General features: G+C 38.6%; 1 protein-coding gene across 1 annotated transcript; it reads right to left on the reverse strand.

The window, feature by feature from the left end:
* Positions 1-32,757: 32,757 nt before the first annotated feature.
* nkpd1 (NTPase, KAP family P-loop domain containing 1) lies at positions 32,758-43,025 on the reverse strand. The gene is made up of 6 exons (XM_082156060.1): positions 42,837-43,025; positions 41,294-41,472; positions 40,855-40,929; positions 40,118-40,252; positions 38,185-40,010; positions 32,758-37,641 (listed from the first exon to the last, which is right to left on the reverse strand). Exons 3-6 carry the CDS (start codon positions 40,868-40,870, stop codon positions 37,393-37,395), a joined length of 2,226 nt encoding a protein of 741 aa, XP_082012186.1. The 5' UTR covers positions 40,871-40,929; positions 41,294-41,472; positions 42,837-43,025; the 3' UTR covers positions 32,758-37,392.
* Positions 43,026-54,542: the final 11,517 nt, after the last annotated feature.

The raw sequence follows: 54,542 nt of genomic DNA on the forward strand, positions 1-54,542 counted from the left end.
CTAGCAACCTTTGTGTTACCAGTTGGACTCGCTAACCATTAGGCCACGACTGCCCCGATAAAGATATCTGTATGACTTTCTTTCTTCTGCTGAACACAAAATAAGTTATTTTGAAGAATGCTGGTAATCAAACAGTTGACGGTAGCCATTGACATCCATAGTTGGAAAACAAACACTATGGAAGTCAATGACTACCGGTGTCAACTGGTTACTAACATTCTTTAAAAATTCTCCTTTTGTGTTCAACAGAAGAAAGAAACTCATACAGGTTTGGAACAACATGAGGGTGAGTAAATGATGACAAAAATTGGGTGAACTATCCACTTAAGTGATATGTGGTTGCACAGTCACTCACGTGCACAAGATTACATATATCTGCAATTTTAAATTTGCTCTAAACATATTCACATTTATAACATTTAACTTGTTTGTTTGTTTTATTGAGTATTGTGTCTTAACATGTTACATAATGTGAAGCTGCTGGTTTTGCATGGATGCCAAAATGTATATACACCCTTACTGCCATTTCAAAATTTGGAGTGTTTTTTGACAGAAGTCACTATGCTCATATTAAAGCTGCATTTATTTGATCAAAAATAAAGTAAAAACATAACATTGTAAAATATCATTCTGACATTTTAAAATAATTGTTTTCTAGTTTAAAATGTAATTTATTCCATATATATGATATATAATATTTAGACTATTTAAGGGTTGATTTACGGAAATAATAACTGTTTCATGATTTATACAGTTGAAATTCATTATAAAGTTACAGTACATGTGTGGGTCCTTTGTGACTCTTATTTAGAAGAGAAAGCATTCCTCGTGTGGGATATTTCTGTCTCGGGTCACTAGGTGACTTTTTTTTCTTCTTTTTTTTAGTACATCAGGCTGTGGCTTAATGTCCTGGGACATCGAGTAACCGCAGGCTAATGAGAGGGCCGAACCCCAGACGCTTGACACTGAATTCAATTAGGCTGTGCTCTCCCTACCTGTTACAGAGTTAGGAACTGCCGTGAGAAAAGTCCTGTGGGAAAAGCATGTTTGTCCGAGTAAAAAAGAGACAAGAACACATTCACTGTGTTGGAAATATTTTGTGCAATAATTCATAGCTAAAGTCTGGTCTATTTCACTGTGCTGTAAACTGACACAAAGATAGATGAATACTGCAGTCAATTCATCCTTAAATTTCTTACCTGACAAATGCATCCACTGCGATGTTGTCCTGTCTATGCTGGAGTTCATGTTAATGGCAGTGACATAACCTTATATGCTATCTACAGGCCTCTCTTTGTCAGCATGTCACTCATGACAAAGCACTGGACTTCTGGGTAAAGTGGGTTTGTGTAGCATCAGCAGTCTCAGAGATATGGTTGGCATTTGGTACAGTTTGCATCAGCGTCTTACCGCAACACGGGGAAACACAATGAAAATGGAGACAGATGAATACAGATGGCCGCATCTCAGAGGCTCCCGTAAAACGACTCTGTGGTGAAGGTGCTGCAGCAAACAGCTCAACCTTAGCTTTTCCTCAGCGTCAGCAGGGTTGGGCTAGAGGAGAGATGGCTCATGTGGTTGTTGATGATTTATCTTGTCAAGAATCTCCGGTTCTTTCTCTCTCGCTCGCTTTTACACAGGCACGCATACACAATGTGCTCTTGTCTATTCTGTGTCAATCATGCACACTGGGCTTAGAATAGATCATTAATAAGTAAGACGTTTTTGATTGTGCTGTAAAAACACTGGATAATGTAATTTTCTTTTAATTTGAATTGCACAAGTAGGCCATGTTCTTTGATTTAGATGCTTTGTTGTTTTTGAAGTAGTCTCATGGAGCCACATTTTCGGATGAATATCAGGTTATTCTGGCCAAGAACTGCCCACTTAGATTGGAAGAAACTGGCATACAGTAAGGCGACCAACCACAGCTTGTTCTTTTTTACATCCTGCTTAAGGGTGGATTTATCCAAAATAGGTTAGATTTTATCACAATTATAGACCACTAATTGTATAAATCCACTAATCAGACTATTGGCTATAATTTCATTATAGTATACATTTTTAAATGTATAAATCATACATTGTTACATTATTCATATATAGTTTTTTTTTTCACAAAGACAGCTTGTCATTCTTGCGATTTTGTGAAGTTATGTTAGCCACTAATTTATTTATTTTTGTATATATATATATATATTTTTTTTTTTATTGCGTAATTTGTGAATTGTGTTTACTATTATACATTTTTCACATAATTTATTATAAATATTAATGTTTTCTTTTCTTTATTTTTTTTTTACTTTAATGTGCAAATACATTACCAAACATACAGTATAAACGCATCTTTATTCACCTATGTTTCTGTGAGCAAATAATAACTAGGCTAATTAAGTGCATACATGCCATTAAAACTTTTTTAGTTGTATTGTTATTGTTAGTTTTTCAAGAGTAGCCTACTGTCTTTTTCTCCGTACGATGGTGTGCTTGATTAATTAATTACACAAAAATGTTCTCTCACAAAGATAAACACACAGGCTGCAAATACATTACAACCAGTGGTGTAGTGGTAAAAAAAGAGGTGGGTAAACTATAAATTCTGGTGGACCACAACTTGATCACCCGGTAAGGTGGGCCACTGCCTACTGGTGTATGTGTATCCTGATGACATCGCTATAGGCTATAATTTGATGGTACTACCAAGGGTATCACTGGTTGTTCCCTCATCATAGGTCACACAATCACTATTCAATTCATACATTAATCTAAGTTCTTGTTAAAGAGACTCAAAAAGGAATAATATGGTTGAAATCTATAAAGTTTACTAAATGACAAAACAGAGAGAACCAAAATATTTAAGAGAGATCGAGAGGGAGGCTTATATCCAGGGCTTCCAATGCAATGCACTTGTGCATAATGATTAGGGATTTGGGATTATTTTCATAGTTGATTAATCTGTTGAATATTTCCTCGATTAATTGATTAGTTGTTTGGTCTATCAGAAAAATGTGGATCAGTGTTTCCCTGTAGAGGGAAAAGTCTTTAACCTGGTGCAGGCTTGATTCCCTCTGAATATCTTGTACAGTTGGGTTTTGACATGCTCCCTACATTAAACCAGCTGCCTGTAATGAATAAAAAAAAAAAGCACTTTTTTTGCATCGTTTTAATGATTTCATGTTGCGGCTGCGATCAAGTTTCATTCTCGCGCAGCTTGTTTAGTAACTTCACGAGCGTGTGTTTTCTGCTACGTGTGTGCGCCGTTCTCTTTGTTCTGTGTGTGTGTGTGTGTGTGTGTGTGTGTGTGTGTGTGTGTCGGCGCGCTGCGCTCTCTGCTCCATGTTTGCGCGCTGCGCGTTCTGCTCTGTAGTTAACGGCCCAAATGCTCGAATCATGTGCCGATCGGCGATCACGCACTGGAAAAGCAAAGTCCGCTCAAATAACGTGAAATTTAGAGGTGGATAAACGCAATGTAGAGGTGGATAAACGCACTTTGGAGGTGGGCAAACGCTATTTCCAAATTTTGGGAGGTGCGTAAACGGCATTTACGTGCGTTTAGCCTCCACTACATCCCTGATTACAACACCCCCCCGCATATTCTTTCCATGAGTGTTGTCGTGAGTCGTTCTCTTCCTGATGATTCCTGATAATAATAATAACAATAATGCCTTTTATTTATGGGCGCCTTTCAGGGCACTCAAGGACACCGTACAATATAAAACAAGGCAATAGATACAAAACATACAAAGCACAAAGTACACATCAAACAGTCATGTCATTAAAAGCTATTCTAAACAGATACGTTTTTATCTGAACTTTAAAGGAACACCCCGACTTTTTGGGACTTTAGCTTATTCACCGTATCCCCCAGAGTTAGATAAGTCCATACATACCCTTTTCATCTCCGTGCGTGCCGTAACTCTGTGTGACGCACCCACCGCTAGCCTAGCTTAGCACAAAGACTGGAGGTAAACGGCTCCAGCAAGCATACTGCTCCCAATAAGTGACAAAATAACGCCAACATTTTCCTATTTACATGTTGTGATTTGTATAGTCACAGCGTGTACAAATAACAAGGTCACATGAGACACAGCCATCTTCTAACTGTATACATACTGGGAACTATATTCTCAGAAGGCGAAGCCCTGCTACTTCTGCGGAGTGATTTACTCCAACTCTGAGTGAACTCTCTGCTCCTCATCGCGGGGCTTCTCATGTGCTGCGAGCAGATCACTCCGCCCAAGTAGCAGTGCTTTTCAGCGTTAATTTTCACTGTGTGTCTTTAGTAAATCCTGACAGTAGTTTTTTTAACGCCAAAAGAGGGTTTGCGCTGGCCCAAGCTGTTAGTAAATCTGGAACTAAAACTGTCCCTGATGTACCAGATATTAAATTTGCCTAAGCAACTATTGTTGATTGGGATTGATTGGTACGGAGCCCCTAAAGGGACATGGCGATGGAAAAAATATGAGATGGGTGGAAAAATGAATTTCAATGCTTTTGTGTTCTCTCGCAAATTTTTTTGCATTCACCCGAGAAACGCTGTGTTTCTCCCTCCGAGAAGTTTTGCGTTCCCCTGAGAAACTTTTTATTTGCTCACAAAACCTTTGCGTTCCCTCACAAAACTTTATCGTTCCACTGAGAAATGGTGGGCCCTCAAAGTACTCCATCGTTTTCAGAGCGAATGCAAAGTTTCTCGGGGGAACGCAAAATATATGAGAACGCAAAAGCATTGGCATATCGTTTTTCCTCCCATCTCATACTTTTTTCCCATCACCATGTCCCTTTAGGGGCTCCGTATTGGTAGCCACATAAATTACATTTGACAAATTTCTTGTCAGTCATGGAACTGTTAATAATGTGATTGTTAATCGAGAACAACACTTTGATCTACCAAAGGTTGTTGATACAGTAACAATCTACTTGTATAAATCACCTTGTGCGTTCTATGAATGAGAAAGACATAAGTGACTGAAGTAAATGGCTTTTATTCAGATGCTTTCAGCATGTAAAGTTCATGTCAGATCTAGTCCGTCAGGATTTCAAATATACAAAACAAACTGGCACAGCCTCTCTAGATGCCTGACAGAATTCTGAAGTACAACAGAAGTAGAGAGCAGGAAAAAAGGAACATGACAACTTTCTGCTCTCAGAAATTAGTTCCACGTGAGTGACGAAAAAGCTTCTGCTCGAGTTTGAGAACAACACGGGCCTGTGAGGATGATGGAAGTTAGCACGTCACCGAGAATGCATTAAGACCATGCTTCCAATCTAGCTATAATACACCTTAAATGCTGCATTCCTGGAAAACTCCAACATCATGAACAAAACAACATCTTAGATAAGAGAATGAGTAGAAAAGTGGGCCATTTCTTTCAAAAATAGCTGCGGAGAGAAGAGAGATTCTGCATTGACTACAGAACACGCTAACTGATTATCTAACCCAGCACTGTTTTCTCTGCTCCCATTGACCCAACAGATGGGACGTCTTCAAGACACACAAAAACCTTCACCATCAAGCTCCATTAAGGGATTTAGAAAGGTACTTGACAGTTTTTTTTTTTCTGTCAGGCTGTCCCATGACAATCCGATGCCACCCTTGACATATGATGTAGTGAGCTAGTATTTTGAAGCCCCAGGGCACACGCATGGTGTGTGTTACTGTTTTTACACAACCAGCCACACGGCTTTTCTCTTGAGAGAAGTTGCTGGTGGGACCATTCGTCTTTCTGGCCACGCTTTCAATTACAGAGCGGTGGCCTCCAAAACAATCCTTCAGCAGCAAGCATGACAGACAGAGCGGGGAGTTTTGTGAGACTTCGGATAAAACCACAAAGGGTAATCGATAAGTCATCAGGGACAGGGGGAGGAAGAGAAAGTGAAGAGGAGTGGGAGAGAAGTAGAGAGAAAGGCAAGGAGAGGAGACATTTGAGAAAAAACCCTAATGCCAATATATATATATGTTTTTATCTTTTTGCCGTGGTATTGTTTGAAGTGGCATGTAAATACCATGGTATATGTACATGGTTGCTGTGATAATTTTAGTGTTGTTTTTGTGACATTATTACCTTAATTACCTAAAGTCAAAGCATCTGATAGTAGTATAGTTCCATGATATATCAGTACCGATAATCATGGTTATTGGCCAGTATTGTGTCAGTCAAAATTAGGTATTTAATTTTGCATGTTCATTTCCCCTATCTTTGGGGTGTCATCTAATGCTCAAATTTTCACTTTTCAAATGTGATATTTATCATATCTCAAAATGAATATCCATTTTTCATAATGTACATTATACATGCACTACTTTTTATTCATCAAGAAAGTCTGAAAAATAATAGTGTCACAGTTTCTGAACTGCTTTGATTTATTGAGCATCAAATCAGTATATTAGAATGATTTCTGAAGGATCATGTGACACTGAAGACTGGAGTAATGATGTTGAAAAGTCAGCTTTGCCATCACATAAATAAATGGCATTTGCAATTATATTAAAACAGTTATTGTACATTGTAATAATATTTAATATTTTACAGTTTTTACTGTATCTGAAATCAAGTAAATGTAGTCAGTGAGCATAAGAGTCTTCTTTCAAATACATTAAAACATCTTACTAAATTTTCCAAACTTATAGATAGTATATGTTGCGATTCTTAAATTCATTCATATAATTAAAAACAATTGATCTTACCTTTTTTTTGTTGTGGTTTTAATTTTATTTAGACAAAATAGTATGTCATTTAATACATTTTTTTGGCCGTAGCATGACAAGGTTACACTTTATTCCGATAGTCCACTTTAGTGATCTTGCACATTCTACTTAGCCTACTTTAAGTAACTTTGCAGCTACATGTCAATTAACGATTATTACAGTAGATGGTTAAGGTTAGTAGAATAAGTACGTGCAAAGTTACTCATAGTCTATAGAATATCTGTTGGGGGAGCAGAAAAATAAAGTGTATCCTTATAGCAATCATTAAGTAAAGTGGTCTAAATATATATTCATATAAATATATATCTTCTGTGTAAGGCGTAGGACAATAACATTTTCGTCCAATCATTGCATTCGGTCTGATTGCAATGATACGATACCCTACCTGCTTGTCAACATATGTATTTGCAAACCTCGCGCATCTGCTCGCGCAGACATCACACGTCATCAGTTTCATGCTATGCAGAGTTGTAGACTGAGACAGCCACCGAGTACCACAAACTGCAGCTGCCTTTAACAGTTCCTCCTGACCCAAAACAACAAGTTTATGTTGCCTTCACGCCATAACTACTGTAAATTAAGAGATGGCATCCAGCGACCTTCTATTCGGAGCGGTTTGTCAATGGCAGTATCAACGCCGAAACAGTGAACTGTAAAAAAATATAGGATCAATCATGTCATGACAACATCATGATCAATCAATCAAGTCATGACAACACGTTTTTACATTCCTTTAACTCATCAAAATAAGTTAAGCAAGTCAAGCAAGTCAGTTTCATGAAATTTAAGTTGAAATTACTTAAACATCCAAGTTGATTGTACTTAAAAATTTAAGGCAACACATTTTTTTTTACAGTGTGTTCATTCCTCCTTATGACTCTATGCTGTCCTGTTTTGCATTGATGCTGCCAAAAACTGTATATTGGGAAGTGTGGAGAGAATGACTGAACCAAAACCCCCTCAGAGCAGGTATCAGCTGTCTGCACACACTCCCTGAGCTCTCCAAGTTGAGAGGAGAAATTGTACGATAACAAAGCCTGCGCATGTTAATGGAGCCTGTTTAAGTGCCCCGCAGCACCGACAGAGCTGTCAGTCATTGCCCTCACGTGTACCACTTATCTGACCCCGCAGCAATGCACGAAGGGATATGACGGGCGGCCCGTCAGCCATGGGCATTACAAGATTAGCAGAAATGCGTCAGACAAATTTATCATCTTCTCCTGCCACCCTCATCCTGTTTTTTTCCTTTGCTTTCAGCCGTTTCTCAACTTTTTTTTTTTTTTTCTCTCGCTCTCATCAACACATTCTTTATGAGGTGTGAACTTTTGACTCCTGAACTATAAAACTTCAGATTATTTTCCTTACGTTCAAATTTGCACACTGTTTACTACTTAAATTCAAATTCAATTCGACCTGGAATTTAAAATGCACTGTCTATTCAGTTCTGACTGCACAACCCTGGTCCAAACTGAGTGCTAGTGTACGGTATGTTCAATTATAAAACACCACTCAATATTCCTTGGACCTGCTGCATGAAAACAGAGCTTTCATCAGCAAGTGTAATTCATATTTAATGAATGCTTTCTTGTCATTATCAGTTCTAGTGCTGATTAAAAGTCTAAACCTTCCAGTTCAATGTCATTTCTTGTCCTTCCTGATCTAGAGTGTTGCAGGTATGACATCACTTTGTAGGCCAAAACGCAGAAACGAGTTAGCATTTTAGCAATTCCGGTTCCATTTTCCCAAAATCAAATTTTTTTTTTTTAAATCGGATTTTGGTTAAATGGCTGAAATAAGCTCTGTTGTGAATATAAGACATAAAATACATCAGTATTATCCCACCTGGGATTTTTCTCCATGTATAATCAGTATTACCCAACCTTGTTGCTAACAAGTCGCTAAATGGGACCACAGAGGTGGGACATTAATTTACAGCTTCGTTATGCATAAAATTGTACTCATAAACTATTCTAACTCAAACTTTTTTGTAAAATATTTTTAGATAAAATCTGAGTTGTCTGAAGCTTAGTGGTGGTGATGTTAAAGTCGTGCGACCGTGGTGTAGTTCGTTTATAGCTTACCTTTAGCTTTTTGCTTCTGAATTTAGGCTTAAAACTTCATGAAAGTTGTGTTCTTCTGTGGAGATTATCTTGATGATCAAAACATGTAAGTATCATGAACTTTTGTTGATCACAGTGGGGGTTTTTTTTTTTTTTTTTTTTTTTTTTGCAATAATCCAAAAGCCTATAGAAAAATCCTATTGGGTTTTTGTCGAGGGAACCAGTGTGATGCTAATTGCCGATTGGCCTACAAAGTGACGTCATACCTGCACAACTATTATTGCAGTACCTTTATCTCTCTCTTCACACACTCACTTTTGTGTCCTCTACCTCCCTCTCTTTCCTACTATTTCAATCTATCAGCAAGCATTGGTGTGAGGTGTGAACTTTTGACTTTCGATCATACTTCACTAGAAATTCATCTTGAAGAGTTGCTTAAAATCTAGGCTGAGTTGTCACCACTGAAGTCTTGGCTGACGCTTACTATTTCTGTCACAATTGTGAGCAAAACCAGGCTTTCGATGCATTTATTTGTCTGACTCCGGCCTCTCCTTTTCATTACATTTTTAACGTGAGGCTGTCTTGAGTTCTTTGCAGGTCCTGTCTGCCTTGGGTGTAGCCTTAAGTCAAAGAGCTAAGGATAACGACAACTCCTCTCCTATAAGCAATGTGTATTTCTGGAATCTTCATTTCACAGTGATCGGTGGATGGCAGCATCCACAGGCCAGAACAACCTTCACAAAAACACAAAAGCTACTCTAGGCTCACTTTATTGACTATACCTTTTTTAAAAATAGTTTTAAAATGCTGTCCGCCTTCCTGAATTCACCTGAAGCATTTTTCTTTAATGGAGCCTCACTTAAAAGCTGTTGTTGTCAGGGCTACATATATTACCTCAGTAATAACTAAAGGCAGACATGGCCCATTTCCTGCTTTTCATCATCCTACAGGCGCGTTTAACCTTGACGCACAATCTTTAGTCTGGCCCTCTGAAGCGAGTCCAACTTCAAAAGAGGGTGAGATTAAGCGAGCGTTAACTGTGATTCAGACCCGAGTGTCCATTTGGTTCTGACCAAAATGCAACTGATGAAATGAAAATCCTTGAATGTAAATATGAAACAACTAAATAAATACATTTATAGGAATTGAACATGAATCATTTCAGAATATCTTTAGAAATTAAAAATGTCAAGGCTTATGCTTAAGTGCTTGAAATTATCAAGTATAATGGATGGGTTGGAACTAGATAATAAACGAAACACACATCCTATATGGTGAACTTCAATCTGGATGCACGTCATGAAGCTGGATGAAAGAATGTAAACATCCATCCATTCATCTGTCCATCTGTCCATCCAGGGTTTTTCCTGGGTCAAAAAAATGGTATTCATTGGTGGCGGACGAACACGGTCATCCACACTCAGTACAATCAAAGTACTCTGCCCATGTGAACTGAAAACCCAGTACTGACAATAAATCCAAACTAAATGCAAAGAAACTGTTTGTAATGTTAACTTATACTATTTTTTCATGAAAGAAAATAAGAATCACTATCAGGACAGATCATAAAACAAAGTGCTTCGAACTATTTTATACTTAAAAATCTCTACATTTATAGATATTACATTAAAAAAAGTAGCAGGTCTATTTTTTTGCATTTACTCTCCAAGGCTAAATGCACAGATCATTTGACATGCAGTATCAGATTTTGTTCCATCCACTGCTATGATGATCACTGTCAATCGGATTAAATCGCATATTTATATAGTTGTCCATTTAGAAACTTTGCAATGTGTAGTTAGCAGCATGACAGATATATATTAATATATACAGAATACGAGCAACGATCATTGCCATTATAATCACTGAAGCTGTCAATTATAACGTGAGGTACACAAAGCTGTACTCTTGCGAAAACTCCCGTTATAATCAATGAATCTATCTACTTTGTGCAATGAATCTCTTTTTGACATTGTTTATACTTTGTTGGTTATAATGAAAAACCCTACATCTATCAAACTGTCTATCTACCTAACTATTTAACTTTCTGCCTGTCTAACTGTCTGTAAATCCATCTATCTGTATGCCCATCCATCCCAGTTTATTTTCCTTACGTTCAAATTTGCACTGTTTACTTCTTAAATTCAAATTCAGTTCAAACTGGAATTTAAAATGCACTGTCTTTTCAGTTCAGACTGGTGCACAACCCTGGTCCAAACTGAGTGCTAGTGTACGGTACGTTCAATTATAAAACACCACTCAATATTCCTTGGACCTGCTGCATGAAAACAGAGCTTTCATCAGCAAGTGTATAATTCAGTAATATTTAATGAATGCTTCCTTGTCATTATCAGTTCTAGTGCTGATTAAAAGTCAAAACCTTCCAGTTCAATGTCATTTTTCTCCTTCTTGATTACCTCTCCCTTATTCTCTACTCTCTTGCAGTACCTTTATCGCTCTCCCTCACTTCACACACTCACTTTTGTGCCCTCTACCTCCCTCTCTTTCCTACTCTTTCAATCTATCAGCATGTGTTCCCAGCACTTCCTGGCACCTCGGCTCTGCAGTAATATAACTGTAGCTAAACAATAGCTTACAGTAAAACCTTGGAATGAGATCAATGATTTGTTTTATTATGGGAGGAAACAGACATGCCTGGATCCATGTATTTCCTTATAATGATAACAGTAACTTGATTGTACATGGTCTGATCCAATTAATTTATGTTTAAATCCTTGTAACAGCATTTTCAAATGTCTGCAAGTAAATATTATCTTCAGTACAGAAAGGTCAGCAGTTATATCTCTGGCTGCATAGACAGCTGCCTTCTAAAGGGGTGTTTGCATTGACAGTGATTAAATTGCTGGAGATGGCCGTGCTGTTGGTTTATTGTAAGTGTTTGTATCCAACTGTATCAGGCAGCAGATTACTTTCTGCACACTTATTGGTAATTGCCGCATCATGTCGTAGCTCATTTGCATTGTTTAGCTCTGCTCACCTTAGATGCATCACCAGAAATAAAAAATTATTACTTGAAATGAACACATTTAGGCTGATCTGCCACTACAGATAATAGTCGTAGTATGTAAATGTGAACACTTGGCAATAACTATATGTTTCACTGGCTTTTTAGTGTCTCGTGCCATGAGCACTGTGCTTTTAAAGGGTAACTCTCGCCAAAATGCAACCTAGGGTATTTTTGTTAATGTACCTGAGGCAAACTTTCGTTTAAAAGCATAATTAGAATGGAAACACCACTTTTAAGTTTGACCGTATTTTCGTTTTCGGTCAAATTGCCTTTTGAATGGGAGTGAATGGGGCACTTCTATGATAGCATCAAAAATCGCTATTTGTAAAACACTAAGAAGTTTTGACAACATGAAACTTCGCTCGAAGTATCACCAGAGGCTCTACACATGAACTTGAGCATTGAGAACACTGTCTGTGTACACAGAGTTTACTAAAAAGAAAGATTTTGAATGACTCATTGTCGCTGTGTCCGCCGGCATTTTGACAGTCAAAAATAGTCGATCTCCGAATGTGAATGAACTGACTCTGAATTTTAGTATTGCTTCTTATATGAGCATCCTTTTTCAAATACAAGGTCAATATTGATTTTCACTAATGACAAAACAACAAATTAACCATGAATTTATAAGGAACTAAGCTTTAGGAGCTTTCCATCTTTACTCTCCTCCCTGTAACGGAGATCGACAATTTTTGACTGTCAAAATGCCGGCGGACACAGCTACAGTGAGTTGTTCAGTGTCTTTTTAGTAAACTCTGTGTACACAAACAATGTTCTCAATGTTCGAGTTCATGTGTAGAGCCTCTGGTGATACTTCGAGTAGGGCTGTGACGGTATGGGATTTTTTCTTACCGCGGTGAAGAAGCAACAAATCTCGCGGTTTGGCGGTTAACCGACCCCCCCCAAAAAAAAATCACCCGCGGCCGCGTCACACACTGCAGACGCGATCAAGAACGCATGTAGCTTGTAAATGACAATGGAAATGAATAATCATAAAGCAGTATTCTTTATTAACAAATAAACAAATTAACATTTATATTAAATTGTAGATATTAATAATTAACTATTAATTAGGTAGGCTTAAGGCCGGCGACACACTGGCTGCGTGGTGTGAGTGTGGCGTTTCTGTTGCGTGTCAGCTGCGTGGCTTTTTCTCTGTCTTTGCACATCAGAAACAGCGCTGCTGCTGCTAGGTGACATATAAGCCTCATTGGTGATATATTCGACATTATGGGGAGAGAGTTGTGGAAGGCCTATACTTAATGTTAAACAAATATATAGCAGCAAAGACAGCGTCGGCAGTATTGACGGCAAAATAGGCTAGAGAATATTTCGTTCTGTATTGACAGGTGCAATATTTGAAAATCGATAATATATATTTTTTTTAATTACATTTATATCTGCATTTATGTTAAAACCTAAACTTTCAAACATCAAAATGTAATTTATTAATATGTATTCATGTCAAAATGACATACAAACATCTTTTCCTATTCTATTTTGCCAGGAAACGCTTCCAACAGGCTTGCGTGTCGCGTGAAAAATAGGCGTCGGTTCTATTACTAGCATGCACGCGTTTTCCGCGCGGCTCGTGCCGCAACTGAGACGCGCTTCTCACGCAGGCAGTGTGCAAGCTCCAACCTGTTAACATGGGAGCCGAAATAAAAACGGACACACCACGCAGCCAGTGTGTCGCCGACCTAACCCCTCATTTACACTGAACACGTCTGCAGCGCATTACGGCTGCGACAAGGTTTTATTCCGTCCTCCACGCGGTGCCAACTCACACCAGGAGCATTTCAGAAGCGGAGCGACTGGATGCGCGAGACCACGTGATTTACCTGTCCGACGTGTTTTTTCTTGATTTTTGAGTTTCTACCACACAGTCTATGGTTTCTACCAAGGATATTGGTGTGTAATACGTTTGGGAGTTTGCACAGGGTGAAACCCTGTCATTGTCATATTTTGAATTTGACAATGAAAAAAAATGTTTTGGCGCGGAGAGCTGCTTCTGGGAAGCTTCTGAAACGCGCCGCGTCGCGGCCGGTGTAAACACAAGCATTGACTAGAATGGGCGCGATCAGCTCCGGTAGCCGTGTCGCAGCCGTAATGCGCTGCAGACGTGTGCGGTGTAAATGAGGGGTAAGGTAGGTGTGCTGCACTTAAGTCCAGCAAACGCCACAGGATGGTTAATTTTTCTAAGATGTGGTCTTAAGTTAGTGGTATTTCCTCGTGAGACGGATACTTTTGTGCGACAAATACGGCATATTGCCTTGTCCAAATTCACCGTCTTCCCCTTAATTGTCACCTGCCTCAAAGGCGACACAGTATTTGGCTTAGACCAGGGTTCACCAATCTCGGTCCTGGAGGTCCGCTGTCCTGCAGAGTTTAGCTCCAACCAGCTCCAACACACCTGTTTGAAAGTTTCTAGTATGCCTAATGAGACCTTGATTAGCTGGTTCAGGTGTGTTTAATTGGGGTTGGAGCTAAACTCTGCAGGACAGCAGACCTCCAGGACCGAGATTGGTGAACCCTGGCTTAGACACTAGATTCGTGGCTATTTTTTGAATAATGTCATTCGGCTAGCGCCGTCAACTGTTATTGCCTATACCACATAAGAGAGATCGCTACTTGCAATTAAAATCTAACTCCAACTGTTTACGTTATGCTTGTCTTTTATGCCTGTGTTTGTTTGTATTTAATTGAACATTATCTGTAAACATCACAAGTACTGAAACCTAGCAGTTAATTAATAATAATCATACACACACAAAAAAATAAATCCCCCATATGTTTAACGGACTGACCCTCCCTTGCGCAGGAAGCGTTTTTTTTTTTCTCCAGAAGCCCTTGAACATGGGACTCGCAGAATACAGTCAATTATAAGCAAATATTAATGTGTTTATAGTTCATATCACACACCATATGCACTCCTGTAACTTTAAGCAAAAAAAAAAAAAAAAAGTGCGGTGATGACCTCACACCACGGTAGGCATCTCATTAACGCGATATTGCGGTGATGCGGTTATCGTCACACCCCTAACTTCGAGCAAAGTTTCATGTTCTGTCGAGCCTTCTTAGTGTTTTAAAAATAGCGATTTTTGATGCTATCATAGAAGTGCCCCAAGCACTCCCATTCAAAAGGCAATTTGACCGAAAACGAAAATACGGTCAAACTTAAAAGTGGCGTTTCCATTCTAATTATGCTTTTAAACAAAAGTTTGCCTCGGGTAGATTAACAAAAAGACCCTAGGTTGCATTTTGGCGACAGTTATCCTTTAAGATGACATGTCAAATGAAAATAATTGTGACATGCAGCTCAGCAGATGAATCGAGTGGGGATAAACACATTTACATATAGACAAGCGGACTATTTATGTTAGCAATGAGGTATGGGAGTTGCTGCACCAATAAACACGCCTTTTGTTGATTCAAGTAAAGTCAGTTTTATATTTGTATTATTATTTTATTTTGTTACAATGCATATTGTTTCAAAGCGATTTGACATAAATGCTGCCTTTATTACTCAGTGAGCAAGCCAAAGATGACAGATGCCAGAGTTTATTGAGTTTATAGATTCCAACAGAGTTTGGAATGAACATGTTGCTGAGCTAAAGATGCATTATAATTCTCTCAAATATTGTCAGTTTTTAATTAGACTATGTTTATTTTAATTTGTATAATTTGATTGAAATATTTTTACATTTAAAAAATATTTACATTTGTTTTAAATATATTTTTAAAGTCCATTTCGCTTGATTTGTCTGATCTTAAATTAAAAAAAAACATCGCAGTACATTAAGTATACACACTTAAGCCCTATTCGCACGGGATTAGTATTACCCCTGGACCTCTGTAATTAAGAAATTCTGAGCCCGATCTCATGAAAGTGCGTATCTATAGCACGAATGATAATATCTCGTATCATTTATACGCCAAAACGAGTTTTAGCGTAAATATGGTACACAGTTTTCGCGTGTATATGATACGCACTTTATGGCGTGTAATATGCACGCCCTCCTCACCCCTAATCCTACCCAAGGGGTTTGCAGTGCGTATCATTTGAACGCTAAAACTCGTTTTGGCGTATAAATTATACGAGAATTATCATTCGTGCTATAGATACGCACTTTCATGAGATTGTGTTGGAAATTACCCCCTGACGTCTGTGTTTTTGGTGGCTCATTCACACGGGCAAATAAATGTTCGTAATTCCCTCGAGTTTACGGACTTTACAGCGTGCGCCCACCCATTTTCTATTCATTTTATTTGGTTTATTTCATTTTATATCATTTTTACTCTTACACACTTTGATTTCTTGAGATACTTACAGGATGGACGTCTTTAGAGGCCGTGTGAGACAAAGAAATGCTCCACGATACAGACTACTAAATTACACTACCACAAAAAGCGTCCAAACTTTCCAAAAGAGCTTCCATGTTGCGCCAAAATACTTAATTTGACGTTTCCATGACAACGGTCCGAGTTGAGCTTCCGGATCACGTCTTTACTGTAGTTTGTTTTCTCTTTTGCAGCACTTCATAGTTTTTATTGGAGAAAAACTATAATCGGATTGGAGTAGAGCATATCGAGAGATTTTATTGTTAATATAGTTTTAATACAGACGTAAAATGGACTGTTAAACGGCCCATAATGGTTATTACGTTCTTTAGGAAACGAAAACAGCCCAAATCACAGACATGGGGATTCGCACGGGACTGGTATTATCAGAGGACCCCTGTGTTGGCCGAAATACGGTAGGTAATTTTCGGGGGAATTTTTACAGACATTTTTACAGACATGGCAGATTCGCACGGGATAAAAATCACAGACGACCTCTGCGATTATTACAAATTACCGGAGGTCCCTAGGTAATACTAATCCCGTGCGAATAGGGCTTTAGAAAAAAAGTTTTGGGTTCCATATAGAACTCTTTAAAGATTCTTTAAAGAACCATTTGGTTCTATATTAAGGAGAAATGTCTTTAATGATTGCATAATACTTTTTAATGTTTAACAGATTATATATTTATTCATAACATTTTATCAAAGTAAAAAATGAATTAAAACCCAAATGAATGAATTAAAACTAAATCCATAAAATATTCTCATGATGGGAACCCCTAAAATATTATCCATATAAAGTGTACATAGAATTTGGACAATTTTTTGGCCCTATTGACGACTCAGATATACAGTTTATATTTACACGTGCCTTTACATGTTGAGCATGTATGTGCTTAAAAGGCTGTCTAAATAGATTTTGGATCATGCTCACATGCTCTGTTGAGTCATATGTTATAAGGCCAAACAAACAGTATAAAAAATTTTTTCTGTGCATCTTTTTACAGTACCCTGCATGGTTCACGTATAAAGAGCATTCCACAATAATTCTGCAGTGTGATGAAGATTTCAAAAAGTAGCATGCAAAAGCACAGTGATTTAAGCCCTGAATCAAATGGAACGACCTCCTCTGCTATATCTCGGCAAATTGAGCCATCAATCTGCAGATTTAACAATGATAGGGCAAAGAGGAAGCAAATGAACACTCCCATTGCCCTCTTAAATTAATTAATAAAACAAAGGAGAGATGGGTCCCACACAGCACTTAAATTATTCAGAGGTGTCTTGCCGCTTTGATTAATGGACCTGCAAGGATGCAATGTCAGAGAGAGGTAATCTCTATGGTGACACTCCATGTTCAAACATAAGATTTTAAGGTCGGTGGGATGGCACGAGGGTCATTTGGGTGAGAAGTACAGTATTCATAGCATAGGTGTAAAATGTATTCTGATGGAGGGGGGAATGGGGCTAGTTGTCACATGGGTAAGATGCCATTATATCTTTACATATATAGATCATATAGATAAAGATATAGATTATATCTTGGTAACTGTAAGGTTCTGAGACAAAAGTCCAAATGCATGAAGGCATTAATTATATTATATGAAATATTATTTGCATTAATTTGATTCTCTAAACTAAAATGTGTATATAAAGGGGAGCTGGAGCGCTGCTGGTATCCCTTGTTAAAGAGAGTGCTGTTTAAATGCTTTTTGAGTGTTGAACCCAAGCTGTCAATGTGATTCATTTAATGTCTCTCATCACCAAGAGGGACAAATTAAAACAGCTTGTTACGATCACGTGGCCTCTTAAAATGGGAATTTCAGCTTAATTCAGATAGGCTACTGGAAATATATTAAAAGGGTTAAATGTTCATAAAAAAGAATTGGAAAAAATCCAGGTCCAGGCACTCGGTGGGATGCAAAAGTTAAAAAGCCTTTTTTTGTTGTTTTTGAGTGCTAAAACATTAAAGCACCTGTTTTAATGTTTTAGCCCTCAAAAACAATAAAGGCTTTTATCTTTTGCATCCCACTGAGTGCCTGGACCTGAATTTTTTCCAATTCTTTTTTTATAAAATGTGTATGTTTTGTAACATAAAGCAAAAGACAATTATAAAACAATAAAACGTACTCGGTTACTAACGTAACCTCGGTTCTCTCTAGAAGAGGGAACGAGTACTGCGTAAGATATCTTACGCTAGGGGAAAATCCTTTTCCGCGAGATATTGAAGCCAAAAATTATCCTTAATTTTGTAATCATGCAAAACGCGTTGCAGCAGCAATGCAGACATAGGCGAGACAGCTCGCGCGCCTATTGGCTGCTCTGCGGCAACTGCAGCAGCCTATCGAGCGAGGCCTGGCGTGACGTCAGACCCAATCAGGGCACTTCGCGCCCGCTGCGTCACGTCCCGCCGAAATGGGCGTGGTCTAGGCCTATAAATATCGCTCGCAGGCAGCTATTATCTGGTTTTTCATCATCGAAGCAACCAGAGCGTGTGCATGCACGGCAAGATACGCAGTACTCGTTCCCTCTTCTAGAGAGAACCGAGGTTACGTTAGTAACCGAGTACGTTCTCTTACGAGAGGTCTCTCGTACTGCGTAAGATATCTTACGCTAGGGGACCCAATGTAAAACGCCGTGCATGCTGAGATCTGACACCAAAGACCCAAGGGCGAAAGCCCGGGGTACATATAGTGCACAATCACTCAGTGAACTCACAGAGAGTCCGGGAAGAAGGAGGGGTGCAGCCTCACTTTTCCACATAAAGTAGCGTCGATGGGACGCGAATTTCATCATACAGACAGGGCGGGGTACGGCCTGAACTGATGGGGAAAAATGTGGGTCTTACACAGTTTGCCCAGCTTTAAACTGTCGAACATTGAGCTGTGCTCAGCAAACGCAGCATTCTGAGCTGAACGCATCAGGTCAGATAATACTGGTAGTTTAGACCGACAGCAGCCTGGCCTGCAGGGCGGGAACCTCTAGGTTATAAAACCTTATAAATGTAGACGGGGAGGCCCAGCCTGCCGCCATACAAATATCTTGCAAGGCAATCCCACTTGACCAGGCCCACGAAGAGGCCATGCCTCTCGTGGAATGCGCTCTGACACCCAAAGGGCACTGCATGCCCTTGGAGGCGTATGCCAGCGCTATAGCATCAACTATCCATCTGGATAGGCTCTGTTTCGACGCGGCTAGTCCCTTAGAACGTCCGCTAAACGAAACAAAGAGCTGTTCCGTCTGTCTGAAAACAGACGAGCGAGACACATAAGCTCGTAATGCCCTGACTGGGCAAAGGAGGCTCGCGTCTCTTTCCTCATCAGGGACCGGTAGGGCTGACAGAGAGATAATCTGCGCCCTAAACGGTGTGTTGAGGGATTTTGGAACATAACCGTGCTTAGGTTTGAGTATAACTTTTGAGTCATTGGGCCCAAACTCCATGCACGCCGCGCTCACAGAGAGCGCGTGCAGATCCCCTATGCGCTTCACTGAAGCGAGAGCCAGCAAAAACACCGTTTTGAAAGACAGGTGTTTCAAATCGATTGACTGTAAAGGCTCAAATGGCGCACCTTTCATGGCTTCCAGAACCGTAGAAAGGTCCCATACGGGGACTGAGGGAGGTCTGGGAGGATTCAGTCTCTTAGCTCCTCTAAGGAAGCGGATGACTAAATCGTTCCTTCCTATTGACTGACCAAGCGTTGTTTCTGAGAACGCTGCTATAGCCGCCACATAAACTTTGAGCGTGGAGGGGGCCCTGCCCCCATCCAACAGCTCTTGTAGGAAGGAAAGCACCTCCGTCACATCACAGTTTGTGGGTGACACACCACGGGCTGTGCACCAGCCCGAAAACACTGACCATTTCGAAGAATAGAGTCGTCTTGTAGACGGAGCTCTAGCCTGCGTGATCGTGTTTAATACTCCTTTAGGGAGTCCAACATGTACCCGTTGATGGCCCAGACATGAAGGGACCATAGTTCCGGGTGAGGATGCCAGATCGAGCCGCGGGCCTGTGAGAGGAGATCTCTCCTCACTGGTACTGGCCACGGGGCAGTACTTGCTAACTGCATCACGGCTGGGAACCAAGGTTGGTTTTTCCAGAACGGTGCTACCAGCAGTACTGAGCATCCTTCTTCCCTGATCCGTTCTATCACCTGAGGCAGGAGAGAGACGGGGGGAAAAGCATAGAGCGGGCGGCGGGGCCACACATGGGCCAGCGCGCTCCTGCTCTTGGAGAAAAATTCTTGACAGTGAGCGTTTTCTTGAGACGCAAACAGGTCCACTTCCGCTCTGCCGAATTTCTTCCACAGCAGTTGGACTGTCTGTGGGTGTAGAGACCATTCGCCTGCCGGAACATTGTTCCTGGACAGTCTGTCTGGTCCTATATTCATGATCCCTGGCACGTGCGCTGCTCTGAGCGAGCGCAGGTTGCACTGAGCCCATACCAGGAGGCGTTCTGCCAGCCTGTACAGTTTCTCGGATCTGATGCCGCCCTGGCGATTTATGTAGGACACCACAGACATGTTGTCCGAACGGACCAAGACGTGGTGACCTTTTATTTGGGGACAAAAACGCATCAGCGCGTTGTCTACTGCCAGCATTTCGAGGCAGTTTATGTGCAGGAGCTTCTCCCGTTCTGACCACTGGCCGAAGAACGGTCTGCCCTCGAGCAGCGCTCCCCATCCCGAGGTGGACGCGTCCGTGGACACCACTTTCACCCTCGAGGAAGTCCCCAGGCTTACACCTGATTGGTACCAGTCGTTCGCTTTCCAGGGTTTCAGAGCTGTAACGCATTTCTGATTGACCCTGAGGCGAAGCAAACCGGGTGCCCACGCTTCGCGTGGGACTCGCGCTTTCAGCCAAAACTGCAGCGGGCGCATGCGGAGCAGACCCAGCTGGAGCACTGACGATGCTGAGGCCATGAGACCTAGCATCTTCTGAAATCTCTTGAGCGGGACAGACGCGCCGCAGCGAAAAGAGTTCGCTGTGTGTCGAATGTCTACCGCGCGCTGTTGTGATAGTCGCGCTATCATGGATAGTGAGTCCAGTTCTGTGCCCAGGAAAGATATTTTCTGACTGGGTGACAGGGAGCTCTTCGCCCAATTGACACTCAGACCCAAATCCTCGAGGTGATCGAGTAAAATGGTCGTGTGTTCTATGAGCACTGCGCGAGATTGCGCTAGAATCAGCCAATCGTCCAAATAGTTCAGCACTCGCATGCCTCTCATTCTGAGGGGTGCGAGCGCCGCATCCATGCACTTCGTAAATGTACGGGGTGCTAGGGACAAACCGAACGGCAGGACTGTGTACTGATATGCCTGGCCCTCGAAGGCGAATCTCAAATATCGCCTGTGACGTGACGCTATCTGTATTTGAAAATACGCGTCTTTCAGATCTATTGACACAAACCAATCTCCTTGGCGAATCTGCACAAGGATTTGCCTGGTCGTGAGCATCCTGAACTGTCGCTTCACAAGCACTTTGTTCAGTTGCCTTAGATCTAGTATGGGTCTGAGACCCCCGTCTTTTTTCGGTACCAGGAAGTATCTGCTGTATAGCCCTCCCTCGCTCTGATCTTGAGAGAGAGGTTCTATGGCCCCTTTGCTCAATAGTTTCGTCACTTCGGCTCGAAGTAGATGTGCTACTTCTGTTTTTACCGTGGTCTCGACGCGCGCCACATAGCGGCGAGGGCGTCGGCGAAACTTCAGCGAATAGCCTCTTTCTATAATGTTCAGCACCCACTTCGAAACCCCGGGTAGCTTTGCCCATGCGTCTGCATGGATAGCTAGGGGTCGAATACGAAGCGCGCTCCGCTCGCTCAGCGATGGAGAAGCTTCGGTGTGCTGTAACACAAGCGTGTCGCTCGTGACATTTGAGGCATGGGGCGCGCTGATGACAGCGGGCAGATTGCCCGCGCTCGACTCCTCTGCGGTGGTTAACCGCAAGGGGGAGGGCTGGGCGGTTCCCGTGGGAACTGTCATGTCTATGTGTGGATGTGGGCGCGGGACAGCGGGCACATTTATCACACCGAAAGCATCGTCCGCTTGCGTGAAGCGAGTGCACGTTGGTTTCGTTTTTACAGAAACCGTGAGACATGCATAACGTGGTGTTAGTGGGCACATTCACCATGTTTGAAGCGCAATCGGTCTGAGCCGATTCATGTGCGCGAGCCCTGTGTGACGGGCTGTGCTTGTGTGTAGAGATGGGCACTGGGCAGTGGGCATTCTTCTTACACATAAAGCACCATCGGCCGTGGCCGGGACACCAGAAAAAATTCACACTTATGGGATTTATCTGGGTAGCCGTAAAAACGGCGTTTGTGTGCAGGCAAGCGGGTGACAGAACCGACTTGTTTACTGCAGGATACACTGGAACAGTCACATTTACTGGAACTGAACGAGCGAGAAGTTGCCATAGAAACAGAGCGTCAACATGCTGGCGTTTATTGCAGGCCTGCGTGCATTACAACAGGCTTGTTCACTGCAATATTGACAGTGTTTGGGTGCAGGCGAGCGGGTTGTACAACGCGCTCGTTGGCTGCAAAATACACATCTGCAGTCGCCTTTTCAGGGAACTGACAGAGCGAGCATTGACGGCATAATTTTATCTGCCGGTAGACCCGGGGATCGAACGCGGGTCTCTCGCGTGCAAAAACCTGAGAGTCTGCCACTGGGCCACAGGGGGAGACACATTGTAACTCAGTTAGCGCGAGTATTATAAGAGGAGCGTCAACGTGCTGGCGTTTGTTTGCAGGCATGCGTGTATTACAACAGGCTTGCTCACTGCAATACAGACATTTCCAGTCGCCCGAACTTCAGAGGGGAATGAGAAATGTACGAGAAAGAGGAGGTCGGTCCGTCCGCGGGGGGACCAGAAAACGCTCTTTTCTCCTTTCGCCAGTGACGCACGGAAACCATAGAAACGGTGTTTGGGTGCAGGCGAGCGGGTTGTGCAACGCGCTCGTTGGCTGCAAAATGCACGTCTGCAGTCGCTTTTCAGGGAACTGACAGAGCGAAGCATTGGCGGCATAATTTTAACTGCCGCTAGACCGGGATTCGAACTCCGGTCTCTCGTGAGAAAAACCAATGATTCCGCCACTGAGCCACAGGGGGGAACGCAAAGGTTTTCGGATGCACGAGCATATAAGAGCGTCACATGCTTTCTTCGGCGTATGCTTGCAGGCGCGCTTGTATTAAAACAGGCTCGCCTGCTGCAATATTGATATTTCCAGTCGCATGATCAGGGAACTGGGAATATGTATGAGAAATTGAAGGTCAGGAGGTGCAGTCTCGGAGAAGGATGCCAGGTGAGTCCTCAGAGTCACCATAGGCAGTACCTAACTCGCAGTGAGGGCAGTCGCCGTCAGCGAGTGCGAGAGCTGCGTGATCAGGAAAAGGGGCGTCTTGAAAAAGACGCCCAGCTCTTTTAGTGCAATGGGAGTGTGTGTCGCGGCGGCGAGCACACACACATACATAAACACAGTAGCAGAGAAAGGATATAATGCCGGAAAGCGCAGCAGGAAGGCAAGGAAGGCGGCGCGGCCAGCGACTTCAGTGACTCGTCCCGCTGAAGGTGCTCTCTTTCAGACGGCGCGGCTTCTAATCCAGCTCCAGCGATGCGTGTGCTTCGCTTGAAGGATGAAAAAGCAGATAATAGCTGCCTGCGAGCGATATTTATAGGCCTAGACCACGCCCATTTCGGCGGGACGTGACGCAGCGGGCGCGAAGTGCCCTGATTGGGTCTGACGTCACGCCAGGCCTCGCTCGATAGGCTGCTGCAGTTGCCGCAGAGCAGCCAATAGGCGCGCGAGCTGTCTCGCCTATGTCTGCATTGCTGCTGCAACGCGTTTTGCATTATTACAAAATTAAGGATAATTTTTGGCTTCAATATCTCGCGGAAAAGGATTTTCCCCTAGCGTAAGATATCTTACGCAGTACGAGAGACCTCTCGTAAGAGAACCACACATGTACCACAGCATACATTCAACTACAATGAAGGACCGACTGGTTGGAATGTGTTTTTCATTAATGTCATGCCAGGGCATGTGTTGGGTAAGTTAAAAGTAATTAATTAGCTACTAATTTAATCTTCAACAGTGTAATTAGATTACTGTACTAATTACTCCCTCTAAAAAGTATTGCCTTACTAATTACTAATTACTTTCAAAATATCAACCTCGACCCGTTGAACAATTCAAGGATAGATACACTGTAAAAAATTTCTAACCCTCCCAAATCAAAAATTTCAAGTGACCGATAACATCTAAATTTTTCTATTGGCCCAAGTGAAATTCTTGTTGCAATAGTCTGTTAACATTGGCACAATGAGAAATAATACGTCAGACTTTTTTTTTACAGTGTATGAAACTGCCCTTTTATTTCGTTCAAATAAATAATTTAACATTAGTCGTTAAATTTAAAAGTTTTAGAATTGTTCATAATTACTTCAGAAGTAACTGTAATTAAATTACAGAAAAAATAAGAGCAATCCATTACCTTATCAAGGGAGAAGTAATTCAATTACAGTAAGACAGGCATAAAAAATAGTTTCCGATCCAACCCACGTACTTCACCCAGAATTCGAGCTTTTACCCACTGGCAGAAGATTCAGAGTTCCTAAATGCAGGCTAAACCGATATAAACACTGCCTATGTCCATTAAGCTTATTAATACTAATATGTAGGCTATGTCATCATGCAATACGTAGGTTATTGGGATAATGTAATATGTTAGGGGTGAATGCATGGGCTGTTGGATTGTTCATTATGTCATTATGTAATGTTTAGGTTATGTGGAATGTATCATCTGTGCAATTTGTAGGCTATTGGGGTGTGCAATATGTCAGTTGTGCAATCTGTAGGCCATTTGGGGAGCTTGTGCAATATGTATATTATCGGGGTTGTGCAATATGTCAGTTGTGCATTTTGTAGGGTTAGGGGGGTTGTGATTATCTCATTGTGCAATATGTATACCATTGGAGACGTTTATTCGTGTATTTTGTGTTGTCTTGGTAAAGACTGCGGAATGGACAGAGTCCAATACAAATTTCCCTTCAGGGACAATAAAGTATATCTTAATCTTAATCTTAATCTTAATCTTAATCTTAATCTTAATCTTAATCTTAATCTTAATCAATACACCCAACGCTGGTTCAGGGCAAGTTGTCACATTTTAATTGCATTTTATGTCAATTAAATACATTTTTTATATAAATTTTTATATTAATTTAATTATCTATGATACATTTCTTTAAATCTCCGTACTCTGTCCGGCCCGCCTCCTGAATGTGATTTCAACCGACGTGTTGTTTTCCCTCACTTTGATACATTACATTTAATGTGCTATTACATAGCAGGTTTCAAACCATTGTGACAATATAGTGCGTCAACATGCCCCAGTCTTGAAGAGTCATTTTATAAAAATTTTTCTTGGGCAGTAACAGTGGACTTAAATAGTGGAGTTCAATAATGTTTTTTAACATTATTGCTTTAACATCTTAAGTTAGTTATAATGCTCAATTAGTTTGTCACAACTAGCCCTTGGCTCCAGTACTACTTCTTTTTTTGTCATAGCAATAGGCTACTACATTTAATGAGCATTTGTTGAGTTTAATCTGGAAGAAAGCAACATATTTGTTTTATACTACCAACGTGTTTACAGTAATTACAATATAATGGCAAAGGATTGTAGCCTGGCGCTTAATACTGCTCTTTGTTTTTTTCCCTACGACTTCCCTCTCCTCCTGTTGGTTTTCTATGTGCATTGCTATATGGCACACTGACTAACTCGAGGGATTTTTTTTTAAAATAAGGGTATAGAGGGAAAAACATTGTGTGTGTGTGTGTGTAGGAACCTGGCAGAGCTGTCTTGCTTAAAGCCAGCCTGCCTGTAGAACACTCTGGCTTCAGGCTGAATATCTCCCATCACAGTGGCAACACAAACACCACAGCCTTACACTCACCTCAACCCTTCCTCCTCCTCTCCTCCACCTTTCTCACAATCTCCCTCTCTCTCGCTTATCTGTCTCGTCAGGTCAGTTTCTTCATCGGCTTTCTCTCAGCCTCAATAGCTCAGTCTTGCCAACAAAACAGTTCCCAGAACCGGAGTCTGTCCCTCAGTGTAAAGAAATACTGCCACTGAAATCCACCACACCACTAGACTTCACATCACATAACACTAACCTGTCCTCACAGCACACATCACAACAGTCCAATCTTAAACAGGGTGTGTCCAAACCTTTAAAATGCCGCCCGAATCGAATGTTAGTGCAGAATCCTGTCTGCTGAAATGTCTTTTTAATAAGTCTACAAATGTTAATGGAGAAACATTGAGCTTTGGAAGCATTTTCTTGGTTAGAGAGAGATGCTTTTTGAGTGTTGAGCCCAAGCTGTCAATGTGATTCATTTAATGTCTCACAACACCAAGAGGGACACATTAAAACAGCTTGTTAAGATCTCGTGGCCTCTTAAAATGGGAATTTCAGCTCAATTCAGATAGTCTACTAGAAATATATTAAATGTATATTAATATATGTATGTGGAAATTATTGAAAATATCATTGCCTTAGATTGATATCAGTAGGGCAGCTGTCTTGTGTTTCAGACATACCCAGTGCTTTACATGTTGTGGGCAGTGCTGGTCTTTCGAGAGAATGAGGATTTTCAGATCTGTGAATAGCCTACTTCAAGGAACCGAGAGCTCTCTGAAGCTCTCGTGTACCTCATCTTCTGAAGACAGGCAAAACCGTGGAGACGCTACAGCTACAGGCATGAGTTTGAAGCACAGGTGTCCCTCCAGGTGTTGTATTTTTATCCTTTATGTGTTTTTATGATGTGCTCTTCTTTGCTTGTTCCTTCTTGACATCTTTAAAGCTCCTTCACTATATTGTCTTCTCATGGAGGGAATAAGTCTCAGAAATAAACAAGAGAACTGGGGCTGTGTGTGTAATTACAGTGTAGCCTAGTTGTGGTTAAAACTTGCGTACTAGTACATTTTTGTTGAGTTGCACTGTTAAAATGACTTCCTCACATATAAACTAAATATTTACAGAAGCCGATCGATTGGAAAGAACTTGCAGGCTGATTGGATTACATCAATGAGCTTATGTTTTGTGTGACAGACTTTAATCCTTTAAATATTGATATGTACATTAACTGAATTTTTAATGGTTGTCCAGAATTGAAACTATTAAACAGTGCAATTTATATATGCATTGGCATCTGTCACTGTGGCATTTACAAAAAAAGTAAATAAATATACACTACCATTCAAAGGTTTGGGGTTAGTAAAATAAAAAAGGAAATAAATGAATACTGTTATTCAGCAAGGACACAGTAAAGATCTTTATAATGTTACAAACTATTTCTGTTTTCAAATAAAAAAACTGTTCTTTGAACTTTCTATTCATCAAAAAATCCTGAAAAAATATAAAATAAAAAATATATATATATTACAGTTGCCACACAAATATTAAGCAGCACAACTGTTTTCGAATGTGAAATATAAATATATATATATATACAGTAGTCAACATTTGAAGTGGATCAAAAAAGTTAATCAAAGTTGTCCTAAGACAAGAACGGGTATAGTTCAAAATTCATGTATAACTTTGTGGAAAAGTTTTGATCCACTTCAAATGTTGACTATTGTATACAGTATATAGTTATATAGTATATATATATATATATATATATATATATTTTATGGAAGTGTTATTTGTTACTGCTGTCATTTAAATGTGCACAGGACGGACAGCTTCCAAACTACAAGCTAACAGAGTTAACAAAGTACAGAGTTTTGTTACTTACTAACTAAGGTTAACTTTTTGTCCAATTTAAGAAAGACCTCACGGATGGCTGGTGCAACCCTGCCCTGATGAAATAGATTCTGGAAAGACAGACAGAATCATTTCTCCTCATCCTTTGGTGATGGGAGGTCTTACTTTTGCATTAGTGCCTCTCCAAACAAGCTCTTCACGTATCACCTAGAGTTAATGGCCGGCAGTGTTCATTAAGGAAAAAACATTGCCATAGACACCACAACAGCCTTTCATCCGCCTCCCACTCACATGTGTCTCCATGGCAAAAATGGCCACCATTAGTGGCGCGCGTCTTCGAGTAAGATCATCAGTGCTTTTAATGACTGCAAGGCCACAAACTCCTCACACACTCTCAAACACACACCAGAGTCCTCTGGCATCATCAGACCTCGCAAAAGTGAAATGGTCAATTAGGATTCTGGCCAGCTAACTCCATTACAGCCCAGCACATGGTCATCACTGGTCATTAAGACACCCGTGTCACCAAAAGCCACCAATTAGGCTCCGTTCCAGCAGACCCTGAGATCAGCTTTCAAATGCTAATGTCTGTTTCAAAGAGATTTCGTATTTATTTCGCAGTTCTTTAAATAGTTGCATGGCTTTAGATGGAATGTATGTAAATGAGTCACACGCTCGCTCGGATGGAGAGGAAGGGGATCATGGCTACGATGATGGCGAGTCTATTAACAGTTGTGTTTAAGTAGCTCTGACCCGAACCACGGCTCAGAAAATAAATAGATCTCAAATTAGCAAAGGAGACGAGGATGAAATGTGGTGACATTTTAGCCAAATGAATCTCCTTCATCATTATCACAGGGGCTTAATTAGCAATCCCGGCGGAGGGACGAGAGGAATGGAGGATTGCTCATTCCACCTCCATGGCAGCTGAAACCACGATCCCGGAGGTCGGATCATCTGAAGACTTCGCCTAATCTCTCAGATTAATTCATGGAGGCATTTGAGCCCTTGAGAAAATGAGAAGGCAGATATGCGTAACTGCTTCCTGGCCTTGCTGTTTTCCTGTTTTTAGCTGTTGTTTCACCCCCCACCCACCCCCGGTAAGCACCCTTGAGCAATGCGGGTCTGGCTGACACCAGGAAGAACCCGCTCTAGCCTCTGAGTCTCACCGTATCAATGCCATGACTACTAATGCCTTCATAACCGAGGAACATCTGCCAAGTAACGTAGAGAAACCTGTGAGACATGATCTTTCATTCACCACCTACACCTCTTATAATTAATTCAGTAGTGATTGCTTGAAGACTACATGTGAAGTACAGATGTGTGTATACAGATCACATATATTTAGGGGAGAGCTTTATCTCTGTGATATTAACTTTGTGAAAATATACTTTTCTGGCTTAATTGTTTTGGATACAATCGTAACACTTTCAAATAAGATTCAGTTTAGTCTAGGATAATGTTAATATCTGCATACGGTAAGATTCTTTGATAGAAGTCTCTTATGTTCACTAAGGCTGCATTATTTGATCAAAGATATTGATTCTGAAATTATAAATAACTGTTCAGAATGTAATTCATTCCTGTGATGGAAAAGCTGAATTTTCAGCATCATTACTTCAGTCTTCAGTGTCACATGATCCTTCAGAAATCATTCGAATATGATGATCTGATGCTCAAGAAACTATTATTGTCTCTATTATAAACTCTATTATTATCAATGTTGAAAATGTTTGTGCTGCTTAATATTTTTGTGGAAATTTCAGGTATTTTTCAGGATTCCTTGATAAATGGAAAGTTCAAAAGAGCAGCATTTTATTTTTTTTATAAATGTCTTTACTGTCAATTTTGTTTAATTGAATGCATCCTTGCTGAATAAATGCATTTCTTTCTTAGTTTATTTTGAACCACAGTATTTGCTAATACATTAAGTTATAGAAGTTACCATAGTGTAAATGAATTATAAATGTAAATGAAAAATAAATAATTATTAGCAATAATATATTTAATTTGAATGCATAATTTTTATAAAAGAGATAATTTTATACTGTAAAAGTATTGCTAAAAGTATTGTTCATTATGAACAATTTAAACCTTATTCTAAGGTTTTACCAAGCACTTAATGTACACAACTTTTATATTCATATCATTCTTATATGGTAACAGTGGAATGTAATAAACAAATTGCCTTCCAAGGCAATAAACAAACGGGCTTCCAAAGCCATAATGTCACGTTTAATGATCTAAAACAAATTCAAGTGAGCAGACAGAACCAAGCAAATCTGTTGTCTGCAGAGCTTATTTCTTTGAGTTATATGTTGAATAAAATAGAAACAACTGATATATAAATTAACTCACTCCTTTCAACTGCTCCTTCAGATGCCAAATCACACACACAAGAATGTGGAATATAACAAGCAGTGAAAGCCTGTGCTCCCTTCAAAAATCAAGCAGATGAATATGTTAGATGACAGTATGTGACACAAACATTGCATTTAGACCTGCTTTGTTGCAATCTCCAATTACTGTCTTTTTACAGCACACATGGAATGATATTGGATTGTTTATTGGATAGTGGCACTTTATCTGATTGATTCATTGAGAGCTCAGTCAATATCTGAACATGTACATGACTGACAGCATTTAAAATTAAGGGGCAGTTTAAAAACGTGTTTCAAAGTGCCCATTTTTGAAAACAATACCGTTATTGTCTCCATGTAAACTACAAAATAAACAGTAATGTCATGCATATTACGAGTTCAGTCTATAGGTGCATAGTTTTTCTTTACAAAGTTGCATTGCCAACTACTGGCCCGGGAGCATAATACAGCTTTTTTTAGTCGTTTTTACAAATCTGTGGGAACGGATCTTTTTGACAATGTTGTCTGTATGCGAAACTTCAAAACTGCAAAGGAAAAACTTTTCCGTTTTTAGTGAATCTTTGTCGTGTAAACGTACCCCCAAACACTGCTGTATTTCAGTCAAACACAGTCAATGCTTTGAGATAGAGAGTAAGTTAAAGTGTATTTTTGTGTTCACAATCATGTCTTTTGGCATTTTAAGTTTTAATATTTAAATTATAATGTAGATTATGTTTTTAAAAAGATAATTCAGAGATTAAATCTTATTTGGAGGCTAAAACACTGCGAAAGCACATTTTAGAAATGGTCTATAGGAATCTTGTTGAGAGGACTACGCATTTTAATGTGACTATGTGATATGGAGTGCTGACTATTAAAGGGATAGTTCACCCAAAAATGAAAATTCGGTCATGTTTCATTTTTGGGTGAAATGTCCCTTTAAAGCAAAGCAAAGCAAAAATTGTCTAGGCTGGCTAATGTACTGTAGCTAGTGCAATTGTAGGAAAGACATAAAGACCACTGAATGATATGTATCAAAAGTTAAACAAAAAGCTTTGGTTATTAGAGGATTCTTCTCATCCCTTGCATTCTCAATTTGTTACCATAAGGTGACGAGTGGGCGAGTAAAAACGTGTACCAGATGTCATTTGTGCCAACTGCCACTAGAATTTTTTATGTTGAGACATGAATATGAGTAGGTGTGGATGTGTATGCATATTTTATATCTACACATTGGAATTTCATATTGTTTTCTGTTTCTTTGTGTTGGTGTCCTTGTGTGTGATGTATAGTGAAGCCAAAGACACATTTCCACTTGTGGACAATAACTAAACTAAAACCAAACTAGTTTAATGTTCAAAATCCTGTATGGCAAAAATAAATGACAGATTTATTGTGTATATTAGGCCTATATTAAGTTATTCCACTGTTCAGTTGTAGATTGAGAAGGAGCTTTTGGGAGCAACATTGCAAACAAATATAATCACACATTTTAGCATTGATAACTGGCATCTCTGCTGGTTCACTTTTTAAAACTTTTATAATATCTGCTCATTTGTGGTCTGTGTCCTGCTGAAAGAACTTCCCTTGACTTAAGTGGAAGTGAGCGACAACTCTTGCTTTCTGAAGTACGACCAAGACGAGACCAGAGTAAATTCAAGTTTGATAGGATAACAGGGTCGTTAATGTGAGATAATAAAACCATAACCTGCAGCTAACGACGGCAGTGACTTTGATGAGGTCATTCTTGCTAATTTGGGTCAATGTGTGTGATGTGCATACCTGCTCGAACAGTTTAATTGTGCAGAACCGAAGATAATAAAGATCAATAATTTACTCTGAAATTATAAATAATAAAGCAAAAGTTAAGAAGTGTCCAAAGAAGGTTAAAAACTTCACTTCAGCTTTAGCCAAAAAAAGCCAGAGGGGCAGCAACCATTACAATATTCCCACTTTTTGAAATGTACTAAATGTGTTGTGAAATATTAATAATTATATTTATTTACTATTTGCTTTCTACTTCCATTTACAAATTTATATAAAATAATTCTAGTTTTTGTAAAGTTATTTATTTCCCTTTTGGATTTTTTAAATATAAGAACAATATTGTTATGACATGTTTTTTTTTATTTATTTTTTTACATTGCTTTAACACATCAAAATAAGTTAAGCTATTTTCAACTTATATATATATTTAATATTTTAAGAATTATATAAATTTTTTTTTTCTTCTCCATTTTTATTTAAAATATTTTCTAGTTATATTAACTGTATTATATTTGTATTAAATTACATAATATTATATATTTTGTTATTTATTTAGTTCTCTGCCATCTACACATTGATTTAAAATAATTATAGTTTTTGTAAAAATGTTTTCTAGGTTTTAGTTTTTAAAATATAATAAGACATTTTTTTATATTATATTTTAGAGATTATATTATTTGATAATTATTATGCTATATTTATTATATTACTTTATACATTTTTTCCTTCTCCATTTTTTAAAAGTATTTCTAGTTTTTGTAAGGTTGTTTTTGTATTATTATATTATTATTATTTTTTCCTGTTGTTTGGTGTAGTTTCCTTAAATCTGTCATTCTTGTATTCCCAGGCTGTTAATTAAATAATCAAGCCGTCGCAAGGAGATTAAATTTTGGTTTTAGAGTTTCCTGTTGTTTTCATTGTCATTTGCACTATTGTTGTTGTGTTTTTCAGTTTTAACAAGCAGGGCAAAATTCTGTTACACCCATGAAGCATCGCCCGAAGTGATTCTGATTAAAATTTCTACAATGACGCCAAACAATTCTGTGTAATGGCATTGTGGATCTTTCGTGTAAAAGATGGTCTCAGCGTGTAGGTAAACAGACAAACACACTCCCACACACACCATTTATGCAAATAGAAATATCCACCTGCTCATGCACTGACATTAATTTCATAATATACACAATGTGCCAATCAAGGACCCATTGTTTCCACTCATTGATGCGAGCTGCAAGCAAACAAGCATTGTTTTAGACTATCATCTCTAAACAGATGATTATGCTCCTATCAGTCTCACGGTGTTGTGTGGCTGCAGATGCTAGGTGTCAACTAACACACAACAGGAAGCGAGCACATTAGCATCGTTATTTTGAGACTTATCCTCCATGTGTCAATCAACACTCCAATTACAAACTGCTCCCAATACCTCTCATCTGTGTGACATATCTGATTGGCTTATTTGCTTGGGTGCTGGTTGTTAAAAAGCTCAAAGAGCAAACCCTGACTGAATGTCATGTCTAAATTTACTCCTCCCTCAGCCTGCGCACTACGTGTCACAGTTTTATTTTTTGAGTGTGCCCTGTCAAGCTTGGCGTCCTAATTAAAAAGTGTTAAATATTTGAACTTCATTAAAAGACAGAGGGTGCATAATTATTGGTTTATGGGTACTACCCACTTTTTTTTTTTCTTTTTTTTTTTGATTTAGCTACTTGCACAACTGTTGTTAGCTTCATTAAAGCTGTGATTCTTGTATTCCCAGAGATCGTGACACACATGATGCTTTTGAAATCATTCTAATATGCTGATTTGGCGCTCAAGAAACATTTTATTATCAAAGATGAAAACAACTGTGATGCTTATAAAAAATAATAATAATAAAAAAAAAATGCTGAATAGAAAGTTAACTGCCTCTTTTGATCATTTTAATCTATCATTGCTGCATAAAAGTATTATTAGATTAGTATTAGATTTTTTTTCATGACTTTTGAAGGGTAGTGTATATGCTTTTATTTTCGTTCTGTGTAACACACAGAATTTATGAACATTAATTATTAAGTTGTATACTCAGATTATAGTGACAATGTCTGTGAAACTTCAAAAAGGACCAAATACACTATAAAATCACCATAAAATGTAGAATTAAATACATTTTTATGGTGCTTTAAGGTGTTTTAATTTAATTTTGGCTCTTTTATGGTCACTATCTAGTTTTGAAAAGAGTTGTGGGAAAATTCTACAAAATATTTTATGGGAAAATTAACACCATATGGCTTTGGAACAACGTGAGAGTAAATAATGAAGTATTTATCTTGTATTCCTTGAATATTTCTCTTTAGATGTGCTGTACAGATCGATCATGCTTGTGAACATGGAAACAGTTGTTTACGGCTATTTCTGTTTTGAGATATGACAGATGATCCTTACAGATATTACCCATATTGTATTTGTGTCAGCCACAAGTGGCTTATTAACTGTGAATATCCATCAGTAGAGTCAATACAGCTGTGAATGTTTAATTACATTTCAGCCAGAGATAAATGTGATCTATAATTTCACACTAGCACAAATTAAGCCGTTCATCCACGGCCAATGCGCCACGGTATGTTCCGTGTTGGGATTTCTTGCATTGCAAAATCCATTTCACTTTAAAAACCTCATTTGAGCTACTGCTATGATTATGTTGAATGGCTTCCTCTCCTCTGTTTCTCCCCCAGTCAGTCTGTTCATAGAGTTTAATGTTCAACTCCCGGTTTAGCTTGGTTTGCTCTGAGAGCGATGTCTCTGTTAGCTGAGCTGCCGCGTTTGTCGACCTTGGCCTTCGGAGAGAAATTGCAAATGCCAAGGAAATACTTCCTCATTAGTTTTACCCTTAGCCTACAGCCTTCACGGCGGGAGACATGATATAATCAGAGTCTTTGCGAGGCTCGGCTTGTCTAGCCTTTCTCCATACAGTCAAAGTCCGCCATCAAAAGCAATTCCCCTTATTTATGGGGTTTTCACCAAGTGGTCCACAAAGAATCAAGCTCGGAAAGGGGAGAGAATCCCTATTAAATTGACTGACAGGGGGGAAGCCCATGTAAAACACTCTTTATAGCTCTAAAAACACACACGTAAATGGAGGCCCTTGTCGTCTGAGAGGCCATAAAGATTGAAAAAAGAATTACACTTGTGGCGTGAGATGGTGTTTTACCATCCATCTTTATGCATCAAACTCTGTAATCAATGCCGTGGTTTGCTGTTTGTCCTGCCGGCACAGGCACAATGCACAGCTCATCCATCCTGATATCAAATATTGTTGATGTTATTGTTGGTTACTACTCAGCTCCGTGTTATGCGAGCATTTTTCACAAGCATTTCTGATGCAAATGCACATTATGTGTTTAACGGCCCCTGCAGAACAGGACAACAGCCTGGATAGGAAAATGCTGCATGATGCAGTATTGTATTTTAAGGCTCTTCTTTGTGTTCATCTGAACGTTATCATATGCACTCTCAGCAGTCCTTGTTTTCATTTTCCATGTAAAGAATCCATCGATACAATTTTATTTTAAAATCACATCGCTATATGTACTATTATTTCCTCTGCTTACACCAAGGACGCTTTCCTGCATTGATTCTGAGTGAGAGGGGTAAGAATATCCCCCCCTTTCCTGGCCCATTAAATTCCCTTAATATGTCTGCATGATATCGATTTCATATGAACCCCCACTTTGATGTTCGCAAATTCAGAGTCATATTTCAGTCCGGCACACACCGACCGACCTCTCTTTGTCGATTGGTTTGTCTTGACTGTACTTGAAGATAAAGATTCAATAAAGGCAACCATATTAACTGCAGGCAGTTTCAGAAATCATGTCTTGTTTGATGCAATTACAAAAGTGTAATTTTCGAGCAATTTTAGTATGTTTCTAGGACTGCACATTTAATATAGTGTGATTAATTTACACAACAAAGTAGCACAATTAGTTATGCTCTTCGACCTGTAAGGATTTTCCTAACAGCTTGAAGTAAGTACTATTACTAATTGATGAATCCAATTAATCAACATATAATTCATTTGATTCAAAATATATAAATGCGTATGTGTTCATGTATAGAAATATGTAGCCTATATCTGTATACAAATACAAGCATAAAAGCCATGCTCTATTTTCTAGGATGTTCTTTCATGTTGCTTGCGCAGTTGAACATTCCAACTTTTGCATTAGCGTTATGTACCGCCATAGATCCGTGGGAGGTCTCGGCTGAGCTGCATGGGAGATATATATATTTTCTCTGCTTTCTCAGAAGCCCCATTCCCACAGAGCATAAAGTAAAACTCAGTGACAGCCTGTGCGATTAAAAAAACATCTGCACGCTGTCATTCAGTCCTATATTAAAGTTTTATAGAAAGTAAAACTAAGGTGTCAAAGTACAGATTCTGAACACTGCCAAAGTTTTTTGTATGGAAAAACTCAGTGATATAATGAAACCGGAAACTCTGGAGCTACCATGGGAATTTCATGAGAAATGTTTGACGTGCAACATGACATTCTTTAGTAATTCTTTAGATTAGATACATGGAATATGAGGTTGTTTGACTGTTACACAATTTTTATATTTGCAGATGTTTTATATTTTGTGGCAATGCTTTATTGCACTTGTGTTATATGTTGTAGCTCTGTATTTGCTGAACCTTTATGACCATAAACATTTTATGTGTGTATAGAAATGGACCTTGTACAATGAACCCTGAGATATTTGTTAAAATATGCCATTCTGTTCTATTTTAAGCTCTTTATGAGCCTATAATGTCTTCTCTCCTTTTTTCAAACCAGTTTTTAGTTCTGCAATTCTGGTTGTACAGTCTTGTAAGGTTTGTAATGTCAGTCAATGGATAGAAAAAATACATTAATTAAAATAAAGCTAGCTAATGTTTATATATATGTGTGAACTTGGGTACATGTTGTATTACCCTTTATGCTGCACACTTTAAAAAAAATTGATTTATTGTTTGTTTTTTTATTTATACAGAAAATACATTCAGGAATAGTTTAATTGAGAATCATTGCAAAATATTAATAGCTAAGCAAAATAAAACCACTTATTCCCATTATCAATAATGCATCTTACACATTTGATCTGTTTGAAGACTGAAAGAGTTCTGCATAACAAAGCTCTATTTTTAAGTATCATCATTTGTTGAGTAGTCTGATTCAATGGTGTACATTTACAGTCTTATTTTTGCCTCACCGTAAGGAATTATATTTTTGGAGTGATATACAGTATTGTTTCCTGAAACAATCTTAGTCCACTGAATGCATGCACAGGAGGAAAAATGCAATGATGCAAACCTCAAGGTCAGTTATACTGCTTAACAGCTATGGTCAGATGAGCATATGACAACTCCAGGGTTTGTGGCTTCTGGAAGAGTTTTTGCCTGTGCTGGCTGACTAGGAGGTATGACCCCTAGGAAATGAATTTTAAAAGTCGTCCATTCTCCCAGAGTCATTTGCAGGACTTGCCTGAGGTCTTTGGTGTCACTGAAGAGGATCGTTCTGCCATCTATGAAATTTTTCCTTACTGTTTCAAGGTATTTCTCTGGGAAGCTTAGTTTTGACAGCTAAAAAAGAAACAAATGCACATATTTATATAAAAGACCATATCATTTGGAAAACAGTCAAATATATCCAGCATACATAGATATGTTAGGGGTCAGTAAAAACATTTCTTTCATTCAGCAAGGACGCATTAAATGATCAAAAGTATGTTACAAAAGATTTATATTCATATTTAAATTTTATCACAGTGTGCAAAAATTTTAAGGAACACAACTGTCTTTCAAAATGAATAATTATAAGAAATATTGTTCAGCATATTAGAATGATTTCTGCAGGATCATGTGACACTGAAGACTGGAGTAATGATGCTAAAAATTCTGCTTTTCCATCAGGAATAAATTACATTTTAAAATATATTACAATAGAAAACAGTTATTTTAAACTGTAATAATTATTCACAACATTAGTTTTTACTGTATATATATATATATATATATATATATATATATATATATATATATATATATATATATATATATATACATACATAGTATAAAGAGTGCTATGTCGAAACTAACTGCTGCTTTGACTTTGTTCATACAAACCTCTTGACAAATATCATCAGTTTTCATGTTCATTACAGTTTGTGATGAAAGGGACAGGAAAGCATTTCTCCCTGCTTTCTTCAGTCTGCGGCTCCCACGAACCCTGGCCAGCTCATTCTTGATAGAGTAATTTAAGTTTACTGTGCAAAGCTGAAACATTTCCAACTCCCCTACTGTGAACTGGAAGTCTTTCCTAAGGAAAACCTCAAACAACTCAGGGTCTCCATCTCTTTCTAGAAAGTTCTCCACCTTATATCCAATGATGCAGAGTTCCAGACTACTGTAATTGAACACTTCCCACAGTGTCTTGGTATTATCAGCAGCACAGAATGATCTGTCTATCTCATTACTCTGTTGGTCATCTTCAACACATTGAATAATCCAACTTAATCTGCAAGGCCAGCGGTCCACCAAAACCACCCAAGCTGCTATCTTCTCTGGAGGTGGAGGCTCCAATTTTTGGGTCTCCATAATCATAATGGTTACTCGAATTGAGTTAATCACTCGTCTCATGGACATGGTGTCTCCGGATATATATGATTGAAGTTTGCTTTTATGTCTTGAGAAGATGCAAGAAAATGCAGACTCGATTAACCTATTCACTTCATTTAGATTAAGTTCTGTTGCAGCAAAGGTATTGAAGTTTCCCTTGTTTGCAATCAAAGGGGTGACTTGTTCTTCTTCAGCCTCACTGTACTTTACAGAATACTCATCTTCAACAGAGAACGATGTCACAGGACCTTCTAAAGTAGATGCAGCAGTCCCGTCAAGAGGATTGTCTTCAGAGATCTCAGACTGACCACGGACAATGTTTTCAAAGAGGCTGGACTTTGATGCATCAGACAGTGGAGGTACGGTGAAGGGCAGTGTGATTATACGATCTAGAAAGTCATATGCAGAGTCTCTTTTGTTTACACAATCTTCTGCCTGTTGGACCTGCCTAACCAGGACTTCTGGATCAACAGCAAGCACAGAAATGAAGGGACTCTCTTCATCAGATAGGAGAATGTTGATGGCATCCAAAACACCGACAATTTTCTTCGGTGTGCAACGATCCAAGTTGGTGATCTCCAACACCACCCTGATCCTCCTCCTTTCGAAGATCTCCATGAAATAAATAAAGCAGCACAGCAGTCTCATCTCCTTACGAACTTCATGCATTAGTCCCAGCTGCTGACTTACCTTCTTGTTGTCCAGCCCTTGTCTAATTTTAAGGTCTTGGCTGAAGATGAGGTTCTTCAACAACAATAATATGAATCGTAGAGCTCCAACTGCAGGAACACCAAGTACAGCGATGGCAAAACCTTCCAGCACACCATACCCACTTGAGGACTCAACTTTTTCTCCTTCTTGGTTGTCCTTCATATCTAGAAATCCATACATAATGAGAGGAACCAGAATAAGGAGTGAACCAATGAATCCCATGAGTATTAGTGCCCAAATGGGGATGCAGCCCAACTTTTTGGATCTCCAGTTCTTTGGAATATCCTCAATCTTCTTCTTTCCTGCATCTTTCTCTTCGTCATGTTGGGCGATCCGGAAAAGTCCCAGCTGGAGCTTCCCAAAGCTGTTTTGAAGAGCCTTGCACAACTGCATTACCAGTCCAGCCCAGAGCAGGTCACTGCCTGCAAAATGCCACGCGCTGAACCTCACGAACAGATAACGAATATTCTTCATGTTCTGGTTCTGCTCCGTCCACACGGGCCGATAGAAGAGGAGCCGCAAGATCAGAGAAAGCAGATCAGAAACAGATGGTGTAATTGAGCGAGGCTTTGGTTCCTTAGTGTACTTCTCTTCTCTTCTTTTTGCCTCTTGATTCATATGCACTGCAAATGGGAGATAAAGAGTCAAACACATCAAAATCTCCAAGACATCTGGGAGGATTTGTTGGGTCAGTCATTTTAAGTTGTTTGAAAAAAGTGTGCACACTTACCCTCTATGTTCTTGAGCACCATGTTGATCCTGTTGTGACATTCTGAATACAGACCCACCGTCACAGGAGAAGAAACCTTTGTGAGGGTTTTTGATAATGCATAAGCATACACATTATCAGAGGGAATATCCATCACTAGAAATGAAACAAAGTTAAAAATGTACTTTTATTAACTCTATTAACTCATTTTTAACTCTAAATTTGAGGTTTCATAACATATATGATGTGTTATCTTGACTAAAACACAATGATTTATGCCAATACAAAACTACAAGAAATAATTAACTAATAACCTATTTTTTTGCCCAGTATTTGATTTCAGGGTGAAACCAATTCATCAATTTGTTTTCAATCATGAGCAGCACAATGTTGACACACATGGGTGAAGCAGGTCGCATAAATGTAGATAAGACCAATAAATGTACAGTGCGATACATGTGCAGAAGACAATTTTTCATGGTTTTATCTGAAAGGGCAAAGTCCCTGTTTCATTCAAACAGAGAAAGAATAATGGATTAAATGTTAATAATAGGTGGAGGACTTTCAGATAGAGCTATAAAGTTGAATGTGAAGTATAATTATTTTGTATCACTCGCATATTGCTGTAACTATTGATTTTTCTATATTTATTCAACAGCTGCATTCTTTGTCTAGTTTCTTGAGTTCTTGAACTCAAGAATTCTCAAGTATACGTGAGTATTGAGTTTGCAATTCCTTTTGTATTATGTATTACGTACCCTTTTCGATTGCCATCTGTCCTTTATTTTTCCGTCTTTAGAAAACACAAAATCTTGTTTCGTTCACCAGTGTTCCTGGAAATGAAGCCAAAATACAAAGCAATTACATTGCAAAAAATTCCAAACGCATAGATGTTGATGTGCACGAACACAAATTTATTGCTCTCTTTTGCTGAATTTCTGAAACAAATACTATGAAGCAATGCATTTCTTTCATTTAATTCAGCTAGGCAATGTCTTCCCAGAAAGGAAAAGCATCCCAGATAATATAGCAAAAGCGTAACAATCTACATGCTGACAGCAACATTATTACATTTGAATGTATATAAAACATATCTCTTTAACAGTTTGTGTTGCACTTTTGAAATGAAGCCACCATGCAAAGCTATTTGAATCTCTTACTATGAAAAATATGATAATGAGGAACAGAATGTCTCACCTTCACCCAACAGAATTAATCCTCCAGGCACTGTTTACAGCAAAATTGCTAGTAGACTAATGTCATTCTCCATTTTCAGAGATATTTCATGTAGACAGAGGAAGAAGGCTTTTGTTTTACCAGATGCAGTAGAGTAGAGAGTAGGTGGAAGAGTGTGTTTGCTGGTGTGTAAACATTAACTGAGAAGGAATAAACTTTGGGTCAGTTGTAGTTGAACTTTGGACCAAACCTTAAACCTGACTCTGTATGTAATTGATAACTCCAATATAATTTATAACTGATATTTATGTATTTATTGCTACATTTGTTAGTGATAAAGTCATACAAGTTTAAAATCATCCAAAAATAAAATGGATCACTATTGTGCAAAGCAGCTGAACTGGCACTATTTCATTTCTGTTGAACTTTGAGGTACATGTTACGTGTAAAATTGACATCCGCATTAATATTTTTTTTACTGCATTTTAATTCTATGATTTTATATTGAATATTATTCTTATGTAGCAGGGCTCAACAGTAAGGATGACCTGCAGGTCAGAGGCCAGTGTGAGAGGTTGGGGCCAATTGATGTTGTTTTTTTCCACAGTTTGTTGCATAACATTTATCATGTACTTTTGTACATGTACTGTACATTTGTGCAACTTGCGAACATTAGGTTGTGACATTTAGTTTGAATTCTGCTTGTTAGCTAACATAGTTGAGGTTTTGTCGAAACTGCAGGAATAACTTATGAAAATCTTGGTGTGATAGCATCAGTAAGAGTGGGTTGAAAATTACAAGCTACTTGTACTATGTTTACTATGTTTTTTCTTTTATGCCATCCTTTTCCATTTTTTTATGAATTTATGTCTGTCTTTAAATTTCCTGTAATTGTGATTAATGTTGGGACATTTGAAAGGTTTGACAGGGCAAGTAGAAATCTGAATACTGCAGTAGGAAAAAATCATAGCATCGAGGCTTAGGTATTCTTCTTTGTTCTGAGGCAACTTACAACTTGTGCCCTGTCCCAAATGGCACACTTCATGTACACTTGCTTAACTTTTGAGGCCCTATTTTAAAGATCTAAGCGCATGGTCTAAAGTGCATGGCCCAAGTGCACTTAGTGCATGTCCGAATCCACTTTTGCTAGTTTAACTACGGGAAAAAAGGTTGTCACGCCCGATGCATGGTCTAAAAGGGTTGTCCCTATTCTTTTAATGAGTAATGGGTGTGTTTTGGGCGTAACATGCAAAAAAACAATCAGAGAGTATTTTCCCATTCTCTTTAAAAGCCATTTGCGCTTGCGCCATGGCGGATTCACTATTAACAATGGTAGAATTTGCAAACGGAAAGATCGAACGCGTCTCCAGAGAGCAAACGGATCTGTTTGTGCGCCTACAAGCAGACCATCTACGGGACAAGCCTGATTCCATCATATCTTTATGTACACAATATTAATCTTTTACATTATTAAGTTTTATATAACAAAGTTCGGGAGGAGCACGTTCAGGTAATCAACCAATCAGCTCAAGAGGAAGCCAGTATAAATAAAGTTTTTCCTCACCTTCTGTCTCACGACAAGTTTCTCAGCATCCCTCCACCACCCCATCACCTCACACTCGGCTGGGTCTACCCCAGTATGGGGGGGTGGTACTCTGGGTTCGGGCAAAATTCCAAGCTCGGAGCCCTCCCCTGGACAGCAAGCCAAATACGCATAAATACTACATTAGATTTCATGTACGTGTGAACTAGTGTGTGTGCTTGCGTCCCTGTGTAATAAGCAGAGTGTACACGTTGGGGCCCCGCCTATAGGATTACATTACTAACGCGCTCTTTAAATAACAAAATAATTATTGCACCATTGACTTTAGACCCGGTTTTTGTTGCTCAATGGCACAATCTTTTTCAGTTGGCTCAAAATAGCAACGCGCCAACAATGCGCCTGAACACACCTTGTTTTCAGACCAGCACGCCCATGGGTGCACAAATGGGTGCAAATGCATTTGCTATTTAAACAATGTGGTGCAGGACGTGAAAATGATAACTGTGTCGGACTGAAACTAGCAAAAAATTTGCGTCACGCTTGGCGCTGCATTGTGCTGGATGTTTGATAGGGCCTTTGGACTGCCATGTGAGTGTGTTCATTCAGTCCACAAGACTATAGGGTGTCCCATTTGTCATTTTAGGTTACAGATGCAATTTATGGCCGATATATGTGCCCTCAATGCACACTTGTGCTGCAGACTTCTACCCGACAGTCAAAGCGGCATTTAGTCACGAAAGTTTGGACTTTAAGGGTTCCATTTGGGACAGGGCCCAAGTGGTCTGATTTGTATGGAGCCCCTAAAGAGATATGGTGGTGGAAAAAATATGAGATGGGAGGAAAAAAACATATTTAAAAACTTTTGCATTTGCTTGCAAAACTATTGCATTCCCCCATGAAACTTTCTTGGGGGAACGCAAACATTTTGAGAGCAAACATAAAGTTTCTTCGGGAAACGCAACATTTTGCAAGGGAATGCAAACTCCCTATATCTCATATTCTTTTCCCCACCACCATGTCCGTCTGTAGATTTGACCATGTGGCTCCGTAGATTTGACCCAGCTACGGTAAACCTGAATATGCATTACTATGCATAAAAACATGATGGAGCCATTTGTGAGCTGCACTTAGCTCTGATAATGCATACCAGTATAGAGTCTGAGCCACAAGTGCCACAGATTTCAGCATGATTACCACATGCTATCTGTGAGCTCTCCCAAACAAAGAGATTAAGAATTTGAGTTTAGGAACTGTATTACCATTATAGTTTGATGTATGTTAATCACTGTATGATTTCAACAATTTCAGTTTTATTCTGTTATAAATCTACAATCGCATTTGCTTCCGTGTATTGTATTTCCTGCAGCATGATGCAATAGAGCAGCGTATAATATAACAATAGAATATGCTGTGTTTCTATGAAGGATAATTTCTGTATTTTTCCTTGAAGGCACATCTGTCATAGTTGTCGAGGATACAAACAGAAGAGGGGAAAAAAGCTCAGCACAAACTAAACATGCTATTATGACTCTAAAATAGCACAATATAAAGAAAAAGATGCATGGACTGACAGCTCTGTGGCATTTTTTAAATAAATAACAATAAGTATTTACATGACAGGTAATACATTCTCAATTCACAATACCACCTCCCCGGTTGTGATATTTCTAAAACCAAAATCACGTAGACATTTTGAGGTATTAACATTTTGAAAGCCCTAGTTGCTTTTTATTGGAAGACCATGTTTAAAAATGCCTCAAGCTAATTCACTGCAGCTCTATTCAGCATGAACTTTATATTGAAAATGCTTGAATGACTGGTCCTTTGTCAGGAGCTAATAACAGTTGGCTGTGCTTTCATGACTCTTTCAAAGTCACTTTTTCATTGAAGGTGCTGGATTTCCCTTTGTAGAGAGTGTGGGATTCTGTACATCTCTGTAAATAGATTTCCTAAATTAGATTCCCTAGGCTAAATTAAGTGTGCTAATTGGAAGTACAGCACCTCCAAAATGTTTCCCTTAGGATTAATTACAATTGCAGAGACAATCTATCCTGCCCGTGTTCTGCTGCGTAAGATACGGAGGATGTTCCCTGAATGGGTCATTGTATTTCCTCGTATGCATTACTGGAGCAGCGGTTTTCTGTGAATGCAAACCATAGAATTGTGTTTGGAGCTGTTCATTGCTCTTGGAAATAAAAACGTATGAATGAATGACTGAAAAAAGAGGCTCGAGTCCAGAGTCAGGAGCACATTATTATTCGTCAAAGAAAGTCATACGAGAGGGGGGCTGTTCATATTGGACTTTTGTGTAAAAAAAAGTCTCTTTACACGCTTTAGGTTTTAATCATAGGTTTACCACAATCTAGATCACTCTGAAATAAGCCCATCCATCATCTAAGACAATCAGATTGCTGTTTCCATCATAGCTTTCCTCAGTAATTGCCACAATATTACAAAATTAAGGCTTTACGACTCTTTATTCTGCCTCGTTCTGCCTCGTGACTCTCAATTATAGCTTGAAATGAGACGTTATAACTTAAATAATGTTTTTATTCTTTTCTTGAATGATTCTTCTTCTGGTTTCCACACTTTTAGAGTGTTACATTTTCAACATTGCAGATGTTGCATGCCAAAGTGGGATAAATGGGAATGCATTCAAAAGAGAAGGCTGTCTGGATGTATTGTAATTTTGGTACACCTGGTGTGATGTATGGACCCTGGATTCCACTTCCAGATTAATTACTGAGGGTGTCATCTGAATATGCTGTAGAAACAGTACTTTTTATAGACAATAGCACTGCAACGCAAGGTCATATTTCTTTAAAATTATACCTCATTAGCATTGCATATGCAATATTAAAAAAAATTATAATATCTACTAATGTGACAGTGTCTGCTTGCAAATGCCAACTTGTCTTGAACTTCACTTCTTTAGTATTCCAGAGGCAACTTGCACAGATACTTATATTAGCTGTATTGCTGCATTTTAGGTGTGTCCCGTTTTATATTTGGTCATTGTTTAAAAGCTGTGCACCAGACGGTCGGCCAGCGTCTGTAGGGCTAGTTTTTGCGGTGTGTTCCACACGTCAGCTCTAGTCGGACTCACTTCTGTGGGAGTTTGTCTGATTCAGCATGTTGAATCGGCATTGGTCGTCGGTGAGAGAGATGGCTCTGATTGGCTAGTCAGTTTAGCGAATGAATCAGTGCAGGAGGAATAAAAGCGAAAGTGATGAAAGCGAGCAAAGAAGCCAAAACGTGTACGTGCCATACAGAAGGCTGTTCTCATTTTACATCATCTTACATTAGCATTCTATATTTTCATATGAGCCGCCTGAAATAAAGAAATTGATCAGCGTGATTGATTTTCAAAATGGTATGCAGGTGCTGCTTTGCTAATGGTTTGTATATCTGTAGTTCTAGTTTGGGTTTCTCTTTTTGAATTATGAATATACTATTGATAGGCCTACCTGCTGATATGGACAGTTATTTCCTTAGTCTTAGGCACAGAAACCACATGCTATTTGCAGTTGCTTGTAGTCCTATTGTACGGTGGCCAAGAGAGCTCAACACACTGCAACACTGAAGAAAACACATGGAAATAGAAAAAAACACCAGAAAATTAAGAAAATATCTTCATCAGTTCGACACCATGTGTGCTGCAAATACTCACAACACAACCAAACACGCTGCGATCCAGCTAACAATTTTTGGTTCCCAGAACCATTTTAAGGTTTGTTTTTGGTTAGCCAGGAACGTTTTCTTAACGGAAATAGAATGTTAGTTTTTGGTTTGCAGAACGTTAATCTAACGTTAATCTAACGTTTCCCTAACATTATTGTAATGTTGCTCTAACGTTACTGTAATGTTCCCAGAACTTTCCAGATTCAATCTAGGTCTTATAGGCTACTGCGCTTACGCACATGCGCACTCTTCGAAAACAACTCTTTTAATCTCTTGACAAACTTAAAAGATGTAAATAACATTTGTATATTCTAAATAAAAGATACAGATTGTACTGAATGTCAGCTTGCTTATTTTGTTCAAGGATTTATTCAGTCCACATGTCATGCAAACAAGAAACTATGCTTCTAACCACAGGTCGAGAGCTGTCGTTCCAACCACATATCTTTGCAATGCTGTTTGCGAATGTTCGTTATAACGATGGTTTCGGGAAACACCGACTCGTTGAACTATGCTGATAACGACGGAACTTGCGACCATTTGGCTAACGATGCTTTCGGGAAACGCACTCCAATTTACAAGCGGTATGGAAGATGGATGTGTAGACACCTGGGGCCTCATTTATAAAACTTTGCGTAGGATTTGCGCAAGAGTGTGTCTGCCACGGGTGGGGGAAAGGGGACACCGGAGCTGACCCCTCTTAACTCATAACATGCCAGAACGTATTTCACTTTTCTTTTTGCAAATATGTGTTAATTTGCATTTCTGTTGTAATCTTCGTTTGATTTTGTTTGTTTTACACTGCAGATCGATCAAACGGGTGTTCGTGTAGGCAGTTAATTGTAAGACTTGCTTTGTGAAGTCTTCATGTTATTTATGAGAGGCAGTATTGCCATTTCTTTTACACAACGGTCTACAGTTTCACACACTTTCACGTGTTTTCTTCCATCTGCCGACGGTGTCTCATTTCACCCGTTTTTGTGCGTACGCCTGGGTCAGAGTTTGCGTGAAGTACCGCACATTTTCCCATCAAGTTTGCTTTTTATAAATACCAGATCAGTAGGCGCTATAGGCTTCCACCATCACATGGAACAACTAAAGGCCTATTTATACTTCTGCGTCGAACTTACGCCGTAGCTACGTCGTAGGCTGTGTTTAGCGCGCGTACCCTTCGGCGTACCCTGACGCGCACCTCTCCAAAAATGTAACAACGCGTCAATTCTACGCGGACGCAAGCGCTGTGATTGGTCTGCTAGAACCCCTCCCTCGGGTTTCACATGCTCCCTCTGCATGAGTAATTTTGCGTAAACGCGGACAACAACGCAGAAGTATAAATTAAAACCAACGCGTTGCCTACAGCGTAGAGGCTCCGGCGTAGGTCCGACGCAGAAGCTATATAAACATTTATTTGACTTAAAGTAGGATCAGTATTTTTATTTCTTACCTCTTAATTGTACAGTTTGGCTGGACATCTTTTGGAGAAACAAAATCTCGATTAACAATTACATTACCTTTAAAGGGATAGTTCACTTTGAAATTCATTTTTGGTATGTTTTAGCTTACCTCAAGGGCATCCAAGATGTAGGTGTCTTTTTTTCCGCGGTAGTTTCAATTTTGATATTTTTAGGTCAAACCGTTCTTGTCTGTCAGTCATATAATGCAGGTCTATGGTCACGGTCTCAAAACACAAGCACAGAGTCCAAATTAAAACAATTCCCCGTCGTCCAAATTAAACAATTCCCCATCGTAAGTACACATTGATGGCCTGAGACACGAAACGAGCGGTTTGTGTGAGAAAACGAACAGTATTTATATCGTTTTTACCTCTTATACGCAGACATGTCCGAGTGATCTGATCTGACGTGTACGCAGACTGGTGCATAGATATATACACTAGATGTCACCTTAAAGACATTCGTTCCAATGAACTGCCGTAGACAAAGCGACATCTAGTGTATATATATCTATGCACCAGTCTGCGTACATGTCACACACCAGGATGCGCGAGCGCCCTCAGATCACTTGGACGTGGCTGCGTATAAGAGCTAAAAACTATATAAATACTGTTCGTTTTCTCACACAAACCGCTCGTTTCGTGTCTCAGGCCATCAATGTGTACTTACGATGGGGAATTGTTTAATTTGGACGACGGGGAATTGTTTTAATTTGGACTCTGTGCTTGTGTTTTGAGACCGTGACCATAGACCTGCATTATATGACTGACAGACAAGAACGGTTTGACCTAAAAATATCAAAATTTAAACTACCGCGGAAAAAAAGACACCTACATCTTGGATGCCCTTGAGGTAAGCTAAAACATACCAAAAATGAATTTCAAAGTGAACTATCCCTTTAATAAAGTTTTCAGATCTATCCGAAATTATATTTACTCTCACATCTATATTAATTATAAGTAATTGTTAGAGAGAGAGAGAGATAAACGAATATTAGCCAGTTAGCCAGTAAAAGGGAATGTTGGTCAAATTATGCGGCAATAACAGTAACGACAAAGAGGCTAGTTTTAAAAATCATCCACACCACAACTATAATGATAATGGCACAGAGAAACAATATGGAATCACTTTCACAATGCAAAAAAATAAATAAATATATATATATATAAAAAATTCTAGCTGAACCAGAACGATATATTAATATGGTTTTCGTTATAGTTACCTTTATAATTATCATTTATAGTATGAACGCTTTTGTTTCTGTTTTATGTCGCTATTGGTAGGCGCAGACAGAATCCGTGGCCTTGTTTTTGCATTTTCTACAATAATTTTGGAGGGAAGTCTTTGGAATTTTGCCTAAACATGGTAAAATGTGTTAAAATGATCTGAGAGTGCATTCTTATCACTTGCTGAAAGGATTACAAAATTAGCCGAAGGCACAATCTTTAATGCCATCTATAAGACAACTCCTGACATTAAAAAGGATTTGATACCTTTCTAAACGCCTCAACTCCAGAACCAGAAAAGCCCTGTGTTAATGTCATGCTGCACCCTGTTATGAAGAGTGTATTAGTGCTTTGAAATCTGAACTTTCTCTTGGACAATACATTCTCTACACAATACTGCCCTCATCTGTATGTACTGTGAAATTAGATTAAGGCTCATTTATATTTGAATTGAAGTTTACACACTTTTAGGAACATTTAAAGGCGTCCAAAACACATACTCTATCTCAAATGTGTTATAGAAAGAGCCTGAATTTCCCAAGAAAAATAAAATAAAACATATTAATAATAATATAATTCTAAAGCAAATATAGAACAAGTGGATAAGAATTATAATCCAGTAGCAGTGTTGGGTAAGTTACTCTATAAAAGTAATTTATTTCTAGCTACTAATTAAATCTTCAACAGTGTAATTAGATTACTGTACAGATTACTCTCTGTAAAAAGTACTCAACCATGACCAGTTAAACAATACAAGGATAGACATGAATCCGCTCTTCTAAGTCCTTAAAATAAATAACATAAAATTGTATAAATTATTATTTAAGTATTTAAAGGGAAAATGTACATTTCTTCATAAATTTTAAGACGTTAAGTTTTGGCGTTAAATCCACTTGTTTTTATACAGAATTTTTCTATACAGTATTTAATGCAATTACATCAGAAGTAACTGTACTAAATTACAGAAAATTAAGATTAATCCCCAACTTTACTTTTTAACAGGAAAAGTAATTAAATTACAGTAATTACACCCAACACTGTCCAGTAGCGCCACTGACCATGTAATAGCCTAATCAATCCTGGTTCTGTGTTTTTGAAGGGGAAGAACGCGGTTAAGCAAATGTCCCCATCGTGTACGCAGTGTGAATAAATGCTATAGCTTAACATCTGCTGAATTCACTGAAAACCCTGTGTAAAATTTGATTTGCATAATTAAAAGCTCAAACTGTCAATCAGTGAGCAATTTATAATCATGCTCGTGACACAATGATGAGATTTTCGCTTAGGCTGACTAATTTTGAATATTAATTCAATGAGCAGCACTGAGTTCATGTTGACAACTAACGTTCGGCCCATGCGGTCTCAAGCAGCTTGTGAGCAGTGGGAACTGAATGTGTTGATGGAAATAAGCTCCCTTGAGCCTGAACGTGCAAGTGATGTCCATTATGATTCTGGCCGGCTTCCTGACAGCGGATTGGTATGTGACTGATAGCATTTGCATGAAACAAGTCTTAATTGAAAATTCTGAACAAATGCTGACAAAAAGCAAATGCTGAAGTGGGATAAACTGGTTAGATAGATTACATACTGTTAATTATTTGTTTTAATTCCTGTGCTTTTATTCAGCAAGGATGCATTATTTTGATCAAAAGACAGTAAATACATTTGCAATGTTACAAAAGATTTATATTTCAAATGAATGCTGGTTAAGTTTCTATTCATGAAGGAATCCTGGTGTCACGGTTTTCTGCAAAATTGGTTATGAAATGTATCTTGAGCAGCAAATCAGCATATTAGAAGGATTTCTGAAGGATCATGTGATACTAAAGACTGGAGTAATGATGCTGAAAATTCAGCTTTGCCATCACAGGAACAAATTACATTTTAAAATATAATATTAATATAGAAAGTTATTTAAATTGAAATAGTATTTTACAATTCACTATTGTTTTAACTGTTTTTTTTAATCAAATAAATACAGCCTTGGTGTGCATAAGAGACTTCTTTTGAAAATATGAAGAAAAAAAAATCTTACCAACTTATGTGTGACTCTACAGATATTAAGTGGCAATGATTGCTTTTTATGCTGAAACTCATTTTTATTATTTAAAATATCAGTCTTATTGTGCATTTTAATGGATTTTTAGCTGTATTTAAATCTGATGAATTAAAAAAAGTGAATTGCTTTTGTTTTTAAATGTAATGCAATGTCTTGACCCAACAAATACAGTTTTGTATGGATGCAGCATTATGTTGTTTACCAACCACTGCCAGGCAAGCATATGAGCGCTCGAGGGCACGCGGCTTTTGGAACCGGTGCTGCTGGATCTGGTCAGCTGTGAGGCAGGATATGAATGTTAAAAGTCATCCAAGAGTCATTTGAAAGACTGTTACATTCACCTTCAATGTTTTGCCATAGTCAAGTCATTTTTCATGTTCATCACACTTCTTAAAAGGCATTTCTTTTAGCTCTTTTCTATCTGCGGCTTCCCTGGATTCTGGTCAACTAATTATTTTACTGAGTAGTCTAAATGAATGTTTTTGCAGGATGCAAGGAAATGATGGGACTCTCTGCATGAGCAAGTTCTCAACACATTCCCTTTCACTTTGCAGAACCTGTATAATTACAGGTAAAATTAGTAGTCAAATAAAATAAAATAATGTGAATGTCAAAACAATCACCTTACTCCACTAAGCAGAGCACACCATTCAATTTTAAGTTCAGTTCTAGTGTTATACTGTCACCAATATCATTATTACACAAGTCTTATTAACATTATATTGTATCTGTTGGATCATGAGCAAAAGGCATCAGGTCAGTCTCACATACTCATTTGAGAACATGTCTCAAACTGGTGAGGGAAGGCCTAATCATGATTCAAAATGCACTTTTTATTACATTGTGTGGGTGTGGTGGTGAACTCATTTTTTTTGTTTAATCATTCAGTTTATACTCGAATGTCATCACTCTCTAACCCAGGAGTGTGCTGCGCAATTTGAAAAGCACTAAACAAGTCGATGTTGGTGATTGGTGAAAACTCCTACAATAAAGACATGAAGGGCAAAACCACACATAATGGCTTAATACGGTGAGCTGAATTAGAATGAGGAACAATTTAATTAAATATATATTTTTTACTGTATATTTTTAAAAAATCATATTAAATTGTGTTATGCTTAACCAGTAACCTCTAAAAGCGAAACAACAGCTTGTACACATTAGGATGCACGTCCCTGCTCAATTTGGCTCTATATAGTGTAATAATCCCATGTTTGCTAGGGGCTGTTCTGGCTATTTAATACACAAGGAGTCATATATGCAATTATACTACACTGATATTTGCTAAAAATAGTTTACAACCTGGTATAAAATGGGATTAAAGTAATTCACTTTTTTACTTACACTGTAAAAAATTTGCTGTAGTTATGCAGCTGCTTGCCAGTAACTTACTGTAGATTTAAATTTATGTTATTTACTGGCAACAGTTTGTTCAAAGTTAAATGAACATTAAACATTAACAAGTCTTTGTCTTTACAGAATAACATTATAAAATAACAATCTAATGCAAAGCATTCTGGGAACCAGAAATCTTCATCAACCTTTTTCTGTTTTTTTCCTTCAGGCTTTGGTTCCCAGAATGCTTTGCATGAGGCTGTTATTTTAGTTTTATTATGTAAAGATAAAGACTTGTTAATGTTTAATGTTCATTTAATTTTGAACAAATTGTTGCCAGTAAATAACATCAATTTAAATCTACAGTAAGTTACTGGCAAGTAGCTGCCAGTAATACTGTAATTTCTACATTTTTTTCTAACAGTGTATAGTTATTCAGTATGTGGACTGAAAGGCTGTAGAAACTGTATTCTTCTGCGGCTCTGTAGTTATGAGTCACAAGACTATATATATATATAATCAGGTGATGGTTATGCTAAACAAGCCAAACCTTGACCCATACAAGCAGACTTTACCAGAGTCAGTCATGACTCATTGATTTCTCAGAATTAGACAGAATAACTTTACTGCTCCTAGTGGTCAATATCGGATCTGCATGTTTATTTTGTAAGGACAAGGGTTTTAAAGTATTTATGTATTTTAGTTTTTCTCCAATGAGGAATATTATATTATTATATATCATTCAAAAATATTGTGATCGGTGAATATTAAAAATACAGTAAAAACAGTAATATTTTCAAATATTATTGCAATTTAAAATAAGCTTTTTCAGAATAAGCAGAAATCATCATAAGATACTGATTTACTGCTCAAGAAGCATTTCTTCTTATTATTATTAGTGTTAAAAACAATTCTTTCTTGAATCTTTGATTTATAGAAATTTCACAGAAATCATTACAATTGTCTCCCCCCAGTGTATTGGTGCAAAATATACATACAAATAGTGTATAGTGCTTTTGATTTTTAGGACCTAGATGCCTGATAGAATAGAACTACCTTATCTCTCCCCAGCCCTATTGAATGGATTTATTAACCAACATGTGTCACTCAGACACAAACATTCATTAATAGTAGCAGGGACGTTGCAATATAAATGTAAAGGCTCACTGTTTCAGGGAAAAATGGAAATGAAAAAAGACGGATCTACTAAAAGCCAAATCAAGCTGGAGCGTTTGGAGGTCAAGTGAGTTAAGAGAGAGGTGTAGAAACAAAATAAATATAAATATAAATGCAGTGGTACAGTAAATTAAGGGTACAGTCATGCACAGCATGCACACTCTATGATCCATGTCTTGCATATCACTGGCAAAGTAGTTATTTTAAAAGGTCTGCAAATTTCAACTAATTTGAGCGAAAGTGTAGCATTTATTTTTATCCTTTAGAAGTCTGTTCTAAGAAATTGAATGACTTAGAGGCAGTTAGCTGATCATGTTAATTACTGGGGAAAGTAAACATTCATGTTAGATTTGCCACAGGGTTAAAGTTTAATTCATTTTGTTATGATAAAGATAATATGCAGTCAGCACTCTCATTAGTTAATTTATTTGAGGGTTTTATTGCTTTAATTAAAGCAGATTACAGTGATGATTTGAGAAAGGAGAGGGAGATGAATGAATATATACACTTTCCAGCCTTAGTGCTGTGCATATAAATATAGAATACAGTACAAATTTGTAACATGCCCTTAAAGGTGAAGTGTTTATTATTATTATTATTAAAACGTTTGAAAAACGATTAATTTCCATGAAATGTAAAACTTTGTCTCTTAAAAATTCAAACAAACTCGATTTGTTAGAGTATCCCTACAGCTTAGTATCGCAACATTAGCCAATGGTACAAGTTTAGGGGCAGGGACTACGTTTTGTTATGTTTTTTTTTTTCTTCTTTTTTTTTTTTTTGCCAATGCATATTT

Source organism: Leuciscus leuciscus (genome assembly GCF_965113295.1).
Source record: "Leuciscus leuciscus genome assembly, chromosome: 23".
Classification (NCBI taxonomy): domain Eukaryota; kingdom Metazoa; phylum Chordata; class Actinopteri; order Cypriniformes; family Leuciscidae; genus Leuciscus; species Leuciscus leuciscus.

What these genes read in the sequence shown, in the direction of transcription:
- nkpd1 (XM_082156060.1), bottom strand. An exon ending in GGTGCTCAAGAACATAGAGG is followed by an intron (nt 40,011 to 40,117) that starts GTAAGTGTGCAC and finishes TCCCATTTGCAG; the next exon opens with TGCATATGAATCAAGAGGCA. An exon ending in CTGATGATATTTGTCAAGAG is followed by an intron (nt 37,642 to 38,184) that starts GTTTGTATGAAC and finishes TTTCTTTTTTAG; the next exon opens with CTGTCAAAACTAAGCTTCCC.